General features: G+C 37.7%; 10 protein-coding genes and 1 long non-coding RNA gene across 14 annotated transcripts in view; 2 read left to right on the plus strand and 9 right to left on the minus strand.

The window, feature by feature from the left end:
- Positions 1-5,271: 5,271 nt before the first annotated feature.
- LOC131952832 (uncharacterized) lies at positions 5,272-8,340 on the minus strand. The gene is made up of 3 exons (XR_009388574.1): positions 8,114-8,340; positions 6,739-6,900; positions 5,272-6,608 (listed from the first exon to the last, which is right to left on the minus strand). It is a non-coding gene; the product is annotated as an uncharacterized LOC131952832 (long non-coding RNA).
- Positions 8,341-8,963: 623 nt separating this feature from the next.
- Positions 8,964-12,776, plus strand: LOC131952841 (leucine-rich repeat-containing protein 47). The gene is made up of 6 exons (XM_059315731.1): positions 8,964-9,962; positions 10,196-10,312; positions 10,813-10,931; positions 11,220-11,322; positions 11,476-11,602; positions 12,037-12,776. Exons 1-6 carry the CDS (start codon positions 8,979-8,981, stop codon positions 12,222-12,224), a joined length of 1,638 nt encoding a protein of 545 aa, XP_059171714.1. The 5' UTR covers positions 8,964-8,978; the 3' UTR covers positions 12,225-12,776.
- A 170-nt stretch (positions 12,777-12,946) lies between these two features.
- On the minus strand, positions 12,947-17,320 carry LOC131952842 (AH receptor-interacting protein-like). The gene is made up of 6 exons (XM_059315732.1): positions 17,178-17,320; positions 16,432-16,611; positions 15,834-16,008; positions 15,207-15,393; positions 14,735-14,877; positions 12,947-13,964 (listed from the first exon to the last, which is right to left on the minus strand). The coding sequence occupies exons 1-6, from the start codon at positions 17,274-17,276 to the stop codon at positions 13,762-13,764; spliced, it is 987 nt and encodes a 328-aa protein (XP_059171715.1). The 5' UTR covers positions 17,277-17,320; the 3' UTR covers positions 12,947-13,761.
- A 4,273-nt stretch (positions 17,321-21,593) lies between these two features.
- Positions 21,594-22,919, plus strand: LOC131952852 (uncharacterized). The gene is made up of 2 exons (XM_059315744.1): positions 21,594-21,694; positions 22,238-22,919. Exons 1-2 carry the CDS (start codon positions 21,594-21,596, stop codon positions 22,917-22,919), a joined length of 783 nt encoding a protein of 260 aa, XP_059171727.1.
- A 1,974-nt stretch (positions 22,920-24,893) lies between these two features.
- On the minus strand, positions 24,894-26,953 carry LOC131952867 (dermatopontin-like). The gene is made up of 2 exons (XM_059315765.1): positions 26,664-26,953; positions 24,894-25,481 (listed from the first exon to the last, which is right to left on the minus strand). The coding sequence occupies exons 1-2, from the start codon at positions 26,875-26,877 to the stop codon at positions 25,189-25,191; spliced, it is 507 nt and encodes a 168-aa protein (XP_059171748.1). The 5' UTR covers positions 26,878-26,953; the 3' UTR covers positions 24,894-25,188.
- A 1,745-nt stretch (positions 26,954-28,698) lies between these two features.
- LOC131952866 (dermatopontin) lies at positions 28,699-33,775 on the minus strand. Of its 3 annotated transcripts, XM_059315764.1 has the most exons (4): positions 33,633-33,757; positions 32,394-32,608; positions 30,359-30,636; positions 28,699-28,803 (listed from the first exon to the last, which is right to left on the minus strand). In XM_059315764.1, the coding sequence occupies exons 2-4, from the start codon at positions 32,605-32,607 to the stop codon at positions 28,798-28,800; spliced, it is 498 nt and encodes a 165-aa protein (XP_059171747.1). In that variant the 5' UTR covers position 32,608; positions 33,633-33,757; the 3' UTR covers positions 28,699-28,797. The 3 variants fall into 3 exon arrangements, with proteins under 3 accessions (XP_059171747.1, XP_059171746.1, XP_059171745.1); XM_059315763.1 differs by lacking the exon at positions 28,699-28,803 and having other exon boundaries at positions 30,258-30,636; positions 32,394-32,621; positions 33,633-33,775; XM_059315762.1 differs by lacking the exon at positions 28,699-28,803 and having other exon boundaries at positions 30,258-30,636.
- Positions 33,776-37,031: 3,256 nt separating this feature from the next.
- LOC131952855 (dermatopontin) lies at positions 37,032-39,762 on the minus strand. Its single transcript, XM_059315746.1, has 3 exons — positions 39,673-39,762; positions 38,780-39,008; positions 37,032-37,339 (listed from the first exon to the last, which is right to left on the minus strand). The coding sequence occupies exons 2-3, from the start codon at positions 38,994-38,996 to the stop codon at positions 37,032-37,034; spliced, it is 525 nt and encodes a 174-aa protein (XP_059171729.1). The 5' UTR covers positions 38,997-39,008; positions 39,673-39,762.
- A 7,175-nt stretch (positions 39,763-46,937) lies between these two features.
- LOC131952864 (dermatopontin-like) lies at positions 46,938-48,623 on the minus strand. The gene is made up of 2 exons (XM_059315758.1): positions 48,359-48,623; positions 46,938-47,423 (listed from the first exon to the last, which is right to left on the minus strand). The coding sequence occupies exons 1-2, from the start codon at positions 48,570-48,572 to the stop codon at positions 47,131-47,133; spliced, it is 507 nt and encodes a 168-aa protein (XP_059171741.1). The 5' UTR covers positions 48,573-48,623; the 3' UTR covers positions 46,938-47,130.
- A 4,206-nt stretch (positions 48,624-52,829) lies between these two features.
- On the minus strand, positions 52,830-57,771 carry LOC131952862 (dermatopontin). The gene is made up of 3 exons (XM_059315757.1): positions 57,706-57,771; positions 56,657-56,885; positions 52,830-53,211 (listed from the first exon to the last, which is right to left on the minus strand). Exons 2-3 carry the CDS (start codon positions 56,871-56,873, stop codon positions 52,919-52,921), a joined length of 510 nt encoding a protein of 169 aa, XP_059171740.1. The 5' UTR covers positions 56,874-56,885; positions 57,706-57,771; the 3' UTR covers positions 52,830-52,918.
- A 5,969-nt stretch (positions 57,772-63,740) lies between these two features.
- On the minus strand, positions 63,741-65,682 carry LOC131952868 (uncharacterized). Of its 2 annotated transcripts, none has more exons than XM_059315767.1 (2): positions 65,501-65,682; positions 63,741-64,408 (listed from the first exon to the last, which is right to left on the minus strand). In XM_059315767.1, the coding sequence occupies exons 1-2, from the start codon at positions 65,551-65,553 to the stop codon at positions 64,018-64,020; spliced, it is 444 nt and encodes a 147-aa protein (XP_059171750.1). In that variant the 5' UTR covers positions 65,554-65,682; the 3' UTR covers positions 63,741-64,017. The 2 variants fall into 2 exon arrangements, with proteins under 2 accessions (XP_059171750.1, XP_059171749.1); XM_059315766.1 differs by having other exon boundaries at positions 65,416-65,682.
- A 3,359-nt stretch (positions 65,683-69,041) lies between these two features.
- The window catches only part of LOC131952830 (uncharacterized), a 2,274-nt gene continuing 367 nt past the window's right edge, over positions 69,042-70,948 (minus strand). Inside the window, exons 1-2 of the mRNA XM_059315712.1 lie at positions 70,845-70,948; positions 69,042-69,464 (exon numbers count right to left, since the gene is read on the minus strand). The exon at positions 70,845-70,948 is cut by the window's right edge and continues 367 nt beyond it. Of these exons, the coding sequence (XP_059171695.1) occupies positions 69,357-69,464; positions 70,845-70,948 (212 nt within the window). The 3' untranslated portion in view covers positions 69,042-69,356. The remainder of the gene's footprint in view (positions 69,465-70,844) is intronic.

A 70,948-nucleotide genomic window follows, 5' to 3' on the forward strand; every position in this document is an offset into this window, starting at 1 on the left:
TTTACACAAAAGCTTGTTATTAAAACGTTTAACACGCTTTTATTTACCTTGCTTCCTCTGTCTGTCTGTCTGATAGGCGTAGCGACCCTTCCCGGCGCCCGGGGACAAACTTTTCGATTTGCACCCCCCCCCCCTCAAGATTTCGATTTGCACCCTCCCCCCCCCCTCTCAGACTTTCGATTTCCACCTCCCTCAACCTTTCAATTTATTTTTCCAACCCATTTTGGCGCCCCCTAAGGTCGGCGCCCGGGGATATATGCCCCCCCCCCCCCTCGCTACTCTACTGGTCTGTCTTTAAATCTGTCCTCAGTCTGTCTGTCGTCAAATATCGAAACGCTCGAGCGAAATGTCGGGCACTTCTCGACTTATGACGACATGACATGACGACAGAAGCAAGCAGGACAGTCAAAGAAATCAAGTTAAATTTTTAAAAAAGCTTGTAACACTGTAATAGCAATTGAATATTAACAAATAATTTCAAAACCTTAAATAAAAATACAATAATAGTTCAACGAAGAATGGACATGTTATGGTATTTTACCCGTTGTTTTAGTTGTAACTTCATTCTAACAGTGAGGCCACGTCTAGGACTAGAGTTACGTTTAGTTTTGAAAATTGATTTTAAAAAAAATTAGAATAATGCCGGTCAGGCTAACTAAAATTTAACATTGTCAGGTGGTAGATCTACGCAGAGGCGTAGCGAGGGCGGGGCGGGGGTGTGGACCGCACAGGGTTACACCATTTAGGGGGTGACACCAAAGCAGAAGATTGCAAAATGTACAGAAGAAAAGGGTTTTTTTTTGCCAGTTCCATTAATGATTAATTCAAGTTAAATAGTCTTTTATGTACACATCGACAACGATTACAAGAGTGTGGGGGTGATACCGTGACGTAACGTGCTAACTATACAAAAAAAAACATTGCTACATCAAACTGTTTTATTAATAAACTGTAGATAAAAATCGTTACTATTATGTTTGTAGTGATTAAAGCTTATACACATACATGTAGGAATATGTGGCATATATTTATATTATAGGCATATGTAGACCAACACACACACACACACACACACATACATATACATATATATATATATATATATATATATATATATATATATATATATATATATATATATATAGGGCCTATATATATAGGGCCTATATATATATATATATATATATATATATATATATATATATATATATATATATATATCAAATACTATTTAACGTAAAGTTTGAAAAAATGCTACCTTTATTTTGATCCATAGCTCATAACTTTTAGAAATACAGGGCCTATATTTGTAAATACCGCCTACTTGGCCAAGTCGGCAGTCGCCTAATCGAATCGCCGCTTACCCGCTGAGATTTAGTTTGTTACCCGAACTTTACTACACACATTTTTAATTCGCGTTTGCTGCGCATAACTAAAACTTGTTGCTGGGAAAAATTCGAATGAAATTATCCACAAAAGTGGATCAGGGCCTGCTCATCAGATTTGGCAAATCAATTTCTGATACACGTTGCAGCATATAAGGTAGACATTATATTTTACCAGCCTACACAATCGTGCCACATAATGCAGACATTATATTTTAGCACCCTGCAGAATTTTGCCCCGCCCTACCGCCCTAATCCCCGACTTAACACTGGCTTTTTTGTTCAAAACTACACGCACTATGTAGTTATCTTAACTAACGAATTCCACCCAAAGCGAGAAATACAATTAGTTAATTGCTCCAGTCTGCGCGTGATGTTCTTACATTAATTATGATTTTTATCTCAGTCGTTGAATATCGTGGTGGCACATACTCCGAAGCATCATTTTTTGAATCACACAAAAAGCACTCAATTCGTAACACGAAAAATAATGGAAATAAATCATTCTTGTAAGTTTTAAATAATAAATACTTCAATTCTTTTGTGAGCTTTATTTTAAAAAATGAAATATATTTTATTCCTGAGTAAATAATAATAAAAAAATGTTTTCTTACCTTTCGGACTCTCAGCGTATATGGTACTCCACATTCAGCAAAAGCCTTTTATAAAGCTCATTTGTTTACTTTCCAATTTTTAGTGGAAGTGTGTGATTACGAGCGTGTGTGTGAGAGTCAGAAAAAGTGTGTGTGTGTGTGTGTGTGTGTGTGTGTGCGTGTGTGCGCGGCAAACGAGCGGTGCTGTAAGGCAGACGGCGTGACGTTTGGCGACGACGAATGTGAGGACAAGCGAAGGTGTGGAACATTTTCGACTGCTCTGGAATTATTTCTTCTCGCCTTCAAACTTTACAAAATCTGGCCATTATAGATTAACAAAAAAAGCTGCATGTTTTTTTCTTGCCTTATTGGCATTTCTAATTGCAGAAAATCCACTTTCTGTTTTCATGCAAATTATATTCCCCAACACATTGAAAACACTTTTGTTTGTTAATTTTTGTATCGATATATACAACTAAAAATATTGTATCACCTCGTAAAATAAAACATGGTAAAATCGCACAAATATTTCATATTCTTCAAAATATATTTCACTATATAACTTAATTGCATCTATATTATTTTTCGTTTACAAGTTATTTCAATACTAATTATATTTGTTTAATGCAAACGGCCAATTTGGAGAAAAAACAATGCCAAGAGACATAATCCATGATATTTTACTAAAGGTTAAAAAAAAGAGAAGAAAAAAAAGAATGAACAAACATAAGCATTAAACACACACATACACACACATACAAATACCCGTACATACACAAATACACATACACATGCATACACACACTTACCCTTAACCTTTTTTACCTACTCATGCCCATACCCATATCCATTCCTATATACCTCAGCTCCCGAAGAAAGTCTACCGCCCCTCCCCCCCCCCCTGAACGAAATGTAATTTATATAGAAAACATATACTTTTACCAGCGTCCACCCCCCCCCCCCCCCCGGAAGAAAAGTCTGGAAGAAACACTGAAAGAAACACCAAAACAATTTAAGGGGTCTACATAAATTTATGATGGTGTCGATGATGATGGGGATGATGATGGTGATGATGATGGGGAGGATGATGATGATGATGATGATGATAATGTTGATGATGATGATGATGATGGGGATGATGATGATGATGGTGATGATGATGATGATGATGGGGATGATGAGGATGATGATGATGGTGATGATGAGGATGATGTTCTTAGCTTCGGCCGTGTCTTCCTAAAGTTTCTGGGTGTCTTGGAATCAATTTAAAGAGCGATTTATTCTTGTTCGTCTTGATACAACTCTATTCTTTGCCTGCTTGCAGGAAATTTGGGCCTTTATATACCGATTGGTTACCTGATTTGTTTTACAGCTGATACATCTAAGGTGAGGGTAGAGGAAATCTAATTACTGCCTTTTTATTTTAGTCACAGCTGAGAATGGTGGATGTTTTCATTGAACTTTTTAAAGTTTCTATGTAAACACGGATTGGTCTTTTCTGTGTGACTGAGGATTTGTGTTTTCTGTGTGACTGAGGATTTGTGTTTTCTGTGTGATTGAGGGTTGGTCTTTTCTGTGTGACTGAGGATTTGTGTTTTCTGTGTGACTGAGGATTTGTGTTTTCTGTGTGATTGAGGGTTGGTCTTTTCTGTGTGACTGAGGATTTGTGTTTTCTATGTGACTGAGGGTTGGTCTTTTCTGTGTGACTTAGGATTGGTCTTTTCTGTGTGACTTAGGATTGGTCTTTTCTGTCTGACTTAGGATTGGTCTTTTCTGTGTGACTTAGGATTGGTCTTTTCTGTGTGACTTAGGATTGGTCTTTTCTGTGTGACTGAGGATTGGTCTTTTCTGTGTGATTGAGGGTTGGTCTTTTCTGTGTGACTGAGGATTTGTGTTTTCTATGTGACTGAGGGTTGGTCTTTTCTGTGTGACTGAGGATTGGTCTTTTCTGTGTGACTTAGGATTGGTCTTTTCTGTGTGACTTAGGATTGGTCTTTTCTGTGTGACTTAGGATTGGTCTTTTCTGTGTGACTTAGGATTGGTCTTTTCTGTGTGACTGAGGATTGGTCTTTTCTGTGTGATTGAGGGTTGGTCTTTTCTGTGTGACTGAGGATTTGTGTTTTCTGTATGACTGAGGATTGGTCTTTTCTGTGTGACTTAGGATTGGTCTTTTCTATGTGACTGAGGATTTATTGTCTTTTCTGTGTGACTGAGGATTGGTCTTTTCTGTGTCACATTTATTGCCGTTAGTGGTCACTTAATGGGTCGATATCTAATTAATTCTCATCTTTGTAATGAGGGCCTATAGTTAATTTCTTATCGATAATATTAATCAAGTCACATGGACGTAACAGTTTAATTATGTCAGCCTAAAAGTACCTAAATATCGATAAAATTGTTTTGAGATTCTATATTGCTCTGTTTTAAGAATTTTTTTCAGCTTTGTGTTTACAAGGGTGGCAAGTTACTTTTAGCGACAACTTTTGTCTTGGGTCTTATAAGGACCAATAGTTTAATTACTTTCATTTACATGTAGATTAGGCTGTTGCTCGTAATTTTTAAACTCCGCTAATTTCGAGTAAAATTATATCACAAACAAACAGGATTTTTTTCCCTACACATTGATACCAATTTTGTGTCTCTAGCTTAATTAGGAGCTAAGATATGGCCTTTTAAAAATTTGTGGGCGTGGCTTAAACAGCTTAGACCTTCGTCATTCAAGTCTATGTTACGCAAGCAAAAAAGTTGGCACCGATGGTTTTTTCATTGCATCATCACGGATTCGCATTTTTCGAAAAATTAAAAAATTATAATTTTATTGCATCATCCGGGATTCGCATTTTTTTTAAACTAAAAAATTATAATCAAGCTTAAAGCCTAAGTTATACTGGACTGGATATGATTGACTGAGTAATTTAATTCCATTCATGATTCATATATTATTATTGACTTATTACTCCGTGTAAAAAAATTAATGTAGGTTTAAAATAAACTAGATCTAGTTATTGTAAATCGATTTATTAATATTTAATACTGTTACTACTATTATATAATAGAAATGCATAAGCACATATTACTTCACAAGTTCTTTAATGTAATTGTAATGAACGATATTACTTGGGTAGATGAAGTAGAGTAGACCTACACACACATCACATGGAAAATGGAAGTAGCAACTGGTTGCCTTAAAGATACCTTCTCAACCCCACCCCCCACCCCCTTGATATTCAGTGTCTATATCAGGAGGCCATAATAAAATTATAGAACACAAGAAAAAGAAAACAGCTGTCAAAGTGTGTACCAGTGTTTATTACTACTGAACTATGCATACTGACATTTCAATGTTTGCTAAAAGAAATATAAATTATTAAAATACAGTAATCAGATTACCACATGAATTTTAATTTCGTCTAATAAAATAGAAACATTTAGGAGAATGGCAAAGTAAAAAAAAGATTTTTTGCAATAATTTAAAAATATGTTTATAAGAGCAAAGAAATAAATTACATAGTGACAACCTAAATTTAACCCTTGTATAATCTACGATCAACACAGTACTGTAAAACAGTTACATAATCAAGAAATTAGCCTCTTCTCATTACGATCCCTCTTAAGAAGAAAAGTAGTATTAATTATCAAGGAATAAACATTAAAATATTGGTTTAAAGTATAATTACTAGTAGATCTAGATCTAACCCATTTATTGAATGTATGCTGGAAAAAAAACAGGTGACGAAAAATTTCATGGATCACTTTAGTCGCTTTAGTGTTAAAACAATTTTCTAAAGTATCAATTATAATTAATCTTTAGATACAATTAGCACATCTAAGGAAAAGAAGCACATTGACTACTGATTCTAGGGTTATCTAGCTGATTTCAATTACCCTGAAAAATAAGTTAAGTAATTAATTAAAATGTAATATTTTTTTTACACTATGAACACTAAACTTAATTATAAACATTGTTAGTATTACTTTTCAAAATAAGTTTACAATTCACAGCAATCATTTTTTCAGTAACAATTTACAAAAACACTAATGTTTAAAAAATAAAGTTCATTTTTATACTAAAAATGAAAGAAGTACTCTGAAATTCTGTTTAGCTATTATTCAGAAAGAAAAACAAGATTCCTATAAAGTCAACCACCAGTGATTCTGCCCGATGACTGAAATCCTCAGCATTATCCTCATCCTCTGCCCAGTAGCTTATGGTGTAAAGAGCTGTTTTTTGTTTTGTTGCTGCAGTCTTTTAATAGTCCTTCCACTGTATTGCGACACACCCTGATCACCTTGCTCCCACTTATGAGTCAACTGGCCACCAATCAGATTTCCCATCAGATACCTCTCCAGCTGTCGCACCAAGAAAGGCTCAGTAGAAGTCAACAACACTTTCATGACTTTAAGAAACAGAGTACATTTGATCGCCACATTGCGTTCTTGTAAATGAGCTTTATCAAAGGACCAGAAATTAACTTCCCAATCAGCCTGAGTGCTTGCTGCGCTGCACGGGAACCCCAGGCTTCTTGAGATCTGCAAGCAGTTGAATGTAGACTTAAGTCATGTCCCAGCAGCCACATCATTCTCTTTAAGATGAGCCTTGAATAAAGCTGGATCTCCATGAAAACTGTACCTGAAAAGAGAAGGGCAAATGGAATTAGAATTTAGCAGACCATTTTACAAAATATATATCTAGCACAACATATTGCAAACTATATAAAATAAATATAAACATTAGAAATAAATTCAGTCTCCATACTTACTGAATGTACTTCCACCTGAGACATGGGTTGAACATAGAAAGGGCTGTACACAAGTTCCACCAACCTATTCCCAGTCACAAGCCTGTTCTCCTCAGCCGCTTTATCTCAGCCATCAAGTTTCTGATTACATTAGCAATCCTTCTTACACCTTGTTGGTCTTGCCTATAAGCAAATAAGATGTACAAAGAAAACAAATTGACCCAAGTCAAGAATTAAATTAATATTAATAAAATTATCAAGTACTAAAATTGTCCTTAATAGGCCTAATTATGGATATATACATAGGCCTACATTAATTTAAATATATAGGCCTACTTGATGGAGAATTATACCTGCACTAGTCTAAATCTATTCTTAACCATTTAACAATGTCTCACTATTTTTACAAGATCTAGAATCTAGATCTAGACTAGATCTAGTACTTGTATGACCTAATCAAACATAATGATTAAATGATTGTGTTCATCTACTAAATGTACTGAATTAAAATAAATAGGCTAATTAATGAATTGATATAGGCCTAGTCCTACTTAATACTTAATGCAGAATTAGATGAACACTTATAGGCCTATAATTATATAATTAATTAACTTATCTAGATTCTAGATCTAGGTCTAAATCTAGAATCTAGATCTATATCAAAATTAACTAGCACCTTTTATTTCTTACTAGTCTAGATCTAGAATCTAGATTAGTGTAGGCCCTATTAGCCTATAGATTAAATTAGATCTAGAATTAAACTAGATCTAGGCCTAAAGCTAGATTATTTTTTTACTAGATCTAGATCTATTCTAAATCTAATCTGATCTAGACTAGATCTAGTTACTATACTATAGATCAATAGAGCTAGTAATCTGGATTCGTTTTTCTAAATCCAGAATCTATTAGGCTATCTATCTTATTAATAATATCATCTAGATCTAGATCTATTCTATGCCTATTTACTACTAGATAGTCTAAATTTTCTATTTTCTAGAGCCTAGATCTAGAAATCTAGATTTAAGTCAACTTGTGTAAAAATCTTAAAATTAAATTAATGTAAAGTCTAGATCTAGATTTCTAGACCTAATTGTCCTAATCAACCGTAATAATTTAGTAAATGTAATGTAGGCTACTTAAACTAAATTATTAATTATTAGTAGGCCTATAGTATACTAATAGTAATCAAGTAATGCGATATTTTAATAATGTAAGAATCACAGGAAATTTGGCGCGAAATTAAGGCTCTATCGCGGTGGGCCTTCCTAGGCTTGCGGACCATTGAAATCGTAATTTTAAAATATAGGTTAATTTTAGAAGACCCAATTATTAGTCTAGTCAACATTTGGGCATGTCAATGTAAATATTAAGTACCTTATTATTTATAGATTCTTACCTTATATTTCAGCACATTGCTCCTCTGTAAGATAACAAACGAGATCCAAAAATTAAAATAGGTTTTGAATCTAAATCCTCTTGAGGTTAAAACAAAGATGCGCACTGTGTCATGCGTAGATCAGGTGTGCTGTGGTTTCGCCTTAAGCGACATGGCCTTAATTACCAATGGGCAACCGGAAACATGGAATTTAGGTTCAAGGTACAGCCATGATTACCATGGCAACAAAGGTCACGGCGCAAGCTGCGCAAATGGGTCGATATCTAATTAATTCTCATCTTTGTAATGAGGGCCTATAGTTAATTTCTTATCGATAATATTAATCAAGTCACATGGACGTAACAGTTTAATTATGTCAGCCTAAAAGTACCTAAATATCGATAAAATTGTTTTGAGATTCTATATTGCTCTGTTTTAAGAATTTTTTTCAGCTTTGTGTTTACAAGGGTGGCAAGTTACTTTTAGCGACAACTTTTGTCTTGGGTCTTATAAGGACCAATAGTTTAATTACTTTCATTTACATGTAGATTGTCTAAATGTTTTTAAAAAAAAAAGAATCCCAATATAAATTATTAAATAGCCCCCCCACCCCCAACCGCATTATAATTATGTACTGGAATAGCTGCCAAATTGGATACATAATAACATTTATGTATTTCTAAATTTTTAAGGACTTTGATGACAATTTTTAACGTATCACCATTTTAATTTAATTGTTTTGAGATAAAAAAAAGCATTTATTAAAAACAATATGAAAGTAGAAAAGTCTAAATGTACAATTGGCCTGTAGGCCTAATAAATTATGTTTTTAACTTTGACCAGCAGAAAAAACATTCCATTGTTTTGTTTATGCCTATGCATCAAAATGGCGTCCGGCATGTGGGAAGAAGTTCTCGCTGTTAAGACCGAAAATCGCAGAGAGCTTAATTTACAGGGTCCATTTATCAATAAAAGAATTGAGGATAGAGGGTTAGATGAGGGGGTTTTTACGTTGACTGGCTTGAACCTATTAAAAATAGCAGGCACTCCGTTAGAAAGTTTATCAGAAAAGCTAGGGAATCTGAACAATCTCACGTCATTGATGCTAGAAAATAATAAATTGAAGGAACTACCCTCCTCAGTCGGAAATCTAGTATCTCTCAAATTTCTTGATATATCAGGAAATAAACTTGAATCATTACCCGATACACTCTCAAACCTTGTCAACATACAGTCTTTAAATGCAAACCTGAATAACTTGCAGTCCTTCCCAGATGTTTCCAACATGAAAGTTCTTGCTTACTTGAGTATTGCTAGAAATAAATTATCTGCTTTACCACCGGGAGTTTGTGATCCAAGTTTAACGTTGCTAAGCACAATTGATGCTGCCAACAATGAAATAACTTCAATACCCACTGAGATTTCTAATCTTACTCATTTAATCAAATTGGATGTAACATCTAACAAGTTAGATTCATTACCCCTTGAATTATGTGAGTGTCCAAAATTGAGAGAAGTGATTATTGTAGATAATAAAATGAAGGATAGGAAATTGTTGAAGCTTGCAGAACACTCAACAAAAGCATTACTAAACTACCTCAAAACTCAGTTGGACAAACAGCAAGCGCTAGAAAAAGGTAATAAGAAAGACAAGTCTAAAAAAAGTAATAAGAAGAAAGGGGATAAAAAAGAAGTTGAAGATTTGGAGCGCGACATCATATCAGTTCTTCAATTTGAAGTCGACAATGGATTTGTCATTACAGCTACACAAGCAGTTATGAGTGTGCGGCAATACATTGTTTGTTGCATTATTAAAAATTTGGATTTCAGCAAATCAAATAATATGTTCAAACGCTTCATCAATTTGCAGGTAGGACAATTAGTCTATGTCACCCTGACTATAATTTTAATCCACTATAATTAGGCCTATAAAAACTTCTGTCAATGACAATAACTCTTAGCACAAAATTAGCTATTGGCAATTATCACAGGCCCAAGTACTAATTTACCAAGGCACAGGCATGTTGTTTATACATTGTGATCTTTATACACACTCGTTAGCCTAATTAATTAAAAAATTTGATGTCATTTATTTTTTATCAGACTAAGTTGCATGAATCAATCTGTGAAAAGCGACAAACAGCTACAATTGCAACACATGATTTCAAGCTTATCAAGGCTCCACTTGTGTATGATGCGCTTAGACCACATGTAATCCAGGTTAGTAAACTTAAACAGCATAATCAACCCATAAGGCTTATTTCAAGAAATGTATAAGATAGTACATCTGTTTTAATTTTTTTTAACACTAGTCAGCAGGGGGGTCGCTTAGGTTGGGTGTCATCCAGTGCGGCACCACATGGTCAGTGTCACACATACCCTCCCCTTTTTCTTTCTTGATAAATTTTGCAGTTAGTTTCATCTCCCCCCCCCCCCCCCACCCTCCAGTAAAAGCTTTAAAGTGTTCACAATAAATACAAATGATGTTAATCTATTATACAGCTGGGTGTAGCATTATTTTCTCTATAGTTTGTTTACATCATGGTTTTACCCCCACCCCCCTTGTCACGATCGTCATTATGTATTTACTTAAAATATTTTTTGAACATATTTATTCTATATATCTAGCATTTTTTTTGCCTTGGTGTCACCCAATGCAGTCCCCCCCCCCCCCCCCCATGCCGTCTCTGCTTGTCAGCATTAAATTTTTTTATTAACAGATAACTCCTTTGTTCAAGACCAAAGTGACCACAGCTGAAATTTTGATGAAAGAGCTAAGGGATGAAGCTGAGGCATTTAGAAAAGAAAAAAAAAGAAGTACTTTAAGTGGTATTCATAAGTATGTCATTTTTAAAAACCCATTGGGCATGAGTGTAGTAAATTTTTAGCAAAAATATTTCTCCTACTTTTTCTGCATACTTACTTATAGGTCTATTAAAAATGTTGTAACTTTTAACAGCTGTCATCTGTCTTCAAGGGTTTTAGAAAAAGCCCCCCTTGTAAGCAGGCTCAAATAATAATGCCCTTGAATTTGTTAACTGTATTTTTCAACTTGGACCAGACTTGTTGAAAAAGAGATAGCTTTGACTTGCCAAGTGTTTACAGTATTTAAATATCCATCTGATAGATATCTGGACCTCTTGAAGGACAAGACTCATTACCCTTGTTTAAAGGATGCTGATGGAGACGTCATATCCTTTCCCCCTATAACTAACAGTGAGAAAACAAAGGTAACTACACACCATGTTTGCTAGTTTACTGTTGATTCTTAGAATTTCAAATTATCAATTTAAAAATAACTTTTTTTTTTTTACAAAACTAGAATTTCAATAAAACCTAACATACATGTTCATGATTTTAAAGTAATTAGCTTATTGTTTCAGATTTCTAAAGAAACCACTGATATATTGATTGAAGTGACTAGTTCAACTAATTTAGATGTGTGTAAAAAAGTTTTGGAGGAGATGCTCAGAGAAACTTTGCTGCTAGGTGTTGGTACACCTGGTTCAGGTCAGTTTGCCTGAAAGTTACATAATACTAGCCAATTGTTATTTTTTTGTCAACTGGCATTGGTTGACAGTTGGGAGTGAAATTTCAACAACTTCTAACACACAGATTTCTTTAAAACTTAACTCATAGGTTAAGACCTCATGACAGTTCACATTATGACAAAACTTGACAGGATGTTTAATTAATTTTAAAAAGATGACTATTGATTCCTAGTATTAATTTTTTCACTATTATACATATTGTTTGCCTTTGTTGTGCCTTTCTTTTTTGTTTTGTGATTCTATTATATTAAAATGTTAATTAAATTAATTAATATGTAATTAAATCTTAATAAAATAATCTAGTAACACATGTAGCTTATTATTGTTGCATTGTCAAACAACATAAACTTCTGGTCAACAAAGTTTCAAAAGATTTGTCTATTTACTTTATAGATGTCGGAGAAAAGGAAGTGGAGGGAGAAGCTCCAAAAGAAGTGGATACTAGTCGCATGAGATTTCCTCAAAAGCTAACAGTAGAACAGGTCAAAGTTATTGATGCTCAGGGAAATCTACGAGTGATATTCCCTTCAAGAGTAGATTTACAAAACCCAGCTTATGACGTGATTAGGAACTATGAATAAAAATCTGCAGAATAATTTTCTGTTCATTTGATTTAACATAGGGATTTTTCATTATGGCTAATTTATTATTTGATTTTTCTAAATGCTTGCTTTTAATTAAATTTTATCTCCGTTTGTAATTGTCAGTCATAAGGCTAGCTGTTGTGATTCCTTCTATAATAAAATAAAAAGTAATCAGTGATTGGTATTTAAAAAACTAAAACATTTTCATATAATTGTTTCTACTCTTAGCTGAAAAAATTATTGAAAAAAAGGTAAGCTACAAAAAATAATTAAGTTATTTTTCTGTTATCAAATTTTTTGTAGGTGCTGTTATTCTATCTTGATTTAAAAATTGAAAACAAAGACATGAATGCTTATTGAACCCATTTAAATTACTTAAAATATTGATTTTAAAATTGTGGTAAAAGTGTTGTCTTCTTCTAAGTATTTTGATGGATGCAAATAATTAGCTTGCTTCACATGAAATTTTAAATGGAAACTGTGTACCAGAAATTTCTGTATTTGGCAATAAACATTGTGTTCTTTCTTGAGCAAAGTTTCATGTTTGGTACAAACGTAAGTTTTGCATGTAATTAGGATTTTTTTTTAAAAACCTAATAAACATGGTGTATGCCTAGATTTAACAGTATCTGGATTACTGACAACATACAGGTTTTGTAATGATGGTCATACTTAAGATTTTTATAGATTAACATGAACGTCTCTTACCATCAACTGATTTTTTAATACTTAAACACAAGTCAACAAAATTATGTAAATCTAACACATCTTTAATTATAAACAAAAGAAAAATATTCAGAATTAGAAGCTGAAACTATATACAATATATATTATCACAATGTCTTTAGCACATGATTGTTGGTTTGTTAAAAGGACTTAGTTGTTAATATGAAATGAAGATATGTAAAGAATGAATGTACAAATTAGTGGTGGCAAAGACTAGCATCTATTGAGCAGCCATTAAGGAAGGATTAGTTTGGCAAGTCACTAAGAATGATCATGATAATTGCTTTACTCTTGTGTCAGGTTTCCATTGATCCATCTTACTGATAAAAAATTCAAATATTTTGCACACAATACCAATGCTCTGTGTCATGTCTGAAGACATGAAAAACCTAGAGCAAATCATATGGCAAATAGTTTCTTTTTTAAAACAATTGATAAATATTTAAAACAATTTTGTAGCAATAAGTACAGGCCAAATCAAATGTATAAAACAAAATTCTTAGTAACAGCTCATACAAGTAATGTAAGTTAACATCAAAGTGAAAAAACACAGAAATGATAAAGCCTAAGTTGGCCTATTGAAAAAAAATTAGGTTATCACATTAAAATGACTGCTTCATTTTAAAAAGTAAAAACTGTAACTTAAAAAACTACAATCTGTGTTTACACAGTTTTAAACTAGTTCACCAAAATTGTGGCTATGAAATCAACAGCTCAGTGCAGCTTTAAATAGCAAAGCTGACTGAAAGACTGAGATTTCTAGGTTTGAGTGAGTGATCATTTGACTGACTGCATGCTGTGGCTGAGGTCAGCTGAACATCCCCTTGAGCAAAGTCTTCTCTGTTTGTTCCTTCTGTTTAATCCTCTGCTCAAGGCTGGACAACTCTTTCTTCACAGCTGACTCCAGGCTGGAATCAAGTTCCACAACTCTGGCAAAATCTTTTTGAGCTTCTTTCAAATTCCACACAGCAGCATGTGCTTTACCTCGTCTGAACAACGCCTTGATGTTGTCTGAAAAAGTGGAGACAGCTTGTCAAATTCTGATTACTGGATGATTAGAGCATCAGGTATCCCACTTTACCTGGATCTCTCTCTAAAACATCAGCTATATTAGTCATCCCACTTACCTGGATCTCTCTCTAAAACATCAGCTATATTAGTCATCCCACTTACCTGGATCTCTCTCTAAAACATCAGTTGTATTAGTTATCCCACTTTACCTGGATCTCTCTCTAAAACATCAGCTGAATTAGTCATCCCACTTACCTGGATCTCTCTCTAAAACATCAGTTGTATTAGTTATCCCACTTTACCTGGATCTCTCTCTAAAACATCAGTTGTATTAGTTATCCCACTTTACCTGGATCTCTCTCTAAAACATCAGTTGTATTAGTTATCCCACTTTACCTGGATCTCTCTCTAAAACATCAGTTGTATTAGTTATCCCACTTTACCTGGATCTCTCTCTAAAACATCAGTTGTATTAGTTATCCCACTTTACCTGGATCTCTCTCTAAAACATCAGTTGTATTAGTTATCCCACTTTACCTGGATCTCTCTCTAAAACATCAGTTGTATTAGTTATCCCACTTTACCTGGATCTCTCTCTAAAACATCAGTTGTATTAGTTATCCCACTTTACCTGGATCTCTCTCTAAAACATCAGTTGTATTAGTTATCCCACTTTACCTGGATCTCTCTCTAAAACATCAGTTGTATTAGTTATCCCACTTTACCTGGATCTCTCTAAAACATCAGTTGTATTAGTTATCCCACTTTACCTGGATCTCTCTCTAAAACATCAGTTGTATGAGTTATCACAGGGTAGTAATCATGGGTCAGAAGTTTGCATTGAGAATAGTTGAGCAACAGTGGACGTTTCATTTCATCAAGTCTCTTCCAGTCTTCATCGCCTGGCTTTTCCCTGAGAAGAAATAAAGTATTCAGATTTTTTGAAAAAATGTTTACATTAAATTTAAAAAAAAGTAATTTTAAAAATATGTAATAACTCTTGGACATCAAGAAAAGTGTGAGGAGTCAGGGAGGAAGAAAAAAAAAGCCATTTTTGAAGCTGATGGGTGCACTGTAGGAATTCAAGAATTTGATGATTTAACTCCAGAAATTCAGTTGAGCGTTACTGCAAGAGATCAAGTATCTGATGGGTACACTGCAAGAATTCAGTTGTGAGTTACAGCAAGAAATCAAGTGACGGATGGGTACACTGCAAGAGATCAAGTTATGTGGGCTACTTACTGCAGCATGAGGTCCTCCAGCATACCAAGAGCTTGAGCGTATTTGTTGGCAGCCTCTTCATAGTTTTTCTTAGAGTAAGCTTCATTCCCAGCCTCCCGTAGCTTGGGGACACTTTCAAGTTTCTCCTTTTCATTCATTGACCAGCTTTCTTGCTCAAACTGTTCAGGAAGCTCAAGTGTGAGGAGTTCTGGGAAATTTTAAATGACAGCCATCTTGTTTATTCATCTCACATGACTCACCAAAAACTTAAAAAATAAAGTGTTTATCCACAGTTATATTGGGCTAATGAGAAGTACATCAAGTTTATACATGCAACATTGGAACAGCGCAATGGAAAACTGTGCAAACAGAAAAAATACAAACTAATTATACTAGTACACTTAAATTATATCATATTTCGAGGAAATATGTAATGTTATGCTACAATGAATTTAAGAAAACAAAAATGCCCTTGTGCACTTTTTTATGCGCAATTTCCATTGTGCATCTTTCAGGTCACCAAAATTTTCAATGGTTTATTACGAAATTAATATTATTTGTGTTTGTATTGTGTTGTCAAATGAACAAAATGCCTCAACATTGTCAAAATCTGCAGCCATAGTGCATAAATAAATTTTTTAAAATTACCAAGTGTAAATACTAAAGGTTGTGGGGATTTCATTAACTCATCCAAATCAGAGTAGCCCATTCCTTGCTCTGAAAGTGCCATCATGCCACAACAGTGGGAGGTGTGAGAATGGGTTGTCTTCCCTTTAAAAATATCACGTAAACTTTTGGCCACCACTGGGTAAACAGCTGCATGCTGGTAACATAAAAAAATACATTTTATATTTAAACATCTATCAGAGTGTACAAGATAAATTATGTATTGATCACATATTTACCTCAAGACAAATAATAGAGCAAAATTATGCATGGATCAACTACCCTACATATATTTTTTTTTCAAATACATCTATCAAAGTGTACTACTAGCAAACAGACAAATAGAATTCAGTGAATCGAAGCTTGCGTAAACAATTAACAAATATGATTTAGTTATAAACATAGAAAATACATTGGGAATGGTGAAAATTTATAGCTATAATATCCACAAAATTCTACTTTAATGTAAAACTTAACATCCATTAAAATTTGAAAAATGTGTTTATCCTAAAAAATTACTTAAGATGAAAATGATTTATTCAGTAAGGTGATTTCAAATGTAACAAAACAATTCAGTTACCTTAGTATCACAGGTAAACTCCGCCACTTCTTTAACTGTCATTGTTTTCAATAGTTTCTCCCAAACCTCCAACTTAAATTTCTTGCCAAATATCAGCTCCATAGGTTTACCTGTGTGTTTGCTGTCATCCAGCAGGGTTTTTTCTTCATCTGCTTTTGTTGTCCGATAATGAAATGTTGCCTATTATATGTATAAAAATATAATTTATTATAATGGATTCTGTGAGCTAGCTGATGTGACGGAAAGCCATAACTATCTTTCCTTTATAGATCTATTATCATGATTAAAATTTAATTACTTATTTAGTAGGACTATAGATCTAGATCTAGGCCTTGGCCTAATGATAGTAGGCTAATAAATAATAGGCCTAAATAATACTAAATATTATATTTTTGATGAAAATAACTACAATTTGTGTGCAATAATCTAGATCTACAATATATTCAACACTCCATGACTATGACAGACATACGAGTTCGAGTACTAGATCTAGATCAGATATCTAGATCTAGATCTACGACGCAAATAGACATAAAAACAAAAAAAATAGACTAAGTAGAATCTAGATCTATAGTAGACGTCTATAAAATATAAAGTAAGCCTAAACATTTTTTTTTTAATTTTCTCAGTTCTGTCTGTAGGTCTTGGTCTTGGAAATTGCATAATTTTTTATATAGATCTAGATCTAGATATATGTAAAATCTTTTTGTTCTTATATTCACAATTAAACAAGTATTAACGCATACTTTTGCACCATCTGGAAACGAAGGCACGATTCCATCACCAGCATAAATGATTTTTTTGAAAATTCCTTCTTTTTGGAGCTGATAAAAGTTTTCTGCCATGTTTGTTTACGTTCGTTAAGAGTTATCTTCTCCTCTGGTAATAAATTATTATTGTTAGCTTATTACTATATAGTATATTAGGCTAGATCTAGAATCTAGCCTATGATTAGAAAAAAATCGTTTTTTTCATGCTTCACATAGACTATACTATAAGCCTAATTATTTGATCTTAGGGCCTATTTTGAATTTTTAAAAAATGTCTAATAGCAAACAATTAGTCTTGTAGGAAATAATCTAGATCTATATCTAGATCTATGTGCTTCACTTTTGTATTAAAGGTCCCTGGCTTCTTCTTCGTTCTTAAAAAATAAGTATTGTGCGTGTCAGCCTGATGTACGCCATGTGGCCAGAGGCGTAGCGTCCCCTTTCCGGCGCCCGGGGAGAATTATCTATATTTGTGCCCCCTCTCATTTATATTATATTTATTCATGTTAGTGAAAAAGCGCCCCCCCCCATTGAAATGGTTGGTAACGCTTTTTACCAGTTACTAGTTTTTGCTTTAGTGCCACACAATGACTGAGCTTTTAATTTTTTTCTACCCTTTTTGGCGCCCATTAGGGTCGGCGCCCGGGCGACCGCCCCACCCGCCTTTCCTAACTACGCCACTGCCTGTGGCCTGTTGACTCCGATTTTAGCCTATTTTGATTTCTGGATGTGGTTCCATAGACTTCGTCATAAAAAAAAAAAGAAAATTCATCAAGGGAGTTGTTTGACTGGAGTTTACTCTCCTAGATGGGCTGCCGTCCCAAGTTAACTCGGGTAATTTTCAGTCATACGCTCGACCCTCCCCCTCCCACTGACTACACCGTCCACAAGTTCAGAGTTTCTTCCAGGCATCTCTTCGGGGGGGCGAAGCCCCCCCGAAAAATTTTTACCGCCCCCTCGGACGAAATGAAATTTATATAATTTATATAGAAAATATATACTTTTAACAGTGTCCGCCCCCCCGAAGAAAGTTTACCGCCCCCCCGAAGATTTCAAGTGCCCCCCCGGAGAAAAAAGTCTGGAAGAAACACTGCACAAGTTCCATTGATATGATCGATCTTTCTGAAATGAAGAAGAAAAAAATTACCGGATGCTGATTACAAGAATGGCATACAGTTATAGAACAATGAATATTAGATGAAGATGATGCTTTGGAGAGCCTTAAGCCGAAACAAGTTAAGGATCAAATTTAGCACGAAGCCTTCATTATACAACAGTAGCTTAGCGAGGGGGGGGGGGGGGACTGGGGGTGCGGACTGCACCGGGTGACACCCCATTTAGGGGGGGGGGGGGGGGGTGACACCAAGGCAGAGAAAAATGATAATTCCACTTAATTGAGTGATTAATTCGAGTGTTAAAAAGTCTTTTAAGAGCAAATTTGACAAATCCCGAGAAAGGGTGGGGGGGGGGGGGGTGCAAATTGAAATTTTGAGGGGGGGGGGGGTTGCAAATTGCAAATTGAAAGTTTGTCACCGGGCGCCGGGAAGGGTCGCTACGCCTCTGGGGGTGACACCTTTAAGTGCCGCACCGGGTGACGCCTTACCTCGCTACGCCACTGTTATACAATAATGCTGCAAAAAGGTTTTCATTCTGAACAAAATTAGAAGTTAAAGAGCTGCTTTATGCTAAAAATATTCTGAAAATGTGGACATGAATCTTGTAGAAGTCAAGCATATTCATGAATGTCTGACACAGTCAAGCCTGGTTCACTATAACATGATAGCCTGACACATAAGTAGTGTTTCTTCCAGACTTTTTTCTCGGGGGGGGGGGGGGGACTTGATATTTTCGGGGGGAGCCCCCCCCCCCCCCCCCCCCCCCCCCCCCCCCCCCCCCCCCGAAGAGATGCCTGGAACAAACTCTGCACAGAAGGATCTGTAGGTCTGTAGCTGGTATAAGATAATATTTCACGAGTGTCCAATTAACATTCCCTAATGTAGAAGAAATTTTGAGATTGATTTTGATGGTTGCAAGTAGATGAAGACCATAAACAAGTAAATTAGAAAAACTCAAGATAGTGGCCCCTGCCACCCTTAGTGAAGGGTTTGGAAGTTGGGGGGGGGGGGGAATCCCCACGACCGCTTATCCACCCATCGTGGAAGGGTGGGGTGCGGTGGGGGGGGGGGGGAGACCCCACTCACGCCAATTTTAAATGGGCAGCGGAAACTTGTTAACAAAGTGTGTCTCTTAGTGTGATTTTATATCGGTAGGGGCATTTGATGATCAGAGTCGTTGTATTGGCCAAATTTGTCTACGTTTTTTTTTTATAGAGGCGTTGTTTTGGTCAGTATTATACATGCAGAGATTGATCTGGAAAAGACGAAACAATGCCGCAGCAATTTAAGCCTCAAACGATGCATGTGATAATTTAAACCGTAACAAAACAAAGTTTAATTACATTTGGCACATACTGCATAGATTATAAACAGACAATTTGGTATTAAAAAGTTTGTAAACAAAAGGGGGATAACTCTCTTATCATACAACGTTATAGAACAGTGAGTTGGTGTTCACATCATTTCTACCTCAGTCTTGGACGTCACCAGCGGTGATACCGACTTTACACGATCAAGTTTATGGACAAGTTTACGGACAACAAGATAAACAGACTCGTTTGTTGTATATTTCTTCTGATCAAGTTGTTTTCATTTAAATGTAAAAAAGGTAAAAATTAAATTATGGTAGAATTAACAAGGGGATGTCTTCTTCTTTGAATTTTAAATGGGAGAGAACTGTACTCTACACCAAATGTTATTAATAGTTATTATAGCTTCAGTGTACTCAAACTGATGTTACTGATGTAAAGACCTTTGTACAACAAATACTAGTATCGTTTGTGTACTGTGGTGTAGTGTACAGACATCTGTACAGTAAATACTAAATGCTGTAGCATTTGTGTACTTTGATGTAGCGAAATCTTGTACAATAAATGCTGTTAGCGTCTGTGTACTGTGGAGTACAGACATATTGTACAACAAATAGATCTATGTGTATTCTGGTGTACTACAAGAAATGCTGGTAGCTGTACTGTGGTGTACTACAACATATACTGGTATCATATGCGTACTGTGGTGTACTACAAAAAAATGATTTGTACTGTGATATAGTGGACATACATCTGTATCTGCTGTTGCTATGGATGACATACACATTTGAGTGCAATACATAGATCATGGTAAAATAATGCCAAATGTTATATCTTAAGGCTTCACCTTTGTCTTGAGATAGCTTTTATAACCTTCAAAAAACAGGGGCCCATATTTTCTTAGGGAGTCTGATAGTGGCCTATTATTTAATAAAACATTGTTTTTATGATACTGTAAATAATGTTTCTGTCATGCATCTCTCCAGGGTGGAACTTACTGCCACACATCTCATTCATTACAAAATAAATATAAATTAAATTTAAGCAGAAAATATATACTTAAACCATTCCTATATAGCCCACCCCCTCCTCTCAGGTAGTTTCAGATTTCCCTCCTTGAGCAAATTATCTGAAATAAAAACCTTGCTTATAAACGTTTGTCTTCAGATATTAGTTTAGAATTAAAAGCATGATTACGGTGTCATCCATTTATACGTTTTTTAAAAAAAAATTGAAATTGTTTTCAAAACTATTCAAGTGTATAAAATTGGTAAGAGGGGGTTAAAACTTTCAAAATTGTTTTTTTTTTGTAATAATTTTATGATATTTTATGTTCATGTTTTACAATTTCTATATAGGTAAAGCAAGAGGTGTCATTAGGTGTCAACAAATGACAGCCTCCCATCATGTGATTTAATGGTCAACAAATGACAGCCTCCCATCATGTGATGTCAGATGTCAACAAATGACAGCCATCTATCATGTGAATGACAGCCTCCCATCATGTGATGTCAGATGTCAACAAATGACAGCCATCCATCATGTGATTTCAATGGTCAACAAATGACAGCCTCCCATCATGTGATGTCAGATGTCAACAAATGACAGCCATCCATCATGTGATTTCAATGGTCAACAAATGACAGCCTAATGACAGCCTCCCATCATGTGATGTCAGATGTCAACAAATGACAGCCATCCATCATGTGATTTCAATGGTCAACAAATGACAGCCTCCCATCATGTGATGTCAGATGTCAACAAATGACAGCCATCCATCATGTGATTTCAATGGTCAACAAATGACAGCCATCCATTGTGTCAGTGGTCAACAAATGACAGCCATCCATCATGTGATTTCAATGGTCAACAAATGACAGCCATCCATTGTGTCAGTGGTCAACAAATGACAGCCATCCATTGTGTCAGTGGTCAACAAATGACAGCCTCCCATTGTGTGATGTCAGATGTCAACAAATGACAGCCTCCCATCATGTGATGTCAGAGGTCAACAAATGACAGCCTCCCTTCATCTGATGTCAGAGGTAAACAATGGTGGTCATATTAAGTAAGTGGTCTGATGTTTCATGAAGTTTAGTTCCCCTCTACAGTCATCAGATAACCTGCTTTGATCAAGAATTATATCTTAGTTTTTAAATAATTGTTTGTGTTATTAAAATTCACTTCATTATACTATCAATCAAGTTTAGCCAAACAATTTAAAACATTTGAAAGACTTTAATGAGGCTCAAATCTTTTTACATTTCTACCCCCCCCCCCCCCCTCTCCATACTTGAGATCCACATATCCGTTCAAGTCTGACACAAGATGTTCAGTCTGATGATCTCACTAGAACCAGGAGTCACTGACTCGTTTGGAGTCTTCATCTTTTGTTGATTTTTTATCAGCTACAGTTTTTCTTTTATCATGCAATGAAAAAGAATCGATCCAACATATTGCAATTTTATTTGAAATTTTTTTTTTTTTTATTGAGGTGCTAATTTTTAATTTTCTTACAAGAGTAACCAGCAATCCATATGTGTGGACATACCATCGCAGCTTGTTATAAATGTGGGTCTACAAATATGTGAGGACCTTCTGTGGACACCAGCCCACCATATGATGTTACCAGCCCAGCATGTGATGTTACCAGCCCAGCATGTGATGTTACCAGCCCACCTTGTGATGTTATCAGCCCACCTTGTGATGTTATCAGCCCACCTTGTGATGTTATCAGCCCACCATGTGATGTTACCAGCCCATCATGTGATGTTACCAGCCCACCATGTGATGTTACCAGCCCACCTTGTGATGTTATCAGCCCACCTTGTGATGTTATCAGCCCACCATGTGATGTTACCAGCCCATCATGTGATGTTATCAGCCCACCATGTGATGTTACCAGCCCATCATGTGATGTTACCAGCCCACCATGTGATGTTACCAGCCCACCTTGTGATGTTATCAGCCCACCTTGTGATGTTATCAGCCCACCTTGTGATGTTATCAGCCCACCTTGTGATGTTATCAGCCCACCATGTAATGTTACCAGCCCACCATGTGATGTTACCAGGCCACCTTGTGATGTTTCCAGCCCACCTTGTGATGTTACAAGCCCACCTTGTGATGTTACCAGCCCAACATGTGATGTTACCAGCCCACCTTGTGATGTTACCAGTCCACCTTGTGATGTTACCAGCCCATCATGTGATGTTACCAGCCCACCTTGTAATGTTACCAGCACTTGTAATGTTACCAGCCCACCTTGTAATGTTACCAGCCCCACCTTGTGATGTTACCAGCCCCACCTTGTGATGTTACCAGCCCACCTTGTAATGTTTCCAGCCCACCTTTGTGATGTTACAGCCCACCATTGTGATTTTACCAGTCCACCTTGTGATGTTACCAGCCCATCATGTAGATGTACCAGCCCACCTTGTAATGTTTCCAGCCCACCTTGTGATGTTACAAGCCCACCATATGTTACCAGCATATTACATATGAAAACTTCACTTGGAAAGTTATGAAAAGTCACGAAACTATTTCACATTTGCTCTCACAATTGTTATATTGTATTGTTGTTGTATTGTTGTATTGTTGTTGTATTGTTGCAGTATTGTTGTATTGTTGTTGTATGGTTGTTGTATTGTTGTGTTGTTGTATTGTTGTATTGTTGTATTGTTGTATTGTTGTATTGTTGTTGTATTGTTGTATTGTTGTTGTATTGTTGTATTGTTGTTGTATTGTTGTTGTATTGTTGTTGTATTGTTGTTGTATTGTTGTTGTATTGTTGTATTGTTGTTGTTGTATTGTTGTACAGTATTGTTGAAAGGGGTTGGGGTGAGGGAAGGGGAAAGGGGTTTGGGGGTGGTGAAGGGAGGGGAAAGGGGTTGGGGGGTGGTGAGGGGAGGGGAAAGGGGTGGGGGGGTGGTGAGGGGAGGGGAAAGGGGTGGGGGGGGTGGTGAGGGGAGGGGAAAGGGGTTGGGGGGTGGTGAGGGGAGGGGAAAGGGGTTGGGGGGTGGTGAGGGGAGGGGAAAGGGGTTGGGGGGTGGTGAGGGGAGGGGAAAGGGGTTGGGGGGTGGTGAGGGGAGGGGAAAGGGGTTGGGGGGTGGTGAGGGGAGGGGAAAGGGGTTGGGGGGGTGGGGAGGGGAGGGGAAAGGGGTTGGGGGGTGGTGAGGGGAGGGGTTGGGGGGGGGGAGGGGAGGGGAGGGGAAAGGGGGTGGTGAGGGGAGGGGAAAGGGGTTGGGGGTGGTGAGGGGAGGGGTTGGGGGTGGTGAGGGGAGGGGAAAGGGGTTGGGGGTGGTGAGGGGAGGGGAAAGGGGTTGGGGGTGGTGAGGGGAAAGGAGTTGTGGGGAAAGGGGCGTTGAAAGGGGTTTCGAGGGGAAAGGAAAGGGGTGAGGGGAGGGCTAAGAATAGGTGTTCAGGGGAAAGATGGAGGGGAGGGGAAGTTAAAGCGATGGTACGGGAGAGGGAGGAGAAGCGGGGGAAGGAAGGGGAGGGGAAAAAGGTTTTAATTGAGGGAATATTATGTGGGGGGGGGGGGCAAGAGGGTGGGAGGTGGAGGGGGTTGGGGGGGGGGGTCTCAGGCGTAGCGATCTATTCAATTTGGACTATCAATTTTCCCTCCCTCCTATTTCTATATATAGTTATTTCTGTCTTTGAAAAAGTGACCCACCCCCATCCCACAGTTGGAAAGATTTGTAGCGCTTCTTACCAATTACTATCCCGTAACATTTTCTATTTCGGTGCCACAAGGTAAGAAATCAATGTGTAAAGCCTTGTAGTCGTTTATTTTCGTGACTATGACTGTGGTTAATTCAATACTTTAGCTTAAAATGAGTTTTTTATGTTAACTTTTCTACCCCTTTTAGCGCCCTCTTAGGGTCGGCGCCCGGGGCGGCCGCCCCATCCGGCCTCCCGTAGCTACGCCACTGGGGGGGGGGGGTAGAGGTGGAGGAGAAATGTGAGTTGGGAGGGGCAGGAGGTAGTGAGAGGAAGCGGGGTAGGAGGGAAGTATGGAATAGGTTGGGGGTTGGGATGTAAAAGGGAAGCGGGGGTAGGAGAGAAGTGAGGGGGGGGGGGATTGGTGGTGAATTGGTTTGGGTGGAGAAAGTGTATCTTATTCTTTTTTGGACGACCCTAACATCACTATATAAAACCTCCCGCTGTTTTCAAACGGATGTTTCGCGGTTGCACGAAAATGAACGCTGTTTGTGATTCTTTTATAAAATAAAACAACATAAAATAAAAGATCATTATAAAATTCAGCTTTGAGCAACGTTTTATTTTTATTGTTAAACTCAGACAAGTTTATAAACAGCTTTAGTTCTTCCAATATCTAAGGATTTAGACAGCTTTAGTTGTTCCAATATCTAAGGATTTAGACAGCTTTAGTTCTTCCAATATCTAAGGATTTAGACAGCTTTAGTTCTTCCAATATCTAATGATTTAGACAGCTTTAGTTCTTCCAATATCTAAGGATTTAGACAGCTTTAGTTCTTCCAATATCTAAGGATTTAGACAGCTTTAGTTCTTCCAATATCTAAGGAACCAAAAGCATGTTTACATTCTGCAGACCTGGAACTTCCAGGTTCTGTCCTCAAATGTGACGTCATGGACGCTGTAAGCTCCCTTGATAACGCTGTTGGCCGGGACTTCTAGGGTCAGTGGGCCCCCCATCGTGTTGACGTCACTGGTTGTATGACAGTCACGTGGTGTCCTCTTGCTCACGGCGCAGCACTGGAAGTTGAACCTGCGGTCCTCAACTTGGTTGTCATGGTAACTCTGAATTCCGGTTAGAACTTTTTTCCCAGGGCAAGTGTAGGACAGAGGAGACCCAAAGCCGTTAACGTAGCCTAGCAAATAAAGGGCGATAATGGATTTAAAACACAATCGTTGTCATATTCTTACAAGATATAGGGTGATAATGGATTTAAAAACACAATCGCTGTCTTAATCTAACAAAAAAAAAAGGACAATAATGGATAAAAACAAATTTTTTGTTATAATCAAACAAAATAATGGACTAGGTGGAATAATGACAAGGGCTTTGACACAAGCAATCAAATGTTTGGTGGTAAAGAAGATAACGGGTACCGTAATGTTGATTATGGCATTGTTTGTACTTTGTCTCATGGCTGTATATGTTGATACGTTTTTATAATTTACAATGTTCTTATTCGTTGCCATTTTCTATTTTAGCATTTGTTGTTTCCGCATATTTAAACCAAGTTTGTGTTGTCATGTATCAACTATCATACCTTGCTAAAGGCAGTTGTAAACATACAACATACACTTGATCTAACTTTTCTATTTACTGTTAAAGAATTGCAAGAATTACTTTTAGTAATTAAGAAATTTAAACCATAGTTCAGTAATTGAAAGTTTGCTGTGTATATTAATTAGTTATGTGTTGACTACATTCGTTTGTAACTGTGATGCTTTAATTGCTATAATTAATTAGTGTTGTTATACAGTTCTGTTAAACATTGTGGAGGTACGATATTGCTACTATAAAACATTGTTAATTTAAAAAATGTTCTTAACCAACAAAAGATTTACTGGAAAACTTGTCCATGCACAATGTTGTTTACGGACAACATAGTTACTGTACAAGATTGTTTTTGTACAACAAAGTTACTGTACGATATTGTTACTAGAAACCATATTACAGCATAACATTGTTACAGTAAAACATTTTTACTGTAAAGCAATGTGAAGGTACAACTTTGTTACCGAAAATGATTATTACAGTAAAACATTTTATAGCTCAACATTGTTAATGTAAAGCGTTGTTACTGTCAACAAAATGAAGATACAGACTAGCCTAACTATCTGAAAGAGAAAAGGTTCATGCACAAAGGGGATTTGCTAAAGGTATGTTTCGATGGTAGAGCTATAGGCATCTTATGTAGCTACGAGATATGGCCAGCGTTTAAAATGTCTATGGCACATTACCCGATCTATACATAGATCAGAGGTTTGAACTCACTAATGTGCTGGTCGAATCTATAAATATATCAGATGTTTGAACTCACCACTGTGCGTGCAGCTGTTGGTCAGGTTGGCAGCTCTACAGGTCACTGACCACTGCCTGTCCTCCATCAGATTGTCGTACACACTGGAGATGGCGCTGATGGCTTGACCAGCCGGACATTTGAAATCAAACGGCTGACCCAACATGTTTACATAAGCTGCCCTAGCAGCAGTCGCCAAGATCAAGACGCAGAAGACTTTAAACTGGCTGGACATTTCCGTCAAAAGGTCTGTATGGACTAGATCGTCACTTTGTGTTGATAGAAACTGTAGAGCTCTCAAGGGCCCAACACCGCTTTTATAGTTTTGATTGTGTCGAAATCTAGGGTTATTCCCCTTATACATTTTTTTTGTTGTGCGTCATAACATGTCAACTCAAAGTTTATTTGTAGAAATCACGACTTCATATGTGTGCTAAATCTGCACTCGGTTTTTTAAAGTCTAATTTAGCTTAATTAGGTATTAAAATAACTGTAAAATCTCGGAAGGTGAATAAGTAAATAACATTGCATTTGTAAAATATAAAGTTGAAGCAAACTTAAATATTCTGTCCATGAAAATTTTGCCTTCTTCATATCTTCTTAAACTTATAAATTAGAATTGAAAAAAAAACCCGAGATAATTCATAATTGTATTTTTTTGCACCCTCCTAACCAAAGAATGGACATTGAAATAAATTAATGTTATTAAACCAGTGGCGTAGGCAGAGGGGGGGGGGTTACAACCCCCCCCCCATGGACCCCTATGTAATTTTATTACTGTCATAATACCAATAATACCACTGTTACTTATTTAAATCTTTTTCTGAATCAGTTTATATGTATAATTGTGTATGTATGTTTAGAACAGTAATCTAAAAAATGACGCTATGTTCACTCTGAGTTGGTTATTTCTCCACCCCCTCCCCCTCCTCACCTAAAGTCGCTGGACAGTGGTGAATGAAGTTGAACCCCACTCCAACCCTTCCCGAACTGATCTGTTAAGAACATTTGGGAAAACGCGTAATGAGGTACCAAAGTACCATGCCGCCAGAAAGCTTTTGAAACAGGTAAAACTGTGTAAATATTGTTTTTTTTGCAATTACCAGTAGAGAAGTGTGTGATCGAACCCATACCAAATCATTATGTTAAAAATTGAACTTTAAAGAACCCAAAAAATAAACAGTAGCTTATTATAAAAATGAATGATCGGAACTGCAAGACCAATAATTTATTGATAGAAAAGTTTTATTTTATACCAACTCTGATTTTAAAAAAAAACTTTCATTATGCTGTAATATTTTAGCATTTATGGTAACAATATATTTATATTTTAGCATTTATGGTAACAATATATTTATTTCTGATTGTAGACAACATATTTTGGTAAAATCGAATAGTGTAAGCTATTATATTATATACTAAAGTAGTTATTGATCTGTTTTGACATTTACAATTAAATTTAGTGATTATTTCCCCTCGTTCGTTTGTCTTAAGTTAATATTCTAAAAATGATTATGTGAAACTGTTTTTTTTCACAAGGATTACAAAACAGATTATGTTGCATTGATTGTTTTTGGTTGTATTGTGTGTATATTTTGTTTGTTTGTTGTTTAGAGTGACAAATTGTTTTGTTTGTCGGCCAACATTGTGTGTTTTTTTATTTCTTCAGAGTAATACTTTCAATTTATTTTACACCATAGCGAAGCAATGACATACAGCTAGTTTATATATATATATATATATATATATATATATATATATATATATATATATATATATATATATATATATATATATATATATATATATATATATATATATATATATATATATATATATATATATATATATATATATATATATATATATATATATATATATATATATATATATATATATATATATATATATATATATATATATATATATATATATATATATATATATATATATATATATATGTATAATATATATATATATATATATATATATATATATATATATATATATAAACATATTAAACATATTAAACATATTAAACATATATATATATATATATATATAAATATTAAACAATATATTAATTGTTAAAAAAGGACGCCAGCATTTTCATTTCCAGAGTTGTTCACGAAAACTGGATCTGTTAGCACTTTTCTTAGATCTAAGAAATATTAATTTAAAATATTAAAATAACATTTGCTTACGTTACAATAAACTTATACCAAAATTAGATTATGAGTTATTTTTGTTCTAAAATTAATCCCACCCAACAAAGCAATTAATTAGATTTAACATGCACACACTGAAATAGGACGTCATGAATGTGATGCCAATTTAGCTTGCAGTTGTTGTAAGGAGGTAATTCCTGACAAGTTATTCTATTTTTAGATCGCGGATTTCTCCAAGCGTAGCTTAAACTTTTGAGCTTGTTGCTTAATCATTGTTATTGTAGTTGTAGTCATGTGGGACAATTTTCATAATAAACTTTATGACTAGGAAAATGGATTGATAAAATATAAAACAACGTATATTTTTTAAATTTGTTTTAGGCTGTCTATATATTTCATTGATATTAATATCAGCGGTGGGTCTCAGAGGCGTAGCAAGGGCGGGGCGGTGGATGCGGACTGCACCGGGTGACACCATTTAAAGGGGGGGGGGGGTAACACTAAGGCAAAAAATTGCAAAATGTACAGAAAAGTATGTCTTAGTGCCAGATCCATTAGAGATCAATTAAAGTTAGATAGACTTTTAAGTACAAATCGATAAATATTACAATAGGGTGGGGGTGTTGTTTCTGGGGGGGGGGGTGACACCACAAAGTGCCAGACCTTGTGACACCCGACCTAGCGACGCCACTGGTGGTTCTAAAATTTCAGAGGCGCACAAACTGGTGTTTCTGTTTCATGTAATAGAGCAGTTCACGTCTATAAAAACTTGACATTTATTTCGAGACGGCGTAAAAAATGCTTCGGTTCAATAGAGCACGAGAGAATAAAAGAATGGGCTCCAGAGGAAATACCCCAAGCATGTTGGGTTTGAAAGGGCATATCCTACGTATATTGGGTTTGAAAGGGCATATCCTACGTATATTGGGTTTGAAAGGGCATATCCTACGTATATTGGGTTTGAAAGGGTATATCCTACGTATATTGGGTTGGAAAAGGGAATATCCTACGTATATTGAGTTGGAAAGGGCATATCCTACGAATATTGGGTTGGAAAGGGCATGTTTCTGATGTTTCCATTATTTGATGTTTCTGATGTTTTTAGTGTTTGATGTTTCGTATGTTTCTGTTTTACTGATGTTTTCCACTGTTTGATGTAACTGATGTTTCCAGTGTTTTTTAAAGTTAATGATTGATATTTTCCATGCAATCATGTAGATGATTAAATGAAGTACACAGAATGTCGAGTTTCGAGCGGTTACATGAAATAACTTGGTGAACTATTAGATTATTTTGTTGAATTAACAAGGTGTAAGGTAAATAGGGACCACAGTAAGATGTGCAGATGAGTCGCAGTATTAAAATTTGTTGTTGTTGGTTTAAAGTGAACATTAGCTAGTGATTGATAAAGAAATACACAGTCGTATGTTGCAAACTAAACACGAAATACATTTATTTGAATGGACGTGTTTATTATGTTAGATTTATGTCCATTAGCCACTGATAAGTGAGTCTTCTCAACTCTACTTGACAAAGTCTAGATCTTACAGATGTACAGTTTCCACATCCGGTCTTCAACGCCGTCCTTGTGAGCGCTGAAGACGCCACGACGTAACCAGCCGGAACCGTGTATGCGAAAGTTTCGTCGTATTTGTTAGTGAAGTCGGTCATGTAGCACTCATTGAGTTCAACCATGTCCAGTTCACAGCATTGGAACTTGAACCTGCGATCTTCGTAAAAATTTTCATGGTAGCTCTCTAAGCCTGTCACTACGGCATATGCTGGACACATAAAGGCCAAAATCTGATCCATCTCGTTCACATAACCTGGGGATACCACGGTTTTTATTGAGGGAGAAATATAAAAAAACAAGTACCACAAAGCGGGAGTGATCTCTCCTCAACCAGAATTAGTCTAAAGAACTACTTCCGGTCACCGGAAATCACTAAAATTTTTACAGCAACAAGTGAATAAAATCATAAACACTTGTATGAAGTTTTGTCCAATAAACTAAAACGGCGGTCAAGTCATCGGTATTTTAGAATGCAGAAATATAGAATTGCCACCACCAGATGTCGGTGGTCAACAAAAAATTGAGAGCGATCCAAATACAAGATCTTATACTTAATTTTAAATTTCATTTACCTGACTCAAAGAGTTCTCAAGCTATCTTGTTCCGGTTACCGGAAATAGTACAACAATTTTATGCTCATTTGTGAAATTTCGTTTATCTAATTTAAATACACCTGTAATAGGTATTTTAGAGGCTATTGTGTTCCCACGGAAATAAAGTTCTACTTTTTTATATCAGTAGTCGTTAAAAAATTGATAGAAAATTTCGCATAAAATATAATAGGGCCTATTTATATTAAATATTCCGTCGACCCAACTTTAACGATTAATTGGGTTTTGAGAAACCGGAAATCACTTAAACTTGGATTCACATTTGATATAATACTCATTCATGGAATTTCTTCAACAAGACTGTAAAGATACTCACGAACAGACAGACAGACAGACAGACAGACAGACAGACAGACGGAGAGACAGACAGACGGAGAGACAGAGAGACAGACAGACAGAGAGACAGAGAGACAGAGAGACAGAGAGACAGAGAGACAGAGAGACAGAGAGACAGAGAGACAGAGAGACAGAGAGACAGAGAGACAGAGAGACAGAGAGACAGAGAGACAGAGAGACAGAGAGACAGAGAGACAGAGAGACAGAGAGACAGACAGACAGACAGACAGACAGACAGACAGACAGACAGACAGACAGACAGACAGACAGACAGACAGACAGACAGACAGACAGACAGACAGACAGACAGACAGACAGACAGACAGACAGACAGACAGACAGACAGACAGACAGACAGACAGACAGACAGACAGACAGACAGACAGACAGACAGACAGACAGACAGACAGACAGACAGACAGACAGACAGACAGACAGACAGACAGACAGACAGACAGACAGACAGACAGACAGACAGACAGACAGACAGACAGACAGACAGACAGACAGACAGACAGACAGACAGACAGACAGACAGACAGACAGACAGACAGACAGACAGACAGACAGACAGACAGACAGACAGACAGACAGACAGACAGACAGACAGACAGACAGACAGACAGACAGACAGACAGACAGACAGACAGACAGACAGACAGACAGACAGACAGACAGACAGACAGACAGACAGACAGACAGACAGACAGACAGACAGACAGACAGACAGACAGACAGACAGACAGACAGACAGACAGACAGACAGACAGACAGACAGACAGACAGACAGACAGACAGACAGACAGACAGACAGACAGACAGACAGACAGACAGACAGACAGACAGACAGACAGACAGACAGACAGACAGACAGACAGACAGACAGACAGACAGACAGACAGACAGACAGACAACATTACAAAAGTAATTTTTAATTCTATACGTTGTAGGCCTATACGAGAAAGTAAAAAAGGCAGGTAAATTGATGTTATTTTGAGGCTAAAAACGCATACCAATAAATGATGCTCTAAAAATTTCGCAGCTAAAATGGTCTGTAACTCACCACTTTTAGAGCAGTTCAACATCGAAGTGGGAACACTACCACAGGCAAAATCCCAAACTCTGTCGTTGTAATAGTTGCTGTGTTGACTGGCCAGGTAGCTGAGGACTTGACCTTTCGGACACAGGAAGTCAAACGGCTGGTCATAGCTCGTCATGTACGCTACTGCCATGTCACTGGCCGCAAGAAGAGCCACTATACAAAATAGTGGGGTCATTCTAGGAAGATAAACTATAAAGAAGAATACAACTATGCATACTAATAGCGTTATTCTAGGAGGCTAAACTATATACATGAATACAACAATACAGACTAATGGAGTCAGACATTCTAGGTGGCTAAACTATAAAGATGAGCTCCAACAATCTAGGATGATGTACACCAGTACTGGCTTTAATTACAGGGATGGAATTTGGGATTCGATTAAGGGGGAGGGGGTAATTGACGGGGGGGGGGGGTGTTAATGTCGTAGATGTATAAACACATGTGTTGTATTTTAATATTTCACATTATTAATAGAGCCGAATAAAATATATTAAAAAGTGGAATAACTGGCCTAACAGTATAATTCGTTGTATACACATTTTAATTTGTGCTTAATTAAGTCAATCGAGGAATCAGAAATGATCTCGTGGATAGTATATATACTAATATAATATAGTACGCTATATTATATTAATGGACACCAGCGAGAAAAGTCTCAAAAGGTCATGTTGTTTAAATTTGCATTGTTATTTAAAAACTTGATATGCAAAGTTTTGTAAACAAAAAAAATTATAAATAGGGGCTGTCAGAAATCGATCACGGAGTTCCTGTACAGCCAATTAATGTTTGTCTTACGAAAGTGAAACATCAGGTTATAACTTAGGCTTGATGAAAATCATTAGAAATGTAGCCTTAAACTCAACAAATTATTTTCAAGTTCTCTGGATCTGCAACTTGTATAGCATTGATTCTAAAAATATTAAATTTCTGAATTAATTTTAGGCTTAAGTTTTTAATAAAATTTTATCTTTTATTATTTTTACGGTCCTAAATCTAAAAAAGCACATTTTTATTCCATGTCAACAACATTACGGAAGGATTTTCGTCAACTCACTGGTGTCCATTGGCAAGGCACTTATAAAAACATCACGAATTAAAAAATTAACATTGTGAAGGTTTTTCAAACTATCCAAATTCTGACGCTAATCTCCTAATCAAGAACTTAGTCCATTTCATGTTTGCAGACGAAATACTCACGTTTATGTTTGTAGATGGTCAAACCGCAAAGTCCATCGTTGGATTAGTGTCTTATCAGTAGGCGAATATAGATTATTTAGCTTCTAAGTTAATTATTTATTTTGGTAAAGAAAACATCATCCTAAACTATCCCCGCGGCAATCTGTTACTGACATCAAATCAATGGCCAGGTTTTAGTCAGTAAATGATAGTGTAACGAATTCGTTTCTTGTCTCCGTATTGACTAGTGTTAGGGGTTTTACTGTAAATATTAGACCACTGAAGTTTGCTTTGAAAATGGAAGCTATTTCAGAAGTAAATGAAAACAGAAGATGGCGCTGGATGGAATACGATTTAAGGATGAAAGCAGTGGATATTACAGGAATGGCGTTGAAAAAGGAAACAGGTAAGACAAATGTAGAAGTGGAGGCGCGCACTAGAAAAACAATTGACAAGAGCCGGGCTATCTTAGGAAACTGCTAAGAAAGTTAGCAGAGAAGTGGAGAGAGCTGTCTGTGGCGTCCCATGTGTCTTGAGCAATGAAGAGCAAAGATGATGATGCCCACTTGGTTGAGAAGGCAATAGTTTCAACGTAAAATATTTATCTATCTGTTAATTCATTAGAACCACCATATTTCTTTTTTCGAGTGAAAACTGTTACGCTCCTCATTTTACACCAAGAATTACGTAACATTATTATAAGCTAAATTCAATTGACATAAATTAAATCATGTATTCTTTGATTAATAAATGATTAAACGACCAGTATTTCATATGTTTTAACTTTATAAGCCTAGGTTGAAATCTTGCACAAACGTTGCAAATATTTTGTTGATACAGCTTTTATTTTTAAATTTAGCTTTCTCTTCCTGTCACGATTTTGTTTGCTTCGTTAGACGAAACGGACGAGTAAATTTTCTATCATTTCTAACGGACCGATTTGTTTCAAACTTGGCACGTTGATCGAGAACCGAAGATAATGCAACGTTGACTTAGTTGGATAATTAAATAACTTTAAAAGAATAAATTTTAGTTACCAATATAAAAAGTGCTAATGTGTAAAGCGCTATTATACGCTCTTTGTTTGTGTTCATTTCGTGATGGCGTCGCTCTATCTTATCTATGTTTGAGATAGTTGTGATGTGTGTAGCTTTCTTTTAGCTTTTAGTTTTGGTTATGCAAAATTAGAGCAGACAAATATAATAAATACCACCTCACCCCTATCACATAAACTACCCCACCCCATCACTCACACCACCCGTCCCCATCATATACATTACATCGTCCTCATCACATACATTACATCGTCCCCATCACATAAGCTACCCCACCCCATCACATAAACTACCCCACCCCATCACATAAACTACCCACCCCATCACATAAACTACCCCACCCCATCACATAAACTACCCCACCCCATCACTCACACCACCCGTCCCCAACACATAAACTACCCCACCCCATCACATAAGCTACCCCACCCCATCACATAAACTACCCCACCCCATCACATAAACTACCCACCCCATCACATAAGCTACCCCACCCCATCACATAAACTACCCCACCCCATCACATAAACTACCCACCCCATCACATAAACTACCCCACCCCATCACATAAACTACCCCACCCCATCACTCACACCACCCGTCCCCAACACATAAACTACCCCACCCCATCACATAAGCTACCCCACCCCATCACATAAACTACCCCACCCCATCACATAAACTACCCACCCCATCACATAAACTACCCCACCCCATCACATAAACTACCCCACCCCATCACATAAACTACCCCACCCCATCACATAAACTACCCCACCCCATCACATAAACTACCCCACCCCATCACATACCATCACATAAACTACCCCACCCCATCACATAAACTACCCCACCCCATCACATAAACTACCCCACCCCATCACTCACACCACCCGTCCCCAACACATAAACTACCCCACCCCATCACATAAGCTACCCCGCCCCATCACATTCACCACCTCGTACCCCATCACACCCATTACCTTATCTGTATATGTATCACTTGACATGGTAATTATTCTTCCACATGTCTACACGTGTGAGCCTTTCTAATGGCTGAGCTGTTCTCTTGTCCTTCAAACCAACACTAATACTAGACGTATAACACATGTTGGGAGAGGAAAACTGGCTTTTGAGTATGAGTAATCGTTTACTTCCTATATCAGTTTGTGCTGACATTAATTAGTTGGGTCTATTTAAGTTTAACGATGCGGAGCGCCTGTTTTTCCATGTGTAAGCGCATGTCTGCAGTATGTGTTTGTCTACAGTTAACTTTTCCTTTGTGTTGATACAAAAGTTAACTGCAGTCTGTGTATCATCCGTCAACTTCACCTTTGTGCTGATACAAAAGTTAACTCAATCTATGTGTTGACATAAATGTTAACTTCAGCATGTGTATCATCCGTTACCCACCTTTGTGTAATACAAAAGTTATGTTACATATGTGAAACAGTACTCACGTTATTTGAAATAAGTTTTAGTATTTTTAGAAACAAGATATAGAGCAAAGTATAACTTCTGTATATCGGGAGTCACTAAAAATTTTAAGTTGTTAGAAACCCGTGCATAAAATGTAATACTTGTGTGTGATATTTTATCTTCCTAACGTTAATGGTACTTAAATTATCGAATTTTGAGAGACGTAAATTGGAGTAAGTTCTTCTTCCGGTTACCGGAAATCGCTCCACCATTGATAGAAAACTATATATTTGATAAAATACATATACATAGGAGATTTGGTCAACATAACTGAAAATGTACTCAAGTTATCGTTTTTATGGACGGAGTGGTCTAGCGGTAGAGAGTTGGACTGCTAACCTGCAAAGTATCGAGTTTGAATCCGGGTTCAATTCAGTAAACCGTCCCTGAGTCCACCCAACTCTGATGGGTACCTAACTCACGTTAGGGTAAGTAAAGGTGGCTGGGCATAGTGCTGACTACACTATCTCTTCATATGCCGAGGTCACAGAAAAAAGTGAACTCTACTTCACTTGCCCTATAGACCGTCAGGTTTGAAAAGGGAACTTTATTTTACTTTACTTATCGTTTTTACACCCACACACCACGCCCACACTCACATAAACACACAGATGGACGTACAGGAATGCAAAACTAAACTTTTTCCGGCACTTGAAGTTGGTTAAACATCAAAATTTGTCAAAAATCGATTTAGATTTTTTTCACGATTACAATACATTCTTAATATTCCGTATACGATAAAGTTGGAAGGTGTAAAACGGTGAAAACTGTCAAAATTGGATTTTAATTTTGGGAATGATACATACGAAAAAAAAAAAGAAGAGTTGTAGGTAGATTACTCAATACTTTATTATCCGGCTTTGGAGTTGAGATGTCTTCACATTTTCTAAAGCTTACATATGTTGTATTCACATATCCTAAAGCTTACAAATGTACAACTTCCACATCCGGTCTTCATTGAAGTCCTTGTGAGCGCTGTGTGCACCTCTGATGACGTGTAAGCGAACTTCTCGTCGTATTTGTTGGTGAACTGGGTCATGTAGCATTCGTTGAACTCAGCCGCATCCAGTTCGCAGCATTGAAACTTGAACCTGCGATCTTCGTAAAAGTTGTCGTGGTAGCTCTCTATGCCTGTCACTACGGCGCCCTCAGGGCACATGTAGGCCAACAGAAGATCAAACTCGTTCACGTATCCTGAGAGTAGACCAAACAAAGAAGGTTAGATGTTTGTTCAAAGTTTTCTAAACGTTAGCCCGTCAGTGCGTCGGACCACACTAGGCCAACACAGGACAGACTAGGCCAACAAAGGACAGGCTAGGCCATGACAGGCTAGGCCAACACAGGACAGACTAGGCCAACACAGACTAGGCCTACACAGACTAGGCCAACACAGACTAGGCCAACACAGGACAGACTAGGCCAACACAGGACAGACTAGGCCAACACAGGACAGACTAGGCCAACACAGACTAGGCCAACACAGGACAGACTAGGCCAACACAGACTAGGCCAACACAGGACAGACTAGGCCAACACAGACTAGACCAACACAGGACAGACTAGGCCAACACAGACTAGGCCAACACAGACTAGGCCAACACAGGACAGACTATGCCAACACAGACTAGGCCAACACAGACTAGGCCAACACAGGACAGACTAGGCCAACACAGGACAGACTAGGCCAACACAGACTAGGCCAACACAGACTAGGCCAACACAGGACAGACTAGACCAACACAGGACAGACTAGGCCAACACAGGACAGACTAGGCCAACACAGGACAGACTAGGCCAACACAGACTAGACCAACACAGACTAGGGCATCACAGGACAGACTAGGCCAACACAGGACAGACTAGGCCAACACAGCACAGACTAGGCCAACACAGGACAGACTAGGCCAACACAGGACAGACTAGGCCAACACAGGACAGACTAGGCCAACACAGGACAGACTAGGCCAACACTGGACAGACTAGGCCAACACAGGACAGACTAGGCCAACACAGGACAGACTAGGCCAACACAGACTAGGCCAACACAGGACAGACTAGGCCAACACAGACTAGGCAAACACTGGCTAGGCCAACACAGGACAGACTAGGCCAACACATACTGGGCCAACACAGACTAGGCCATCACAGACTAGGCAAACACTGGCTAGGCCAACACAGGACAGACTAGGCCAACACATACTGGGCCAACACAGACTAGGCCAACACAGGACAGACTAGGCCAACATAGGACAGACTAGGTCAACATAGGACAGACTAGGTCAGATTAGATTAACATGAACTAGCCTTCCCCGTAATCGGACATTTGCCGTTCGTATTTATTGGTTTGCATTATTTGAATCATGTGTACAGTGTTGTTCAGTGTTCATATTATTTATACAGTGCTAAAGTTTATGTTCAATGTTAATAGGTTATGTCAAAAATTCTAATTTTCTGTGCAATGTTTATATGTATTATCTAAAGTATCATGTTCATATTTTATGTGCAAAAGTTAATTTTTATGTGCAATGTTAAATTTTAATGTGTTATGCTCATATTTTATGTGCAATGTTAGTATTTTATTATGTGCAATGTTTGTATTTCGACAAAACAACCACTGCGTATTTTTCCCCTCACCGCTCTTGGCGCAGTTGAATGTAGAGGAAGCGACCTGACGACATCCAAAGTCCCACTGTCTGTCGTTGTAGAAATTGTTGTCCTCACTGGCTATGTAGCTGAGGACTTGCCCTTTTGGGCAGATGAAGTCAAACGGCTTGTCGAAGCTGGTCATGTAGCCTACTGTAACGTCAGTGGCGGCGAAAAGAGCCAATACAATACAGGCTAGTGACGTCATTCTTCACGATTTCTGATGACGAAAGTTCAAATTTGCATTTGTAAAAATGAAAATGTGTGAGGAGGGTGTGATTTTTGTCAATACACGGTTTAGCGCCCAGAGCTCCAGAGCGGATGTCTTATCAATTTGGATCCATTAATCGGACGTCCTGTATAGCGGGTAAGGGGTACTACTATTTTCATTGGAGTGCTGTATGAAAGCCTTGAGTCTACGTTCATCACTACACGTAATAGTGAGGTAGCAAACACTTCGGCGACCGCCAAGGTGGTAGGTATGTAGAGGGGCGATCCCGGAAGTCCCTTATTACACTATCGCAGGGCGCCACGTTCGGTTTAATTATTGAATGTTATGTGCCACCGTGTCTTTTATTTTAGGCTGCTCATTAAAACTAACTTAGGCGACATAGTGCTCAATGGACAGCCAAGGGCGCAATTCTCACCCTTTCAGGGTGCCGTCGGATGCGCCTGATTCAATTTAGAGAACGACCGTAACACCCCATGTTATCCTTAGTTTATCGCACTGTTTAAAACGAACGTAGGTACCGTAGCGCTCCAGGAACTCTCGGGACACTAAGTGGCATCATGCCAAGTCGCCGCCCGTACGTAATGGAATGTAAAAATATATGAGTGTAAGTATGTGTTTGAATAGTGATAAAATAAGTAATACAAGTACTCACCAGATGCAATGTTCAGACTCTAGAATTCTGCAGACAAACAAGACAAGAGAGGGCTCAGTACTTATAGGGACAAACGATGCTAATTGCCAGCTCGCCTTGTTTACATAATGTAAACTGTTCTTTGATCAATTGCGTGTATCTAATCAACGAGAAACTATGCTAACGTAGCATTGACTTTTTTTTTTCTCATTAACTCTTTGACAAACTCTTTTCTTTCGACAGCCAGTTGAAAATAAATTTACCCACACACACAGACACAGACATACATACACACACACACACACACTCGAGCACGTACACACACGCACACACAAGTACACACACAAACGCACATACATACATGTATATTCGCTTCCCTGGAACTAGACTGTTCTAACACCATTTTGTTTTTGTTTTCGCGATTTATATATCGTTGTGTTCCAAATCTCTTAAATCAAGACACAAAATTATTGAGTCACCAATATTACATACAAATGTAATGTTTAAGTGCTGCGTATAGGAAAATTAAAGAAAACAGAAGTTTAAAGTATTGTAGTAAACATTTTTGAAAAATATATTAAGAACAGTCTGATTGTAGATATACAATATATCTCTATATACATCTAAATCCGTCCATCCGTCCGTCCTTCCGTCCGTCCTTCCGTCCGTCCGTCCGTCCCTCCGTCCGTCCGTCCGTCCCTCCATCCGTCCCTTCCTCCCTCCGTCCCTCCATCCGTCCCTCCCTCCGTCCCTCCCTCCGTCCCTCCGTCCCTCCCTCCCTCCGTCCCTCCGTCCCTCCGTCCCTCCCTCCCTCCCTCCGTCCCTCCCTCCATCCATCCATCCATCCATCCATCCATCCATCCATCCATCCATCCATCCATCCATCCATCCATCCATCCATCCATCCATCCATCCATCCATCCATCCATCCATCCATCCATCCATCCATCCATCCATCCATCCATCCATCCATCCATCCATCCATCCATCCATCCATCCATCCATCCATCCATCCATCCATCCATCCATCCATCCATCCATCCATCCATCCATCCATCCATCCATCCATCCATCCATCCATCCATCCATCCATCCATCCATCCATCCATCCATCCATCCATCCATCCATCCATCCATCCATCCATCCATCCATCCATCCATCCATCCATCCATCCATCCATCCATCCATCCATCCATCCATCCATCCATCCATCCATCCATCCATCCATCCATCCATCCATCCATCCATCCATCCATCCATCCATCCATCCATCCATCCATCCATCCATCCATCCATCCATCCACCCACCCATCCACCCACCCACCCATCCAGCCATCCATCCATCCATCCACCCATCCATCCATCCATCCATCCATCCATCCATCCATCCATCCATCCATCCATCCATCCATCCATCCATCCATCCATCCATCCACCCACCCACGCATCCACCCACCCACCCATCCAGCCATCCATCCATCCATCCACCCATCCATCCATCCATCCATCCATCCATCCATCCATCCATCCATCCATCCATCCATCCATCCATCCATCCATCCATCCATCCATCCATCCATCCATCCATCCATCCATCCATCCATCCATCCATCCATCCATCCATCCATCCATCCATCCATCCATCCATCCATCCATCCATCCATCCATCCATCCATCCATCCATCCATCCATCCATCCATCCATCCATCCATCCATCCATCCATCCATCCATCCATCCATCCATCCATCCATCCATCCATCCATCCATCCATCCATCCATCCATCCATCCATCCATCCATCCATCCATCCATCCATCCATCCATCCATCCATCCATCCATCCATCCATCCATCCATCCATCCATCCATCCATCCATCCATCCATCCATCCATCCATCCATCCATCCATCCATCTATCTATCTATCTATCTATCTATCTATCTATCTATCTATCTATCTATCTATCTATCTATCTATCTATCTATCTATCTATCTATCCCCCATCACATACACTTCCCTATCCCCATCAAACCCACATTACCGACACCATCAGTGTTCCTCACTTAACATTATCAGATACTTATTTTCCACTTCTTATTATGTTGTTCCGTTGTTTTGTACATCAAACAAATAAAAATGAGACGTGCGACGTGTTTAAAAAACGTCGTTTGTGTGAATGTTAAATTGTTGCATCTGTTTAAGTTAAATCATGCGTGGCGCGTGTTTGTCACGATTGAGCGACTCTGTCATCAGTTTGTGTTTGTGAGCGACTCGGTCATTAGTTTGTGTTTGTGAGCGACTCTGTCAGTAGTTTTTGAGCGATCATGTCAGAAGTTTGGGTTAGTCTACGCGTGAGCGACTCTTTCATCATATGTATGTGTAAGTGCGCAAACAAAATTATTGTTTCTATTATGGTTGCTAATCTTTAACAATTTTCTTGAACTTGTTGACTTAATAAGGAGTTCAAGGAGATGTTAATAGGTTCAATTTTTTTCTCCATGACTGATTTACGATTTTGGGAAAGTAAAATTGCTCTTTTATGATACATTGCTGGTGCTCATTAAAATTGTCTGTTGCCTTTTACCAGTTTGAAAATGGAATTTTCGAAAGCTTACCTTAAGGCTGACAACCTACACCACCATAATTCAAACTAAACAAAACACAATGTTTGCAAAATACGCCAAAATACGCCATCAAGTAATTTGGAATAGGTCAAACATTTCCACCTAAGTAGCCACGAATATTGAAACTTCAAATTTCTTTGTCCGCTTGCTGAAAATTTAAAAGTTCATCAGGTCGCCAGATGTTTTCTAATATATACAACCGTGTATCATCTGTTATAACTCCTTTGATAAAATTGCCGATATCATTTGCGTAAGAAACAGCCGAAAGTTCTGAATTAATGGAAATTTCTTGATGTTTTCTACTTTGAGAAGAAATCATCTTCATCTTCATCATTTTCAATTTTACTTTACTTTGTCAAGAAATCAGTTAATAAAGTAGTTTTTTATTTCCTTTTTCCATCCGCAATCATGAAAATGAATTTAAATTTCTTGAAAAAGTAAGTAGATACACATTAAAACACGACTATGAGAATAAGAAAATGAATTATTATTGGTCTCTCTTTTCTGTCTTTTATTTAGTGACTACTGTAGGTTCCTGGCTCTAAATCTATGTTTACCTACGCAGTTTTTATATCTACCAACACAAAGTTTTGTGTCAGCAATTGTGCGTCAAGCCCACGCTTTCCTGCCAGATGCTCATCCGGTAGTATTTTATAATAGACACCTATCATCCCGCCCTCACCCCCTCCACACCAGTGGCGTAGCCAGGAATTGGTCATGGGAGGGGTTCAAACATTTTTCCATATGTATACAATCCTATATATATATATATATATATATATATATATATATATATATATATATATATATATATATATATATATATATATATATATATATATATATATATATATATATATATATATATATATATATATATATATATATATATATATATATATATATATATATATATATATATATATATATATATATATATATATATATATCTATATATATATATATATATATATATATATATATATATATACATATATATATATATAAATATACATACATACATACATATATATATATATATATATATATATATATATGTATATATATATATATATATATATATATATATATATATATATATATATATATATATATATATATATATATATATATATATATAGGGGTCCATGGGAGGGATTATAACTTTTTTAACCCCCCCTCCACCCGTTGCCTACGCTACTGTTCCACACCCCTTAACTGATCTAACTTTGTTTAGTTTTCCCTTCACCTATGGCGACACTGTGTCTTTGTTGTTTAAACATTACATGATAGCGACTCACGTCCACCGTCGTCAATAGCTGTAACACAACGTAAAGTGTTGTCATTTTGAAGGTCATAACCATACCCCCCCCCCTCCCCCTTGCCATATCCACTGTTATCTTTATCGTTTTCAGTATTACTTATGTAAGGGGCTGGGGAGTTATTTAATTATTATTTTATTACAAAAATGTGAATGTCGCTTTTTGTGTTCCTGTTGAGGATTGTTGTGGTTTTTAATTATGTCCGCTATTATGGCGCTGATATGATTATGATTTTAAAACGGTTTATAGTTGCTTTGTCTTGTTTATAATTTGATTTTATTGTTTATGCCAACTTTTTTTTTGGTGTGTGGTTCTACTTTGTTTCATGTCGTTAATGTTAGTTATTGGTCTATAAGGGACTATTTTCTTGTGCGTAGTATTGGTTTTTAGATCGTGAATGTGGTGTGTGGACAAGAGAGACATTCTGTGGGAATGTCGAGGCTTGTATGTTGAAGTATTTCTGTGTCGTAGAGTATACGTAGAGCTATTTTTATGATGTTTTATTATGTTTTTCATTTAATAGTTTGCTTATTTTGTCTACGAAGTGACTACGTACTATTTAGTCACTTCGACTTTGAGAAGTCTCAAAGGTTGTTGTATCCAGACCACGTGGTAGTATGATGGTCTGGGTTTAGGCATGGATCAATGTAAATTTTACTTTCATTTATGAGAGCCTCTTGTTGAGGCGGATGTGTCCATTGAACTATAGTTTAATGCTCAGTGACCTGATATTTACGTTTTTTTAAAGTGTGTTCTATGTTAACTTTTTGTGGATGGTTAAGATTTAATCTTCTCACCCCTCATTTGGAGGTTCATTTTGTACAAGATCCATTTTATTTTCAATTGTGTGTCTTCTTAATGCCTTGTATATGAATATTTGAAATTTTATATGATTTTCGTGTATTTGTTCTCTTTCCAGGTTTGTAGTCCGATTGGATGTTTTGTCTGGTTTTGTTTTGTCTAAGAATCTAGTTTTTTTTTTTAAATTTATATCTTTCCATTAAACTTTGGTTCCATATTTTTGTTAAATAAATTTTATTAAATTGTAAAAGTTTTTTGTTTTGTTTTATTTTTAGCGTAGACTAAGGTTAGGATTAACCACTATGGGTTTTACCACGGTTGCACTGACCGTACAGTTTATTAGATAAGCCTATGAAAGTAGATAGTATAGTTACCCCCCCCCCCCCCAGCAGGGCTTACATTATCTGTTTAAAAATTAAATAGTTTTCATTTGCATTTTTCATCCGTCATCAGTGAAATGAATTTCAAATAGGTTGAAGTAGTAAAAACATACACATTATAGAACCTCAATGCGAATAACAAAATCGCTCCTTAATCAATTCCTTTGTATGATATTTGAATTTCTAGACGCTCTCCGGTTGTACTACAACAAAGGTCTCCAAACTTTTCAGTCCGAGGGCCGATTTACCTATCAAATTTCAGTTCGGGGGCCAGTTTCTTCCAGGCATGTCTTTGATTTTTCTGGGCAAGGTTCCTCAGCCATCAGCAACAAACGTTTTTTCCATGGACAAAAAGATCCCCGCGGGCCGGATGAGAGGACCTCGCGGGCCGTATCCGGCCCGCGGGCCGTAGTTTGGAGACCCCTGTACTACAATCATATTAGACAACAAAGACCTACCCACGTGACCCAACCCTCGCATTCGATACTCGGTAACTTGGCCAGCTTTCTATTGGCTTACTGCGTCTTATATTATTATACATTAATTTAGAGCGATAATAATAAACCGGGAGTGAAATCCCCTAAACTTTCTCGAATATTCGTATATAAAACAACAGGTGCTGGGAACTCGGGATATAGACATGATTTTTAATCTATTTTTAAATACTTATACTTTTTGAAATAGAATAAAATCTCGTGGATAAAGAATTGCACACCAAGTGAACGCCAAATAAAATGTGCATACTATTATTAGTACTTTATAAATTCACATGTGTTTTTTGAGAAATTGGAAAAAGTGAAAATTACTACTTCCGGTATACGGAACTTATTTAAAATTTGTCAGAAGGTAGAGAATTAGATCTTTTACTTACATGTGAAATTTCATTTATCTATACGCTTTTGAAAAATTCAAAGTAGAAAAAGTAACACCTTTATCGGAAATCGCTCAAAAGTTGATACGGATCTACGATTTTGATAAAATACTTATATATGAAATTTCATCAACCTAGCTGTAACGGTACTCAAGTAATCGTGTTTACACACACAGAGACACAGAGAGACACACACAGACATACGGAAAACATTGCAAAATTATTTTTTTCCGTAGCAGTGAGGTGTAAAACGTCGAGATTTGTAAAAATCTCGATTTTTTTCCACGATTACAAGACTTTCTTTATACTTCGTATATACGAGAAAGTAAAAAGTAACCTCCCTCCCCACCCCACTTGCGCCGAAAACGTCGTCATAGGCCAATGAAAAAGTAGATTTGTATTAACAAGCGCCAAGATCACAGTATTATATATATATATATATATATATATATATATATATATATATATATATATATATATATATATATATATATATATATATATATATATATAGTATAATGTTATATCTTAAGGCTTCACTTTTATAATTTTGAAATTACCTTCAAATAACATGGGCCCATATTTTTCCTAGGGAGTCTGATAGTGGGCCTATTATTTAACATTGTTTTTATGATACTTGTAAATAATGTTTTTTTCATGCATCTACCCGGGGTGGAACTTACTGCCGCATATCTCATTCGATACAAAATAGACATAAATTAAATTCAAACTGAAAATATATACTCAAACCATTCCTACCTATCAGGTAGTTTCAGATCTCCCTCAAAGAGCAAATTTTCTGAAATAAAAACCTTGCTTAAAAACGTTTGTCTTCAGATATTAGTTTAGAATTAAAGAGCGTGATGAGGGTGTCATCCATTTATAGGTTTTTTTTTCATTTAAAAAGAAAATCCTGTTTTAAAAACTATATCCCCTCCCCCACAAACGTAACACATTATTGTAAGCTGGAGTTATTTGAAGTATCAGTAGAGAAAGGGTGGGTTAACACTTCGAAACTGTCTGTTGTAATCATTTTATGAATTTTTACTTTCTCTTATACGAAATATTACAAGGGTAGTATTGTAATCTTGCAAATAGAAATCGAGATGAAGTGGTGAACAGGTTTGGTTTGGGGAAAGTGGATCTTATTTTTTTTTTGATGACTCTGACGTTACTATGAAATTTCTCCCGCTGTTTTCAAACGGATGTTTTGCGGTTGCAAAAAAATTAACGCTGTTTGTGATTATTTTATAAAATAACATAAAATAAAAGATCATTATAAAATTCAGCTTTGATCAACGTTTTATTTTTATTGTTAAACTCAGACAAGTTTATTAACAGCTTTAGTTCTTCCAATATCTAAGGATTTAGACAGCTTTAGTTCTTCCAATATCTAAGGATTTAGACAGCTTTAGTTCTTCCAATATCTAAGGATTTAGACAGCTTTAGTTCTTCCAATATCTAAGGAACCAAAAGCATGTTTACATTCTGCAGACCTGGAACTTCCAGGTTCTGTCTTCAAATGTGACGTCATGGACGCTGTAAGCTCCCTTGATAATGCTGTTGGCTGGGACTTCTAGGGTCAGTGGGCCCCCCATCGTGTTGACGTCACTGGTTGTATGGCAGTCACGTGGTGTCCTCTTGCTCACGGCGCAGCAATGGAAGTTGAACCTGCGGTCCTCAACTTGGTTGTCATGGTAACTCTGAATTCCGGTTAGAACTTTTTTCCCAGGGCAAGTGAAGGACAGAGGAGACCCAAAGCCGTTAACGTAGCCTAGCAAAGAAAGGGCAATAATGAATTAAAAACACAATCGTTGTCATATTCTTACAAAATTAAGGACGATAATGGATTTAAAACACAATTGTTGTCATAATCTTAAAAAATTAAGGACAATAATGGATGTTTCTATTTACTGTTAAAGAATTGCAAGAGTTACTTTTAGTAATTAGGAACTTTAACCACAGTTCAGCTTTAATTGCTATAATTAATTTGTGGTATTATACAGTTTCTGTAAAACATTGTGAAGGTGCGATATTGCTGTTGTAAAATGTACAACAGATTTACTAAAAAAACTTGATAAAGCACAATTTTGTTTACATGTAACATAGTTACTGCACAATATTATTTATGTTCAACATATTATATCGATATTGTTAATTTTAATATAGTTACTGTAACGATATTATTAATGTACAACATAGTAACTGTACAATATTGTTTATGTAAAATATAGTTACTGTAACGATATGGTTACTAGAAAAATGTTACTGCATGGGGTTATTCATAAATGGCGTCATGCTTTTTTGACGATAATTAACTCCCCTTCCCTTCCGTCACACATTGTCACAGACACCCCCCCCCCCCCCCCCCCCTTAGAATTGTTACTGTGAACACTTCGAAGATAAAGACTAATTGAACTATCTGAACGAGAAAAGGTTCATGCACAAAGGGGATTTGCTAAAGGTATGGTAGAACTATATGCATCGTATGTAGCTACGAGATATGGCCAGCGTTTAAAATGTCCATAGCATATTGCGCGATCGATAATTAGATCAGAGGTTTGAACTCACTAATATCCTGGCCCAATCTATAAATAGATCAGAGGATTGAACTCACTAATATCCTGGCCCAATCTATAAATAGATCAGAGGTTTGAACTCACCACCGTGCTGGCCCAATCTATAAATAGATTAGAGGTTTGAACTCACCACTGTGCGTGCAGCTGTTGGTCAGGTTGGCAGCTCTACAGGTCACTGACCACTGCCTGTCCTCCATCAGATTGTCGTACACACTGGAGATGGCGCTGATGGCTTGACCAGCCGGACATTTGAAATCAAACGGCTGACCCAACATGTTTACATAAGCTGCCCTAGCAGCAGTCGCCAAGATCAAGACGTAGAAGACTTTAAACTGGCTGGACATTTCCGTCAAAAGGTCTGTATGGACTAGATCGTTACTTTGTGTTGATAGAAACTGTAGAGCTCTCAAGGGCCCAGCACCGCTTTTATAGTTTTAATTGTGTCGAAATCTAGGGTTATTCCCCTTATACATTTTTTTTTGTTGTGCGTCATAACATGTCAACTCAAAGTTTATTTGTAGAAATCACGACTTCACATGTGTGCTAAATCTGCACTCGGTTTTTAAAAAAAAATAATAAGCCTAATTGGGCATGTAAATAACTTTACAACCTCGCAAGCCGAGTAACCAAAAATACATTGCAAGTGTAAAATATAAAGTTGAACTTAAATATTCTGTCCATGAGCGTTTTGCCTTCTTCGCATTTTTTAAAAAACTTATGAACTAGAATTGAAGAAAAAATAAACCGGGAGTGATCTCCCCTAAACTTTCTCAAATATTCTTATATATTTTACTACGGAGGATGGCTACTCTGAATAGACATTATTTTTAATTACTTATCTATCTATTTATCTGTATACTACTAAAACTCAAGTTTGTTTATATGTTTGAATATTTGTTTTTGTTTTTTTTTGTTAGTCCGTTTGGTTACAGGAGATAATCTGCACTATTTGTAGAGCTGTACAATACGTAATTAGGTAGAGAACAATTTTTGTTTTTAATCAGATTGTTAATCACAAATCAATTTAAAGACGTTAATTAATTTATTGATATATTCATTGGTAGATTAACCACACTAATTACAACATTTCAGAACAATGACTTTATAGTGACGTCATATGATTTACTTACTTTTTATAACAATTATGGAGGCTTCCATACAAAATTGTGTAGCCCATTCAAAAGTATAATGCATTGTATAGGTAATTTTCTCTCGGCTATAACTTTAACGATACGTCCGTTTGCTATTTTTATAACGTTCCAACACTAATATCAATTATCAACAGTCCTTTTCATTTAAATTAAAAGATGCAATACATTTCTCTAGATTTAGAATCTAAAGATCAGCTGTCGAAGGAAGATATAGATCTTGAATCTAAGTCAAACCAAAATTAATTAGTTAAAAATAAAAACCATTATACAATCTCAATAAATTATTGATTTTCTTTATTAAACTATTTTAGTCCTTAAATATTTGATATATATCTTTGCTTTTTAACTTCAAGGATAATCTTATTCAAGAATACAAGTGATTTATCTATCTAGGTTCTAGATCTAGTGCTTCGGGAAAACTCGACTTAACGGGACTTAACCAAACCAGTTGTAGGATCTACATAACTCTATCTAGATATAGATAATAATGAGTTTTTATACTAAAATATTTCAGACCTTAACTATTTTATAAAAATCTTTGTTTAGCTATGGCATTGGCTAATTTGAGATCAAATTTAAGTTGAAATAATGCTAGATCTAGGGCCTATTTGCGTAATTGAAGTATCTAAAAGTAAAATATATAAGCCGAAATAGATATTTTTAAAAGACAAAAAAGGTGTGTCGTTTTTTGAATGTGGGGTCTGGTTATTTTCAGAGTTTCTTCCAGGCGAAGTCCCCCCCCCTCCCCGAATTTTTTTTACCGCCCCCCCCCCCCCCCCCCGAACGAAATAAAATGTATATAATTTATATAGAAAATATATACTTTTAACAGTGTCCGCCCCCCCCCCCCCCGAAGAAAGTCTACCGCCCCCCCCCCCCGAAAATTTCAAGTGCCCCCCCCCCCCCCGGAGAAAAAATTCTGGAAGAAACACTGGTTATTTTGTGATGATAAGTAACAGACGTGATATCATTTATGGCTTTCCCTCGAAACCCATAGTTATCTAATGATAACAGGTAGTCTAGTACTTTTTAAATTAGAATAGAATCTCGTAGAAAAAAGTATTGCGCACCAGGTGAACGCTAAATAATATAAGTATAATAGTGTGGAATATTATTAGTACTTTATAAATTCACATGCGTTTTTTGAGAAATCGGACCAAAAAATTTGAACCAAAAATTTGATATAATACTTATATAATAAATTAAATCAACCTAGCTGTAACGGTACTCAGTTATCGTGTTTTCAGACAGACACACACACACACACACAGACACACACAGACATACGGACAAAATTGCAAAACTGATTTTCCGTCCCAAGGAGGTGTACAAAAGTCGAGATATGTGAAAATCTCGACTTTTTTTTGCACGATTAGAAACCTTTCTCTATACTTCGTATACGAGAGAGTAAAAAACTCGAGATAATTCAGAATTGTATTTTTTTTTCACCCTCGTAACAAAAGATTGGACATTAAATGTTATTAAACAATATATTTTTGTTAAAAAAGGACGCCATTATTGCGGTTCCAGAGTTGTTCACGAAACTGGATTTGTAAGCACTTTTATTAGGTCTACGTGATATTAATTTAAAATAATTAAATATAATTTGTTTACGTTAAGATAAACTTATACCAAAATTAGATTATGTATTATATTTGCGCTAAAATTAATCCTACTTAACAAAGCAATTAATTAAAGTTAAAATGCAAAAGCTGAAATGTGACGTCATGAATGCGATACCGATTAGCTTGAAGTTGTTAGGAGGTCAATCCTGACAAGTTATTCTATTTTTAGATCACGGATTTCTCCAAGCGCAGCTTAAACTTTTAAGCTTGTTGCGTAATCATAGTAATTGTAGTTGTAGTCATGTAAGACAATTTTCAAAATAAACTTTGTGACTTGGAAAATGGATTGATAAAATATAAAACAAACATTTGATTTAAGCCTATAACAAAGTATACTTTTGAAAGTTGTTTTAGGCTGTCTATATATTTCATTGATATAAATATAAGCGGTGGGTATATAGATTGAGTGGCGCACAAACTGGTAATTCTAGTTCATGCTATAGAGCAGTTCACGTCAATGAAAACTTGTTACTTAAGCATAGTTAGTGTATTTAGAGACCATGGGCGGATTAAGCTTGAGCGGGGCCCCCGGCTGAGAATATTTATTTTTGGGACCCCCATATGTTTATATACATACATATATATATATATATATATATATATATATATATATATATATATATATATATATATATATATATATATATATATATATATATATATATATATATATATATATATATATATATATATATATATATATATATATATATACTGGGCTTTGAAATTCTGCCCGTGTATCTGTGTGTATGTATGTGTCTGTCTGTCAACTCGATAACGTGAGTACCGTTACGGCTAGGTTGATGGAATTTCATATATAAGTATTATTTCAAATTTGTAGATAGGTATAAACTTTTCAGCGATTTTCGATAACCTGAAGTGAAACTTATTCTACTTCTAGTTTTTCAAAAGGCTACAAATTAAGTAATGTTTTAGAAAGATAAACGAAATTTCAAATATAAGTAAAAGATTTAATCCTTCGCCTTCTTTTAAATTTTGAGTAATTTCCGCGGATAGCAAGTAGAATTTACGCTATTTCCTAAAAAATAATTAGTTAATAAACGCATGTGAACTTATAAGTTACTTATAATATTCCGTAATATTATACACATAATGTTTGCCATTCACACGGTGCGCAATTCGTTTTTCTATGAGATTCTATTCTATTATAAAAAGTTTAAAGTAATTAAAAATGTATTAAAAAATAATGTCTATATCCCGAGTTGCCACCCGTCTTTGTTTTAGTTTTATATAAGAATATTCGAGAAAGTTTAGGGGAGATCACTCCCGGTTTATTACAAACAAGAAATAGAGTAAAGTACCACTTCCGAATAACCGAAGTCATTAAAAAAATACCCGTGCATAAAATTTAGTACGTTTGGGTGAAATTATACCTTCCCAACTTTAATGTTACGTAAGTTATTGACTTTTAATTGACGTAAAAGGAATAATTTCTACTTCTGATTACCGGCAATCGCTCAAAAGTTTATCGAAAACGACACATTTGATATTATGCCTAAATATGAAATTTGGTCAAAATAACTGAAAATGTACTCCAGTTATCGTGTTTACCCCCACACCCCACAACCACATACAAACATATACACAGACAGACAGGAATGCAAAACGAACTTTTCCTTCACTGGGTTGTTAAACGTAAAAAAATTGTCATATTTTTTTCATGATTACCATACAATCTTAAGATTCCGTATATGATAAAGTAGGAAGGTGTAAAACGATGAAAACTCTCAATTGCAAGTTAATTTTGTGAAGATTACAATAATTTCTATATATTACGTCTAAGAAAAAAAATAAGGGTTGTAGGTAGGTTACTCAATACTTTATTATCTGTCGTTGAACCTGACATGTTCTTTTCACATATGCTAAAGCTTGCATATGTTATTTTCACATATCCTAAAGCTTACAAATGTACAACTTCCACATCCGGTCTTCAACGCCGTCCTTGTGAGCGCTGTGTGCACCTCTGATGACGTAGCCAGCCGGAACCGTGTAGGCGAACTTCTGGTCATATTTGTTGGTGAACTCGGTCATGTAGCATTCGTTGAACTCAGAAGCATCCAGTTCGCAGCATTGGAACTTGAACCTGCGATCTTCGTAAAAGTTTTCGTGGTAGCTCTCTATGCCTGTCACTACGGCGCCCTCAGGGCACATGTAGGCCAACAGAAGATCAAAATCGTTCACGTACCCTGAGAGTAGACCAAACAAAGAAGGTTAGATGTTTGCTTAAAGTTTTGTAAACACATGACAGACTAGGCCAACACAGACTAGGCCAATACAGGACAGACTAGGCCAACACAGACTAGGCCAATACAGACTAGGCAACACACAGACTAGGCCAACACAGGACAGACTAGGCCAACACATGACAGACTAGGCCAACACAGACTAGGCCAACACAGGACAGACTAGGCCAACACAGGACAGGCTAGGCCAACACAGACTAGGCCAACACAGACTAAGCCAACACAGACTAGGCCAACACAGGACAGACTAGGACAACAGAGGACAGACTAGGCCAACACTAGACAGACTAGGCCAACACAGGACAGACTAGACCAACACAGGACAGACTAGGCCAACACAGGACAGACTAGGCCAACAAAGACTAGGCCAACACAGGACATACTAGGCCAACACAGACTAGGCCAACACAGGACAGACTAGGCCAACACAGGACAGACTAGGCCAACACAGACTAGGCCAACACAGACTAGGCCAACACAGGACAGGCCAACACAGACTAGGCCAACACAGGACAGACTAGGCCAACACAGACTAGGCCAACACAGACTAGGCCAACACAGACTAGGCCAACACAGACTAGGCATACACAGACTAGGCCAAAACAGACTAGGCCAACACAGACTAGGCCAACACAGGACAGACTAGGCCAACACAGGACAGACTAGGCCAACACAGGACAGACTAGGCCAACGCAGGACAGACTAGGCCAAAACAGACTAGGCCAAAACAGACAAGGCCAACACAGGACAGACTAGGCCAACACATTACAGACTAGGCCAACACAGACTAGACCAACACAGACAAGGCCAACACAGACTAGGCCAACACAGACTAGGCCAACACAGACAAGGCCAACACAGACTAGGCCAACACAGACTAGGCCAACACAGAATAGGCAAACACAGGACAGACTAGGACAACAGAGGACAGACTAGGCCAACACAGGACAGACTAGGCCAACACAGGACAGACTAGGCCAACACAGACTAGGCCAAAACAGACTAGGCCAACACAGGACAGGCCAACACAGACTAGGCCAACACAGACTAGGCCAACACAGGACAGGCCAACACAGACTAGGCCAACACAGGACAGACTAGGCCAACACAGGACAGACTAGGCCAATACAGACTAGGCCAACACAGACTAGGCCAACACAGACTAGGCCAACACAGACTAGGCCAACACAGACTAGGCCAACACAGGACAGGCCAACACAGACTAGGCCAACACAGGACAGACTAGGCCAACACAGGACAGACTAGGCCAACACAGACTAGGCCAACACAGACTAGGCCAACACAGAACAGGCCAACACAGACTAGGCCAACACAGGACAGACTAGGCCAACACAGACTAGGCCAACACAGACTAGGCCAACACAGGACAGACTAGGCCAACACAGGACAGACTAGGCCAACACAGGACAGACTAGGCCAACACAGGACAGACTAGGCCAACACAGACTAGGCCAACACAGACTAGGCCAACACAGACTAGGCCAACACAGACTAGGCCAACACAGACTAGGTAAATACAGACTTGGCAACACACAGACTAGGCCAACACAGGACAGACTAGGCCAACACGTGACAGACTAGGCCAACACAGACTAGGCCAACACCGGACAGACTAGGCCAACACAGGACAGGCTAGGCCAACACATTACAGACTAGGCCAACACAGACTAGGCCAACACAGGACAGACTAGGCCAACACAGGACAGACTAGGCCAACACAGACTAGGCCAACACAGACTAGGCCAACACAGGACAGACTAGGCCAACACGTGACAGACTAGGCCAACACAGACTAGGCCAACACAGGACAGACTAGGCCAACACAGGACAGGCTAGGCCAACACATTACAGACTAGGCCAATACAGACTAGGCCAACATAGGACAGACTAGGCCAACACAGGACAGACTAGGCCAACACAGACTAGGCCAACACAGACTAGGCCAAAAAAGGACAGACTAGGCCAACACAGACTAGGCCAACACAGGACAGACTAGGCCAACACAGGACATACTAGGCCAACACAGACTAGGCCAACACAGGACAGACTAGGCCAACACAGGACAGACTAGGCCAACACAGGACATACTAGGCCAACACAGACTAGGCCAACACAGGACAGATTAGGCCAACACAGACTAGGCCAACACAGGACAGACTAGGCCAACACAGACTAGGCCAACACAGACTAGGCCAACACAGACTAGACATACACAGACTAGGCCAAAACAGACTAGGCCAACACAGACTAGGCCAACACATGACAGACTAGGCCAACACAGACTAGGCCAACACAGACTAGGCCAACACAGGACAGACTAGGCCAACACAGGACACACTAGGCCAACACAGGACAGACTAGGCCAACACAGACTAGGCCAACACAGACTAGGCCAACACAGGACAGACTAGGCCAACACAGGACAGACTAGGCCAACACAGGACAGGCTAGGCCAACGCAGGACAGACTAGGCCAAAACAGACTAGGCCAAAACAGACAAGGCCAACACAGACTAGGCCAACACAGACTAGGCCAAAACAGACAAGGCCAACACAGACTAGGCCAACACAGACTAGGCCAACACAGACTAGGCCAACACAGGACAGACTAGGCCAACACAGGACAGACTAGGCCAACACAGGACAGACTAGGCCAACACAGGACAGACTAGGCCAACACATTACAGACTAGGCCAACACAGACAAGGCCAACACAGGACAGACTAGGCCAACACATTACAGACTAGGCCAACACAGACTAGGCCAACACAGACAAGGCCAACACAGACTAGGCCAACACAGACTAGACCAACACAGGACAGACTAGGCCAACACAGACTAGGGCAACACAGACTAGGGCAACACAGACTAGGGCAACACAGACAAGGCCAACACAGACTAGGCCAACACAGACTAGGCCAACACAGGACAGACTAGGCCAACACAAGTAGAACATCAAACGGGCTACAAGAACGTATGTTAAATTAGGTTAACATTAACAAGCTTTGCTCTAACGAAATCGGTTATTTAACGTTCGTATTTTTTGTTTTGAATCATTGAATCATGTGTACAGTGTTGTACAGTGTTCATATTATCTGTACAGTGCTAATAGTTTATGTTAACAGTTTATGTCCAACTTTCAAATTTTATGTGCAGTGTTAATATTTAATGTATGTTCATATTTTATGTGCGAAAGTTATTTTTGTTATGTGCAATTTGCAATGTTAATGTGTAATGTTCATATTTTATGCGGAAAGTTTGTACTTTTTTTTTGCAATGTTTGTATTTTATTATGTGCAATGTTAGTATTTTATTATGCGCAATGTTTGTATTTCGACATAACAGCCACTGCGTATTTTTCCCCTTACCGCTCTTGGCGCAGTTGAATGTAGAAGAGCCGACCTGACGACAACCAAAGTCCCACTGTCTGTCGTTGTAGAAATTGTTGTCCTCACTGGCTATGTAGCTGAGGACTTGACCTTTTGGGCAGATGAAGTCAAACGGCTGATCGAAGCTGGTCATATAGCCAACTGTGACGTCAGTGGCGGCGAAAAGAGCCAACACAATACAGGCTAGTGACGTCATTCTATAAGATTTCTGAAAATGAAAGTTTAAAACTGCATCCAATGGGTGAAGCTGTAAATAAAGCAGGAAAAAAACTGTTGGTTCGGAACGGTAGGGGATGTTAAGGACAGGGATGGTGCAGGAAGACACTTACCGAATGCCTTCTGCTGATCGGAAAATCACCCGAACCGACACATTTCCAAATAAAATGGTGCCCCACTGTATGAATTCCAGAGGTGCAAATGCCCAAGTAATATTTGCTCAAAAGCACGTTTCAAAGTGATCCCACAAGTACATTTTATTTAAAATGAACCCATCTTTTTCTATTTTTCGATTGAAAATGTGAAACAATGTGCTTTGAAAACAAAACGTAAGAACGCAGCAACGTGGTGTTTATTGTGATTTATCACGGAAACATATTTATATACTAATAGATTTGAATAGGAATTAAATGAAAGACTTGATTGAGTGTTCGACTAAACAGTCACTGCATAATAAATATGGAATGACCCCTTATACCAAACAAGATGTTTTAAAAACGAATTAATGGAATGGACAGTGTTCTGTGAATAGTCAAATGAAAACATCCTACACAACACAATTCGTAGAAAACAATTATTTTTTTCTCTACGAACTATGGCAGTGCAGCAGAGAGTAGAGACTACATTGTAGTTTGGACGGGTGTAGGCTATACTTCGCTTTGAAAAAAAAATTATTTACCAAATGTAATTAATTTAATATGTTATTGTTATTTTGCTTTTTTGGATAACCGCGGGACTTGGACAATTTTACTGCCGTTCAAAAAATCTATTGGGCATTTATACACATAAATAAATAAAAAAAAAGTACTCACCAGATGCAATGTACAGACTCAAGAAATCTGTAGACAAACTAGACAAGGACGGGATCAGTATTTATAGGGATAAACGAGGCTAATTGCCAGCCTACCTTGTTTTTCCTAATGTAAATTGTTTTTTGAACAATTGTTTGTATCTAACCAACGTCAAACACTGTTAACGGGTCATTGGCTTATTCTTTTTCTCATTAACTCGTTTACAAACTCTTTTTATTCGTGAGTTAACTGTAAGTTGTTCCCTCTATAGGTATGCATATATATATATATATATATATATATATATATATATATATATATATATATATATATATATATATAAAGATATCGTGGGTCACATTAGTGATCTATTGAATACCTTTATTAATATTTAGGAAGAGACCCACGCTTTTCTTTATAGTTATTTAAATAGTTTTGTATAATTTATATTCTACTTTTTAGTGCATTATTACATAAAAGCTTGTTATCAAAATGTTATTTTACTCCCTCTGCCGTCAGTCGTCAGTTTAGATCAAAACGCCCGAGCAAAATTTCGGACACTTCTAACTGACAGATTTGTTTCAGCGTTGGCACGTAGGTCAAGAGATGAAGACAATGCAATCTGACATTAAATTTGACTTAATTGGATTCCTAATTAATTTTTTATCAATTACTTAAAATTGTATCCAAATTAGTAGGCTGTCTCCGCACTATTAGACACGCGTCATGACGTTCATTAAGTGCGCAATGGTTTTTAGTCATGCAACTCTATTGCGTTAAACAATTTAAAGTACGGCAAAAATAAACCGGGAGTGATCTCCCCTAAACTTTCTCTAATATAACTTGGAATGTAGACATGATTTTTAATTACTTAAACTTTTAAAAATAGAATAGAATCTCATAGAAAAAAAAATTGCGCACCAAGCGAACGCCAAAACAAAATGTGCATAATAGTGCGCAATATTATTAGTACTTTATAAATTTACATGCGTTTTTTTGAGAAATCGGAAATAGCGTAAATTAGTACTTCCGGTCAACGGAAATTACTCAAAATTGGCCAGAAGGTAGAGAATTAGATTTTTTCTTTACATGTGAAATTTCATTTACCTATCTGAAATAGTACTCAAGTTATAGGCTTTTGAAAATTTCAAAGTAGAAAAAGTACCACTTCCGATTATTGGAAATCGATAAAAAGTTGATACGGATCTACGATTTTGATAAAATACTTATATATGAAATTTCATCAACCTAGCTGTAACGGTACTCAAGTTATCGTGTTTACACACGGACAGACAGACAGACAGACACACAGACATACGGACAAGATTGCAAAATTATGTTTTTCCGTATCAGTGAGGTGTAAAACACAGTAAAACGTCGAGATTTGTAAAAATCTCGATTTTTTTTTTTGCACGATTACAAGACTTTCTCTATACTTCGTATATACGAGAAAGTAAAAACCGTAAAAAACGTTTTAATAATAAGCTTTTATATAATAATGCACTAAAAAGTAAAAAATAAAGAGACCCGCGCTTTTCTTTATAGTTGTTTAAATAGTGGCGCATAATTTATTTTCTACTTTTTAGTGCATTATTACATAAAAGCTTTGTTATTAAAACGTTTTAATGAATTCTTTTTCTCCTACAAGTATAACATTAAAAGACCTTTAATATACTCCTGGAATTCATGTGAAACGGGTACTGGTAGCTAATTATATTTGGCTACAGGACATTACCCCCTCCGGAAATTAGCCCCCCCCGGTCATTCCCCCCCCAATATTTACCCCCGGTGCAATTACCCACTGTCAATTACCCCCCGGGGAATTATCCCCCCCCTCAAGTTAAAATCCTAACTCTAACTAGAATTCTATACCTATATTCTTCTTTAATCCTAACCTTAAAAAAAAAGACCAAAACCTAAGCATCCACCTTAGCCTAAAACTTCACACAAAACCAAAACCAACGCTAGATATTGGTTTAAGCCTAACCCTAACCCTAACCCTAACCCTAGCTCTAACCCTAAACCTATCCCTAACCCTAACCCTAACCCTAACCCTAACCCTAACCCTAACCCTAACCCTAACCCTAACCCTAACCCTAACCCTAACCCTAACCCTAACCCTAACCCTAACTCTAACCCAAACCTTAACCCTAACCCTAACCCTAACCCTAACCCTAACCCTAACCCTAACCCTAACCCTAACCCTAACCCTAGCCGTAGCCGTAGCCCTAAACCTAGCCCTAACCCTAACCCTAACTCTAACCCTGTCCGGGGGGGAGGTAATGTCCTACTGGGCGGTGGTAATTGACAGGGGGTAATTGACAGGAGGGTAATTACTCCGGGGGGTAATGTCGGGGGGAAATGTCCGGGGGTAATTGATAGGGGTGAAATGCCCTGTTCCCGTTATATATATATATATATATATATATATATATATATATATATATACTGACAAAATAACTGTGTTTAAATAGAAAAATCTGTGGGAAGTTAAAATAAAACAAACCAGAAAAAAACCCTAAGCAGCCGATTGCACAAAACCAAACATGAACCCGAACTGAATTAGAAAACTACAGAACAAAACAAGATATAAAGTTTGGTCTGTCAAGAGTAGAGAGGACGCAAGTATATCTGCCAGCCACACAGACAACCCCAACACAACCCGACACCATCACACACACCATCCCGTCCCCATCACACACACCATCCCTTCTCCATCACACACATCACCCCTTCCCCATCCCACACACCTTCCCGTCCCCACCAGGATTCCTCACTAAACACATTATCTGATACTTATTTTCACATTAGTAAAAGATTCTGGTCCCTAAGCTGTTGTTTTGTTCTTCAAAAAAGTAAATGCTAGATGTGCGACATATGTTGCGGGACTTTGTTGTTTGTGTGAATGTTACATCTGTTTAAGTTTAATCATGCGTGGCGCGTGTTGGTCACGATTGAGTGACTCTATCATCCGTTTGTGTATGTGAGCGACTCTGTCATCAGTTTGTGTTTGTGAGCGAATCTGTCATCAGTTTGTGTTTGTGAGCGAATCTGTCATCAGTTTGTGTTTGTGAGCGAATCTGTCATCAGTTTGTGTTTGTGAGCGACTCTTTCATCAGTTTGTGTTTGTGAGAGACTCTGTCATCAGTTTGTGTTTGTGAGAGACTCTGTCATCAATTTGTGTTTATCTACATGAGGATAAATGCGTTTTCAATACAGTCCGTAGTAGTGATAAAAGAAATTTAAAAATTTCCAACTTTAAATGCAATAAGAAAATGGAGCACACTATTCGCTCTTTAAGATGAAATAATAAATGCATTGCGATTTTTGAAAACATTTATCTGAACTTTGAGATTTGTAAAGAACATCTGTGAATATATGATCGAATGATTGCTATTATATAATGTGTACCTTCTTGCGTCTTTATGAATTCAGTAGGTATTTAATTAATTACTACAACTTCAAATCTAATTAGATAAAAATAAGATATTCTTGCGTTGTTTTCAAAGACGAAGTTATTTGGGATAGAATTAGCGGCACTGAGTCCAAAATTTTGTATTACAATATTCGACAGTAAACCCACATTAAAACGTTTCTTCAGGCGGTGAAATTTTTTTAACGTTGTAGATCATTTGAAAATACGAACAAACATGATTTGGCTAATGAGATTTTCCGGGTAATTAATTAGGCACGTGACTCCACAACAGTGCCGTGAAGATGTAATTAGATTTAAATTAGATCAGTCACTTGGTGATTAAGATCACCTTTGTGTTGGTGCAGAATTTAATTATTCACCTACGCGTTAACTATTCACCATTATGTTGATGCATCAGTTAACTATTCACCATTATGTTGATACATCAGTTAACTATTCACCTTTATGTTGATACATCAGTTAACTATTCACCTTTGTGTTGATACATTCGTTAACTATTCACCTTTATGTTGATACATCAGTTAACTATTCACCTTTATGTTGATACATCAGTTAACTATTCACCTTTGTGTCGATAAATTCGTTAACTAATCACCTTTATGTTGATACATTCGTTAACTATTCACCTTTATGTTGAAACATCAGTTAACTATTCACCTTTATGTTGATACATCAGTTAACTATTCACCTTTATGTTGATACATCAGTTAACTATTCACCTTTGTGTTGATACATTCGTTAACTATTCACCTTTAAGGTAAAACAGAAGTTAACTATTTAACTCATCAATTTGCGTTTAAACAACCGTTAACTGTTCAACTTTATGTTAATAATGTTTTGTTGATTTCAGATTCCAACCAAACTATCTCCCAACCCCGTCAAACAGCTGTTTCATCTCCAGCTGATCACGTGACATTGTTTCAACTAACGACGTTAGTTTTGATACCTGTGAGATTATTGTTATCCTTCTTCAGTGGTGTTTTTTGCTTACCTCAGTGATTTTACCAGAAACTAGCCGTCCCGGCCAGGCCCTGCACGGGCATCTCTGAAAAACATATCTGTCAAGGACCATAACTTGTGTTTAGTAATCAGCATTTACCCGGCATTGCCCACCCTAGCCACAACCAACCAAAACGCAAACATAACACTAACACAAAACAAACACAAACGAAAACACAAAAACAAACGCAAAGACAAACCCAACCACAAACACAAAGAAAACACAAACACTAACGCAAACAAAAAAGCAAACGAAAACAAATCCAAACGCAAACACAAACCCAACCACAACCAAACAAAACCAATACACACCAAAAAAAAAACATCGCAAACATAACACAAATACAAACACAAACGAAAAAAAAAAATAAACACAAACACAACCACAAACACAAAGAAAACACAAACGCAGAAAAAAGCAAACGAAAACACAAACGCAAAGAAAAAAAGCAAATGAAAACAAACCCAAACCCAAATTCAAACGCAAACACAACCACAAACGCAAACCCAAACACAAAGAAAACACAAACGCAAAGATAAACTCAAAGTGTCCACAGTCTAGCCCGGGGCGCCAAATCGCACCATGACGACGTGCGGCGTAACCGCCTGATTCAACTTAGTAAACGACTATAGTACCCAACTTTTACATAGCCTTTTGAACTCACTTACGCGAACGTAGATACTATAGCGAACACGGGAAGGCCCGGGGCGCCAAATAGCACCCTGTCGGGGTGTATGCGGACGCCCGGATTTGATTCACTTAAAGACTATAGTAACCTTTCTTATCCAAAGTCTATCGCACTGTTTAAAACGAAATTATGCACCATGGCGCTCACATGATAGCCCAGGGCGCCAAATCTAACCGTGCAGGGCCGCCGGCGGACGCGCCTATTTCAATTTAGTGAACACAATTATAATACTCCAAGCTTATCCGTAAATGGAAAGAAATAAACATATAGGGTTTGTAGGACCTGGCTTATTAAATGTTATTGATTTAAAAAAATAATTAGTAAACAGTATGTTCAGTGTATAGAATAACTAAAAGGCAGTATTAAAAATACCAACGACATTGCACTTAATCAATCCCCCTAATTATGTAATTATTTTTTTCCTAACACCAAAACAAAGTTAAAAAAAAAGTAAACTCTTTCTTCCCCCGATTTAATGGTTTTTTGAAGGAAGTAACTGTGTTTTCCAAATCAAAGGACGTTATGAGAACTAAAGGAAAAAATGCAAAAACATTTCAGACACAATTTTAGAAATTTTATAAACGTTGATATACTTTTTAAAAAAAATTATGTAATGTTCGTAATTGAAAATTATTATTCTAAGTATATAAATTGAAAATTGTTTTGAAAGACTTTCAATAGTAATTTTTTAACTTATAAATTTAGACCATGAGCACTTTAATAATCTAACACTTGAATCCATCGAGGTTTGGCTTTTTTTTTTCATTTTTTCTTATATTCCTTTGTAATTCTCGATTACAAACATACAAACATACAGAATTGAGCTTTATATATTAGATTACTAGAAATACTCTCTATCACACACTTGAGCTAGATAGTTTTTCAACATATAATAAAAATTTTAATATAAATACATGGAAAACATATCAGGACTAAATGTTTAATAATAACATATTTAAAACGATTTTTCTGAAAAAAAAAATGCTCATGGAAAATATTCCTTGGCGACATATTTGGTGACAATTTTAACAATATCTGTAACAATTAAATAGCCAGGAAAAAAATCCCAGACAAATGCATCAATTTTAACATTTTGTAAATTTGTGTTTGTGATGTTGGTACACTGAATCTTTGTTTAAAACTTGATATTTGTTGCGAGAGTTCTTGAGGTTTTAAAAGTTGAGAGTTGTGGCCAGGGTTCTGGAACTTTTAAAAGTTGAGAGTTGTGGCAAGGGTAGTGGAAGTTTTCACTTGTGGAACAAATTCAAAGGCTGGCTCTGTGAATGGTCTTAAAATGTGTACACTATGGTCATCGCCATACGTAGCGGAGTCGGGGCTTGTGTCACGGTACTGGGGGGTGGGGGGACGGGGCTCGAACGCCTCCACGAATGTCCGCTCCTGGCGCAGGAAGTTGGGGTGGTCGAGGGCGTCGTTGGTGCGGATGGATCGCTGCAGCCACTTGGTGTTGCTGTGTTCCGGCGCTGGGGGCGTGGCCGCCATGACGTCACGCCCCTCTAGTTCCTCGACTTCTATGAGCATAGCGGGTTTTACCGTTGGTTTAGGGGCCTCAGAGGAAACAATCTTGATGGTGTTACGGGCCCTGAAATGTTAAGTAATCTATATATAAATCTTTTCATGGGCGAGGCGATGCAAGCCGACTATCTAACCCTCCTCCCGCCCCCCCCCCCCTCGCTTTCCAGTCTGGTGAGCTGTGGTCACCCCGAATGTTTACAATAGTGGAGCCGAGGCGAATTAGTGACGGCTATTAGGGGCAGATAATTAAGTTTTTAAACGATTTGAAACCAAGGAAAGGTAAGAAGTTATGTTGGTCTCCTCATTGTCGTCTGAAAGCTGTCGTCACGGACGGCTGCTTTCATGTGGGCGGGGGTGGGGGTGGTAGTGTCTAATTCGCAGACTAATATATTGCTTCCTAATGTTCCTGATGTTTTATAGCAAAAACCAATCTTTACACGTGTAACTCGTTTGTCTAAACTTCCGTATTTGTTATCAATTATATGAAAACACTGGGACTTCGTGGCCTAGCGGTAGGGCTCTAGCCAAATGTATCGAGTTGGAATTCGGGTTCAGGTCAGTAGAGGGTCCCTGAGTCCACCCGTTTCTATGGGCACATAAATGAAATTAGGGAAAGTAAAGGCCACACTCTCCCCGCATATTCTGAGGTCACAGAAACATGTGAACTCTTCTTCACCTGCCCCATGGACTGTCAGGTTCGAAATGAGAACTTTACTATTTAAACACAGGCTGACGTGGATGATCACGTGATCATTACCACAGAGTTAACCCCCATTTTGTTACTGAACTGTGTGTTTTAAGATTTATTTAATGCATGCCTAAATTGAAAATTATATTTTAAAAAATATTTATGTGTTGTCATAGGAAATATTTTAATAAAAAAGAAACCGCTATACTAGAAATACAACAGAATAAAATGACTTACGATGCTGTAAGTAGTTTATTACATACGAACATACGATTATAATAATATCATCGATTATTACATATTTCCCGTAAATTACACAATGTTATACGTAGGTGTTTTATAAATTACACATCCCCCCGATTATTATTTATATAGGTATCACTTACCTTCCCGTGTTGTATCCAGGTTTATCCCCCTTTTTATATCCACACACTATAATATAGTTAACAATAATAAAAACAGAGAATATACCTAAAATAAAATACAACATTTTGGAGTTGTAGCCTACACTTTGCAACTGGCATAATATATTTTTTGTTTACTTTGAGACAGCTTGTAAAAATTGAGTGTCACAAGTGCACACCTTAGGTGCACAGTGCACCGACACAATGCTGGGATACACAATGTTACAAAACGAGTAACGCGACCCTCATTGATTGAACAAAAACCCCATTGTCACACGTAGGCTACACTCAAGCAAGGGCAGATAAGATCAGGCGGCGTAACTCTGCCTGATTAAATCTCTGATCCGTGCCTAGGATTTAGGCGTCTGTGGTGGTAGGCGTAGAGTTATTGATCTGGTGATTTGTTGATTGATTAGCGATCGAACATTTGGTTATTGTATCTTTGTCTTGTATTAGTTCATTGAGTTTTCTGGGGTACGGTTTCAGAGGGCGCTGTTTTAATAAGTTTGATTTGAGAGTTCTGTTCGACCTTTGTGGTATAGCTTCAGATATTTGTGTTCGACCCTTGTGGTATAGCTTGATATGTGTATTCGAACTATGTGGTATTGTTTCAGACTGTTGTATTCGACCCTTATGGTATCGCTTCAGATATTTGTATTCGACCCTCTGGTATCGCTTCAGATATTTGTATTCGACCCTCTGGTATCGCTTCAGATATTTGTATTCGACCCTTGCGGTATGGTTTCAGACAGTTATATTCGACCCTTGTGAGTATCGTTTCCAATGGTATTATTTGATCGCTAAGAATTTTTTTGTAAGGTGCTAAACTGTAAATTCAAAGCTATTTGGTAAAAAAAAGTGATGTGAAGTGTTCAACTGACCACGCCGTCCGACTTAGCTATGTGGTGATGAAGTGTTCAACTGACCACATTATCCGTCCCACATAGCTATGTGGTGATGAAGTGTTCAACTGACCACACCGTCCCACATAGCTATGTGGTGATGAAGTGTTCAACTGACCACCTTATCCGTCCCACATAGCTATGTGGTGATGAAGTGTTCAACAGACCACATTATCCGTCCCACATAGCTATGTGGTGATGAAGTGTTCAACTGACCACATTATCCGTCCCACATAGCTATGTGGTGATGAAGTGTTCAACTGACCACATTATCCGTCCCACATAGCTATGTGGTGATGAAGTGTTCAACTGACCACATTATCCGTCCCACATAGCTATGTGGTGATGAAGTGTTCAACTGACCACATTATCCGTCCCACATAGCTATGTTGTGATGAAGTGTTCAACTGACCACATTATCCGTCCCACATAGCTATGTGGTGATGAAGTGTTCAACTGACCACCTTATCTGTCCCACATAGCTATGTGGTGATGAAGTGTTCAACTGACCACATTATCCGTCCCACATAGCTATGTGGTGATGAAGTGTTCAACTGACCACATTATCCGTCCCACATAGCTATGTGGTGATGAAGTGTTCAACTGACCACATTATCCGTCCCACATAGCTATGTTGTGATGAAGTGTTCAACTGACCACGCCGTCCGACTTAGCTATGTGGTGATGAAGTGTTCAACTGACCACATTATCCGTCCCACATAGCTATGTGGTGATGAAGTGTTCAACTGACCACACCGTCCCACATAGCTATGTGGTGATGAAGTGTTCAACTGACCACCTTATCCGTCCCACATAGCTATGTGGTGATGAAGTGTTCAACAGACCACATTATCCGTCCCACATAGCTATGTGGTGATGAAGTGTTCAACTGACCACATTATCCGTCCCACATAGCTATGTGGTGATGAAGTGTTCAACTGACCACATTATCCGTCCCACATAGCTATGTGGTGATGAAGTGTTCAACTGACCACATTATCCGTCCCACATAGCTATGTGGTGATGAAGTGTTCAACTGACCACACCGTCCCACATAGCTATGTGGTGATGAAGTGTTCAACTGACCACATTATCCGTCCCACATAGCTATGTGGTGATGAAGTGTTCAACTGACCACATTATCCGTCCCACATAGCTATGTGGTGATGAAGTGTTCAACTGACCACATTATCCGTCCCACATAGCTATGTGGTGATGAAGTGTTCAACTGACCACATTATCCGTCCCACATAGCTATGTTGTGATGAAGTGTTCAACTGACCACATTATCCGTCCCACATAGCTATGTGGTGATGAAGTGTTCAACTGACCACACCGTCCCACATAGCTATGTGGTGATGAAGTGTTCAACTGACCACATTATCCGTCCCACATAGCTATGTGGTGATGAAGTGTTCAACTGACCACACTGTCCCACATAGCTATGTGGTGATGAAGTGTTCAACTGACCACACTGTCCCACATAGCTATGTGGTGATGAAGTGTTCAACTGACCACACTGTCCCACATAGCTATGTGGTGATGAAGTGTTCAACTGACCACACCGTCCCACATAGCTATGTGGTGTTGAAGTGTTCAACTGACCACACCGTCCCACATAGCTATGTTGTGATGAAGTGTTCAACTGACCACACCGTCCCACATAGCTATGTGGTGATGAAGTGTTCAACTGACCACACCGTCCCACATAGCTATGTGGTGATGAAGTGTTCAACTGAACACATTATAACGTATCTATGCTAGGTAGTCTTATTGGATACAATTCAAAATACATTTTAGAAATTGTGGTATAATATAAAATCTAAATTTAGATTTAGTCGGTCAAAATAAAAAAATGAAAAGTGTAGAATTTTGTCGGACAAAATAATAAAATAAAGTGTAGAAATTGTCGGTCAAAATAAAAAAATAAAGTGTAGAAATTGTCGGACAAAATAAAAAATAAAGTGTAGAAATTGTCGAACTAAATAAAAAAATAAAGTGTAGAAATTGTCGGACAAAATAAAAAATAAAGTGTAGAAATTGTCGGACAAAATAAAAAAAATAAAGTGTAGAAATTGTCGGACAAAAAAAAAATGTTTTGTTGTGCATACAGCATGTATATTAAAATGCAATAAAATAACTAGGGATACAACAAAAAATTGAACCAGTGATTTTTTTTTGGTCTAACTTTAGTCCAGTTGTTTTATTAAATCAATTCTAGATGGTTCCTAGCCCGCTGCTGTTGAACACTAGGTGGGTTGATGTGCACTGTCATGTCAAAGCTGTTGGGCTGTTCAGTGGGCTTAGATACGATGGACTGTCATATCCAAGCTGTTTGGCTGTTTAGCTGTTCAGTATGCTTTTTAGATAAGATGAACTGTCCTATCAAAGCTGTTTAGCTGTTCAGTTGGCTGTTTAGCTAAATTGGACTGTCCCATCAAAGCTGTTTGGCTGTTTAGCTCTTCAGTTGGCTGTTGACCTAAGTTGGACTGTCCCATCAAAGCTGTTTAGCTGTTCAGTTGGCTGTTGATCTAAGTTGGACTGTCCCATCAAAGCTGTTTGGGTGTTAAGTTGGCTGTTGATTTAAGTTAGACTGTCCCATCAAAGCTGTTTAGCTGTTCAGTTGGCTGTTTAAGTTGAACTATCCCATCAAAGCTGTTTGGCTGTTCAGTTGGCTGTTGATTTAAGTTGGACTGTCCCATCAAAGCTGTTTAGCTGTTCAGTTGGCTGTTGATCTAAGTTGGACTGTCCCATCAAAGCTGTTTAGCTGTTCAGTGGGCTGTTTAGCTAAGTTGGACTGTCCCATCAAAGCTGTTTAGCTGTTCAGTGGGCTGTTTAGCTAAATTGGACTGTCCCATCAAAGCTGTTTAGCTGTTCAGTGGGCTGTTTAGCTAAATTGGACTGTCCCATCAAAGCTGTTTGGCTGTTCAGTGGGCTGTTGATTTAAGTTGGACTGTCCCATCAAAGCTGTTTGGCTGTTTGGCTGTTCAGTTGGCTGTTGATTTAAGTTGAACTGTCCAATCAAAGCTGTTTGGCTGTCCGGAAGGAATAGATGAGGTAGACCACAATCCCAAAGACGATGACAGTGGCCGGCGTCCCTAGACTGAGCAGGGGGACTTTCCTTAAGCCCTGGACACGGGGGGGGGGGGGGGGGAGAGAAGAAGAGATGGTCGATTGTTAAAGACTGTTCAATCATTTCAATAAGTGGTGGACTGTTTTAAATGTCGGTTAAGTTTACATTGTATGGTCTGAATGCATTATTTTTTAGGAATGTAATACATGATATAAGGCAATGATGTGATTGTGATACAAGATCTGAATGTATTACTTTGTCTTTTAATGCAGAGGTCTAGCGGTAGAGAGCTGGACTGCTAACCCATAAATCTCGAGTTTGAATCCGGGTTCAAGTCCGTACACCGTCCATGAGTCCACCCAACTCTGATGGGTACCTAACTCATGTTAGGGAAAGTAAAGGCGGCTGGACATAGTGCTGACCACACTATCTTTTCATATGACGAGGTCACAGAAACAGGTGAACTCTACTTCGGTTGCCCTAGAGACCTTCAGGTTTGAAAAGGGAACTGTACTAATTTAATGCATGCTGTATGACAATGGTGTGATACAAGATCTGAATGTATTACTTTATTTGTCATTTAATGCATACTATATGACAATGATACGATACGAGATATGCTATGTGACAGAAGACAATGTATCTGAGAGTTCATTATGACAAAGGGTATTTGTAAACACTAATGTTGGGTAAGAGTAGAGTCCCTTTTGTTTAGACCAGGGGTTCCCAACCTTTTTTACTCTAGAGCACATTCTAAAATATCGGTAGGGTGGCGGGCACCACCTATTTTAAATCGACAAACTCCTTCCAGAGGCGTAGCGAACCTTCCCGTAAACCGGGGACAAAACTTTCGATTTGCACCCCCCCCCCTAAAACTTTCGATTTGCACCCCCCCCTCCCCCCCTCAAACTTTCGATTTGCACCCCCTTCAACCTTTCAATAATGTTTATGAAATAAATTCTGTCTCTGTTGAATAGTGAGGGGAGGGCACATACGAATCGTTCGGCGGGCGCCCTGGCGCCCGTGGGCACGGGATTGGGAACCCCTGGTTTAGACGAATGATACATCAAACCATACTGTTTCTGGGTTGTTGTTTTTTTTTAATGAAATATAAACAAAATTGATATAAAAATATCAGCAACTGAGGAAGTAAAGGAAAATTTGACATATTCGTTAGATAAAATATAAGAAGTTTGGGTAGGGAAGTGAGTTAGTGTGGAGGAGGGGGGTGGCATTTCTTGATAACTGGCTATTGTGGACCTATGATGTGATGTTAAACCTATAACAGAACCAGATAAATACAGATTTGTGTTAACTTGAGCTACGATCGTACACTACAGGGTATCGGTAACTGCAGCTTACATTTTGCCATACACATACACTGTACTGTAAGCCATGCTGTACGACACGTGACATGCTGTACAACAATCACCTACCCTCCTCTCTCGAATGATCCGACGAATCCTGGTGTAGGTCGTGTCGTCATCCTCAGGCTCATCTAACTCGACCTGCTTGTTCTTCCCCTGAGGTTTGGAGACGT

The sequence above is a fragment of the Physella acuta genome, unplaced genomic scaffold (genome assembly GCF_028476545.2).
Source record: "Physella acuta isolate Inbredline_101_S28 unplaced genomic scaffold, ASM2847654v3 ptg000891l, whole genome shotgun sequence".
NCBI lineage: Eukaryota > Metazoa > Mollusca > Gastropoda > Physidae > Physella > Physella acuta.

Bases quoted from the DNA above. Each gene is read 5' to 3' on its own strand.
- LOC131952867 (XM_059315765.1), bottom strand. From the start codon at position 26,877: ATGTCCAGCCAGTTTAAAGTCTTCTGCGTCTTGATCTTGGCGACTGCT. The intron at 25,482-26,663 runs GTGAGTTCAAAC...TTTATTTGCTAG, and splicing joins CAACAGCTGCACGCACAGTG to GCTACGTTAACGGCTTTGGG.
- LOC131952866 (XM_059315763.1), bottom strand. From the start codon at position 32,607: ATGACCCCACTATTTTGTATAGTGGCTCTTCTTGCGGCCAGTGACATG. The intron at 30,637-32,393 runs GTGAGTTACAGA...TGGTATCCCCAG, and splicing joins GTTGAACTGCTCTAAAAGTG to GTTATGTGAACGAGATGGAT.
- LOC131952855 (XM_059315746.1), bottom strand. From the start codon at position 38,996: ATGACGTCACTAGCCTGTATTGTATTGGCTCTTTTCGCCGCCACTGAC. The intron at 37,340-38,779 runs GTGAGGGGAAAA...GTCTACTCTCAG, and splicing joins ATTCAACTGCGCCAAGAGCG to GATACGTGAACGAGTTTGAT.
- LOC131952842 (XM_059315732.1), bottom strand. From the start codon at position 17,276: ATGGCAGAAAACTTTTATCAGCTCCAAAAAGAAGGAATTTTCAAAAAA. The intron at 16,612-17,177 runs GTATGCGTTAAT...TACATATAATAG, and splicing joins CGTTTCCAGATGGTGCAAAA to GCAACATTTCATTATCGGAC. The intron at 14,878-15,206 runs GTAAGTAGCCCA...ATTTCTTCTCAG, and splicing joins CTGGAGGACCTCATGCTGCA to GGAAAAGCCAGGCGATGAAG.
- LOC131952852 (XM_059315744.1), top strand. From the start codon at position 21,594: ATGTCAACAAATGACAGCCTCCCATCATGTGATGTCAGAGGTCAACAA. The intron at 21,695-22,237 runs GTAAGTGGTCTG...TGTGGACACCAG, and splicing joins AACAATGGTGGTCATATTAA to CCCACCATATGATGTTACCA.
- LOC131952862 (XM_059315757.1), bottom strand. From the start codon at position 56,873: ATGACGTCACTAGCCTGTATTGTGTTGGCTCTTTTCGCCGCCACTGAC. The intron at 53,212-56,656 runs GTAAGGGGAAAA...GTCTACTCTCAG, and splicing joins ATTCAACTGCGCCAAGAGCG to GGTACGTGAACGATTTTGAT.
- LOC131952868 (XM_059315766.1), bottom strand. From the start codon at position 65,519: ATGTTGTATTTTATTTTAGGTATATTCTCTGTTTTTATTATTGTTAAC. The intron at 64,409-65,415 runs GTAAGTGATACC...TTAACATTTCAG, and splicing joins CCTGGATACAACACGGGAAG to GGCCCGTAACACCATCAAGA.
- LOC131952864 (XM_059315758.1), bottom strand. From the start codon at position 48,572: ATGTCCAGCCAGTTTAAAGTCTTCTACGTCTTGATCTTGGCGACTGCT. The intron at 47,424-48,358 runs GTGAGTTCAAAC...TTTCTTTGCTAG, and splicing joins CAACAGCTGCACGCACAGTG to GCTACGTTAACGGCTTTGGG.
- LOC131952841 (XM_059315731.1), top strand. From the start codon at position 8,979: ATGGCGTCCGGCATGTGGGAAGAAGTTCTCGCTGTTAAGACCGAAAAT. The intron at 9,963-10,195 runs GTAGGACAATTA...ATTTTTTATCAG, and splicing joins AACGCTTCATCAATTTGCAG to ACTAAGTTGCATGAATCAAT. The intron at 10,313-10,812 runs GTTAGTAAACTT...TTTTATTAACAG, and splicing joins TTAGACCACATGTAATCCAG to ATAACTCCTTTGTTCAAGAC.